This window comes from Silene latifolia, chromosome 9, assembly GCF_048544455.1.
Source record: "Silene latifolia isolate original U9 population chromosome 9, ASM4854445v1, whole genome shotgun sequence".
In the NCBI taxonomy this organism is placed as follows: Eukaryota; Viridiplantae; Streptophyta; class Magnoliopsida; order Caryophyllales; family Caryophyllaceae; genus Silene; species Silene latifolia.
In genome coordinates, this window is record NC_133534.1 from 70,902,113 (window position 1) to 70,974,201 (window position 72,089).

Genomic DNA, 72,089 nt, shown 5'->3' on the forward strand with positions numbered 1-72,089 from the left:
AGGATAAACCCTTCAGATCTTTCAGAAACTTACCTTGATTTTTCAGATAACCCTTAGATATCCCCTTCAGGATAATCCTTCCTTCAGCCTTCTTCCCTTCAGATAATCCTTTATTTCTTCAGACACTTCAGAATAATCCTTTCAGTAACCTTCAGATAACCCCTTTTCAGTTAAGTCCCCTTTCAATCCTTTAGAGAGAAGTATCCTTCAGCCTTCCCTTTGGAGAGAATTACCCTTCAGCCTTTCCTTTAGTGAGAGAGATAGCCTTCAGAGTTTAGCCTTCAGAAGTGTTAAGAAGTTTCTTTGAGAATCCCTGTGACCCCTAATGCCTTCGAGACACCAAGTTATCTTCGGACAAAGAGTTTTTTGCCGAAGCGTCTTGATCCCGTTTCACCCAGGGGTATCTCAGGTATGGTTTCTTCTTATGGCTGGCGAGCTTCCTTACGTAGTCTAATGGACTTTAAACGACCCTCCCCGATAGTCGACAGACTCTAAAATGTTCCCGACGACAGGTCCTTGGTTCAGACCCCTTGAGCCGCCTCGCGTCGCCATAGTCGTCAGGTTGTAATCTTCGATTGACCTGATGGCTATACTTTGACTTTCGCCTTGTCCAAGCCTCAGTCAAAGTGGGGGCTCTGTAGACACCTCGTTTCTGCACCTCCTGCAAACCACCCGGTGATGATTGGGCCGCATGTTTGATTCGCGGAACGATTTGTGACAATTCGTAAGATTATCGTCAAGTGATTGCTCAAACATTAATGTCTACCTCTTAGTTGTCATCTACGTGCCGATACGGTCGTTTTGGCAATAATTAGAGTACATTTGGAGTCAGGGTCAAAAACCGTCTTCATTTCCTAAAACCGTCAAATCCCGAGTCAAAGCAATGTGCTTGTCTACCTAAGGTTAGGATGTCATAAAATGTTGAGATTATATCTCATTTTGAGTCTCATGTCACTTCATTAGGCTAAACATAAAGTTTACATTACAAAATGTGCATTTCATTTAGCTAAAATGATAACCCGACCTTTAGGCCCGTTTTACGAGGTGATAACGACTTTTTGGGTCAGGCCTATTTCACAGAAAGTTCTAGATCTCTTTCTTAGCTTTCCAACGCCACCGAAATCACCTAAATACGAGTCTTGTAGAGAAAGTTATGCCTAAAATACGACAGGCTGTCAAACGCGTTTTCTACGCGCAGAGGAACCTTGAGGAAAGGACGCGCAAGTCTTTGCGCCTCTTCCAAGGGACGCAGCACGGCTCTTTGCGCCTCTTCCCAGGGTTTTCTTTTTGTCCAAGTTTCGCGTTTAACCTAAGTCGGTTGTTTCCGGATCTTTCCTTCCGTATCCAACTCTTACCATAATACCTCCGCGTGATTAGTATAAATAGGAGCTTTCGTTCCCCATATTTCTCACGCGAGTGTCCGCCCTTCTCTTCTCCCTTTGCATTCTAGACTTCGTTCTTACTAATTGGCGCCTACGTGCTTGGACTTCCGACCACGTAAGCTCGGATCTTCCGGTACCGACCTCTCCGTTGCATGACCGACCAATTTGACCACTACACTCAATCAATCTAATTAATCAATGTGTTAAATCGTTTTCCTCTTACGAGGGCACTCTTTCCTTGCATTCGCGTCGAGCATCACTAATCGATCTTCTTAGTTCATCTCGTTCCGTCAACATGTAAGTCTGAGGGTGTATTAATTTTCTCTTTTATTTATTGTATTTTAATTATTGTATAACAATTGTAAGGTTTATGTCGAAAGTACCTCATTAAAACCGATTTCTAAAACCGTCTTTAAAAACTTTTTGCGGATTTCCAGAGAGACAGACGTCGAGAAAAAGACGCAGCAACCGCCGCGCCTCTTGAAAGGAGCGCAGCACTGCTGCGCCTCTTCGTGAGGCCGCGCATTCTCGCTTCTTTTCTTCTTCCTCCGTCCTCTCGTAATTCGTGTCAAATTAATTTCTTTTGTTTTGTTCGTCTGTTAATTCGTTCACATGATAGTTTAATAATTCATATGTATATTAACCATCATCATTAACATGTTTAAATCATCATAAATCCGACTCAAATCCCTAATAATCAATATTTGCGGGTTTTCGTCATTAAATTCGATTCGGGTTTTAGAAATTCAATTCGTTCATATTGGGTTTCTGGGATTCATTGTTGATATATTTTCATCTGTTTAGTCATTAATCCGTCGTCAATTCATCATGTTTAGTTAATAATTCGTTTAGTTAGTTAGTTTAATTAATCATTCATTAACATCGACCCTTCACATAATTAATCCGTCTTGTTTTCGTCTCATCCATGTTTTTCTTGTTTTATGACCTCAATCGTATATAAATAATCGCTAATAACTTTCATCCGAGTCTAAAATCGTAATCAATCCATTAATTTACCAATTAACATTAATCATTTTGCATAGATTCGCTCACGCTGACGAGAACTCACCCTTGGGAACAGACGCACCCATCGCTGCGCCTCTTCCAAAGGGCGCAGTGCTTCTCGCGCTGTTCCAGGGTGAATTCGCCTCGAACTCTGTTCGCGCTTTGACCTAGTTTAATTAGCTACGTATTAATCAACTAATGATCGTATTATCACCTTCTAATCTGTCGTGTTTTATTCTTTTATTCTTTTTTCTCAAATCATCCGTTTTAGCGGTATTTTCGACATAAATCGCCTATTCCAATGTAATTATTGTAATTTATATTTATTATTATTGTATTTTGTATCATTTGTATGTCTTCACATGTAAATGAGCAGTAAATCTCAACTTCGACCCAATTGTTTGCTAAATTATGTGTCAACCGACTTAGTCTAATTCTCACATGCTAGGATTAATCTATGGATGTTGCATTGCATGCATATAGCCGACGATATATCAAGTACGAATAACTTCCCTAATCATTAGTAGAGGCCGCTATCGAGGCGGGCAGGATTAGGTGTTCGATCAAAAGAGCTTCCTAATACGTACCCTCACCCCTTACTCCAGATCTCCGTGAGCACCCGTGTTCATTGGCATCCACGAGAGTCATTCTAGACATAGAATGCTAAGGGTAACGATTGCTTAGTGTTCATGTCTCTACTTTGTGTCTTGACATGACACGAGGTATTCGAACGGTTCCAATTTCCCATAAAAATTGGTGGCGACTCCATACAAAATGCAAACGCTTGTTTTCGAGCCCCTTCACCAAGCGCCCCCGTGGGCGGCCTGCTGTCCACAAATCCGAACTTGATGATAACCAGATCTCATATCTAACTTGGTGAAGTACACAGCGCCCTGCAACTGATCGAACAAGTCCACTACCAGAGGAATAGGGTAGCAGTTTTGCACTGTCAACTTGTTTAAGGCCCGATAATCGATATACAATCTCAGATTATCGTCCTATTTTTTATGAAAGAGCACAGGGGATCCATAAGGAGATTTAGAAGGTCGAATCAACACCGAGCGAATAAAATCATCTAGCTGCTTTCGTAGTTCAGCTAATTCCGAAGGCGCCATGCGGTATGGCCCTTGAGCAGGAGGTCTTGTCCCTGGAAGTAATTTAATTTGATTGTCTACCGAGTGTCGTGGTGGAAGACTCATAGATAACTGGTCTGGCATCAAATCCTTGTTGTCATCGAGCACCTGCTTTATGGATGGTTCCTCTGATTCTACGGAAGTTTCTTCTTTCATGGACACGGTACACAAGTAAGTCGGCTCACCCTTTTGAAGTCCTCTATTCAATTGCATCGCCGAAAGGAGGGGTCCCTTCATCTTGCGATCTCCTCCCACGGTCTTCAACAAATAAGGTTTTGACCCAACCATCATAAGGGAACCATTGTGGAGTGCCATGAAGGTCGATGTTCGCTTTAGAAAATCCATTCCGAGGACGATCTTGAAGTCATCCATCGGGACACTGGTGAAGTCGAGCATTCCGCTCTATTCGCCCATCTGAATCACTAGATCTTTGGCCACGTCCTGAATTGGTTTAGCGCTGGAGTTGACAGCCTTCATACTACCTCCTTCTCGGTTTAGCTTCATCCCGAGCCGCTTCGCCTCATCTGGGGTGACAAAATTGTGGGAGGCTCCCGTGTCTACCATGGCACGAGTGCGAATTCCGTTAATTCTTACTTCTACGTACATGAGGTCGGTGGACTTGGCTTTGGAATGGTCGGTGCCTTTTCCCATCGAATACATCATGTGCAGCGCACCCATCCGCGCCATTTCTCCCTGTTCACTTGATTCTTCATCGTCCCCCGTGTCCGCTTCGTAGTCCGTCCCTTCGGGGTTTGGTTCCACCGACATCATAGACAAGTTATTCTTGAGAGTGTTGAACTCTCCTGGGTGCGGACACTCGGACATTCGGTGTGGTCCTTTACATAGGAAACGGGCAAATGGCTTCCTAGCTGTAGATGCTTCCGACGTGGTCCCCTTCGAGGAAGTTCGGGTGGAATTAGCTTGTCCCCACCTTCTATTATCTTCTCCTAGGCGGAATCGACTGTTTCCCGTAGGAAGAGTTTTGGCTTGGGAAGTGTTTCCTCCAAATCTAGGGTTGCCTCCACTCGCTGCAGGAAATACCTTCTTTTGAGCAGCTTCACACTCGGCATAATAATCGACTACTCTTGACCGTGGTCATTGCAGCGGAGAGGAACTCGGGTCTCTGTCGCATGATCTATCGTTGAGCCCACTCCTTCAACCCATCGACGAACTGGAACATACGATCATTCTCGGTCATATTGGTTATCTCCAGCATACATGTCGAGTAGGCTTTTACATACTCTCGGATACAACCCGTATGCTCCAAGCTCTTGAGTTTTCTTCCAACTAGGAAATCAGTGTTCTCCGGGTAGAATTGTTCCTTAAAGAGTCGTTTGAATTCGTCCCATGACTTCTACACCACATTTCATGCTTCAATCTCAGCGTACTTAGAACGCCATCATTGTTTAGCATCATCGATCAGATACATGCTCGAAATAGTGACTTTCAGCGTATCGTCGAGCGCACTCGCTCGAATTAATTGCTCGATGTCAAAGCGGAAGTTATTAACTTCTTTGGAGTCTCTCGCCCCACTATATTTGTGAGGTGCAGGCGGTTTCACCTTGGGACTCCCACCAAAATTCTCGTCTGCGGCCATTAACATCAATGTATTACATATGTTCTCGAGTTGTCCAAGTCTCTCGTGGACATAGCCTCTACGACGAAAACTCACGCGGGATCATTGCCTCTACGACGTCAAAACGAGCCTCATGCCCCTTTTATCGTCTCGTTTACGGCTTCAAAGCGAGCCCCCTTTACCGTCTCATCTACGGCTTGGTGAGTGCTCCCGAGACTCACCACAAGTTCTTCCAAATACGGAATTATCTCCTCAAGTAACTTCTCTAAGGCTGACACCTGGGCCCTAGTTTCTCCTTTGTTCCCACTCGATTCTGATGCCTTTCTCGTCATCGTGTGCAGCTGCTCCTCGTGAAAACCGAAATCTGATACCAAATGTCACGGTCCGGAACTTTGAGCCGGAACGTGGCGCGCACCCTTGCTAAAACACGACAAGAATGCAAGCGAGAGCGTCAAGCACTAGTGATTCGGAATCGGTCTCAGTTGGCGTGTGTCGGAAATCCTAGTCACGATTATCAAAGTTCGTCACACGGAAGTAATAAAAGTAAGTAATAGGATTATTTAAAGCAAGAAACAAGCAATATCAAGCTTAAGGATGAGAAACGGTTTTGATTGACTAGCACCTCTCATAGAGGCAAATTTGATAGTTTGAGTTCTGTAGCAGGATACATTGATTGTGCAGAATAGCAATACGTTTTATAGACACCTAAAAAGTATCTTAAATTAAAAACGGGACTCCAAGATTCGACACGCAGGAAGTAATCTTGGAGTACTACATGAAATTAAAAACAGAAATGAAAATAAATTAGTACAAATAAGAAATCTAAGGGCTCGAAGTCAAAGGACCGCGTCAGCAATTCTCAGGGATTATGCGGCTAAAAGTGCGGCTCCTTATATTATGCATACCTTAATTTTATTTATTTTATACTTGCCATTGTTAACCTTAACGTTGTATATAGTTGATTGATTTGAATTATAAATACTCCGTATAATACATAGGGTGTTTTAAAATAAATGAAAGTTTTGTGCACCACAAAATGAATGAGATCTCAAATTAATATGCAAGTCTATAGAAATAATTATAATAGTTGAGCCTCAACCATAATCTTAAGGTTTTGGTTGAGATTGTTCATCTAACTTGGTATCAGAGCCAGCGTGACCATAGCTCACAGGTTCGAATCCTGACAACCTCAATAACTCACGAAGTAGAATCTCAACACACGGTACGGGGGAGCCTGTACACTAACCATTCTTCAAGCCCAATGGGCATTTGAGAGAGAGAGTGTAATAGAAATAATTATAATAGTTGAATCTCAACCATAACCTTAAGGTTTTGTTTGAGATGTTTCATCTATCAAAGTCTACTATATTTCGAAATGTGTATTTAGGCCCTATTTGTTAAACAGTATATTGAGTAAAATTAGTCGATTCCGGCCTACTTAGTAGGTTGACCAATCAATCTACTATTTTCATGTGTTTGATAAACGGCATATTCTGATAGCATATCGGTCGGAATCTACTATTTTTGAATATGCTACTATTAGCAGGATATTGTATTAGCATATTCAGTTTATTCATGAAATCATTCTAATTATCTTACAATCTGCTAATTACCAAACACCCTTTCTTAATCTGCTAATTTAATTTGATAGCCAAACCTGCTACTAAAATCTGCTAACCGTATTCTGCTAACGTTATCTACTATTATGATTCTGCTTCTGCCGTTTGTCAAACATGGCCTTAATTTTATCATTGAAGCTTATACATTCGATAATCAAAACAGAAGATCCGATTCTCGCGCTCGTGGCTGCCCAAGGCCTAAGAGGCCCTTGCCTAGAGGTGGCAATCGGGTTACTCGGGTCGGTTACGGGTCGGGTTAAAGCGGGTTGGGTCATATTGGGCTCGGGTTATGTCGGTTTCGGGTCGGGTCAGTTCATGTCGGATCATCTTCGAGTCGGGTCATCAACGGGTACGTGGAAAGTCGGGTCGGGTCATTAGCGGGTCAGTCTCGGGTCAAATTATCCGCATATATTTTATCGTATATATTTAGTTTTAGATGATAATTTTATGTTTAGACAAAGGGTGGGTGTATTAATTATAGTTTTAATTAAGATGAATGTCAATTTGGTCTTATTTAAGCCATTATTAAATTAGTTCATTATCGGTTAAGAAATATCGGGTTACGGGCCGGATCATGTCGGTTCAGGTCGGGTTCGGGTTGGAAAAAATAAGGCTATTATCGGTTATCGGTCGGTTCGGTTTGGGGTCAAGTCGGTTTCGGTTCACCTAATTTTCGAATTGTATCGGGTCGGGTTTCGGATAGATCGGGTCGAATTCCTCGAGTCAGGTCAGCGTGTGCTAGCTCTACGTTTACCCTTGATAATCACAAAATCTCATTGAAGACGGGCGCTATCCGTCACAAGTTGAAGACAGCTAGTGCCCCTCTCACAATATGCAAGTGACACTATTCATGGGGTGCTCTATTTTCACCCCCACTTGTCCTCCCACTTACCTTATTATGAGAGGGGCACTATCCGTCTTCAGCTTATAACGAATAGTGCCCGTCACAAGCAAGACAACTGCTTATAGTACACATTAATTTGTAAATACCGCCTAAATTGGGACATTTATCTAGTTTGATGTATTCGTTGGTCCCCAAATATGTGGAAAATGCATGTGGGTGGGCCGAGAGGAACCCATTTGCTTTGAATCGCTCTATGCACATTGCACAATAATGCTTATATGCATTAGTTTATTCAGCAATTCTCCCTTGTGACGGTCACAATTTGCGACGGACAAATGTGACAACTTTTTGATAAAATATAACCATTCAAGTACTGTTCATAAAATGTTACTTTTTTTTTTTACATAAAAATGGTCACATTTTTTCATAAACTGTTAACATTTGACCCGTCGCAAATGTGAATAGTGTTTGTGACGGAATAATACCCGTCATGAGAATTGGTGTAGTTTATTACTAGGGGATAACATCTTATCCTGATTATGAATGAGAATGATCCGTGGGTGAGCTAGGAATTGATTTTATTAGGGCTGAAAAATTTCAGTAAGAATGAACGTGTAATGGTTTTAGAGAAATTCAAAAAAATTGGAAAATTTAAACAAAAAAATTTAAAATTACAAACTATTAGAGGGGGCGACCGCCCCTGGTGGTACCCTACCTCCACCACTGAGAATGATCAGGATCTTAATGAAGTAAAGTCATATTTTAGATTCATCTAATAATTCTCGTCAATTTATATTCCGTATCTACTTACTGTTTTTTTCGTTCATCTATATACATATTTACTAGTATTGGTGCCCGGCTTCAGCCGCGCTACCTCTACTTACCATTAATTTTTTTTTTCATTAAATAAAATTACTTAAAGTTACATAACCCATAAATTTATCATTAATATATTTTTCTATGACATATCCTAAAATTGCGATGAAATAAATTGTGATACAAATTCACTACTCTCGCTATTAATATTTTATTCTTATTAATGAAACAATAGTAATAACATTTCACTTCTTGCCAATAATCATTGTTACTTTCACTACTCCCACCATAAATGTTAAATAATTAACATCTACTCCGTATATACATCTAATAAACTATAAAGTTTAATAAAATTGAATAGATTTTAAATTTATTATATAATTTTATGATGATTAATAATTAATACCATAAGTGTGCATATTTATACTAATTAATTATTTTATTTTAAGAAAATTGACCATCTTCTAGTCTTCTATAAATATTTAGGAAAATTATTGATGAGTCATAATTATATACATATTTATGCCTCCCCTTAATTACTTTTGATACGGTTTTCGTGCTAGTTTATATCATTTACATGCCTTTTATGTTAGAATGTTGATACTTTCGCCTTTTGATGTTTAATGCAGGAATGATGCATTTGAGGAGCAAAGGAATGAAATGGGCATCGCGGAGTGAGCATGAAGGGATACACGAAGCATGGCACGAGAATCCATAAGAATGAAGGAAGAGAAGTTAAGAAGAAAACACGAAGAAAAGAGCTTCTTATTATAAGTGCCTCCTTTGAAGAGCCATATCTAGAGTTCTATAACAGATTTTCAAGTGATTCCAATTGGAGGTGAAAGCCTATCCTCTTAGCTTTCCAACACCGCAAAAATCGCTTATTTCTGACAAGTAACGAAGAAATGGCAGCCGTTTGAAGTTCAGTGCGCGAAGCAGGAAATTGGTGCCTCGATCGAGTCAACCTTGGCTCGATCGAGGAACTTCATGCTCGATCGAGTCACTCTCGACTCGATCGAGGAACCAACCTCATCAACTAAATTTCGCAATGTCGAGAGTTGGGTGTTCTTGAACTTTGGTGCCTCGATCGAGTCACCCTTGGCTCGATCGAGGAACCTTCCAGTTTTATAATTCCCGCAACTTTCCTTAAGTCGGTTATGTATTGCTATAAATACCAAAACTCGTACCCTAGGTTATTTTATGCTTTATTTTTAGTAGGTTTAATATAGCTACCTTAGAAAACTCTCTAAAATACTTAGATTAGTTTATTTATTGTTCTTACTTCCGGATCTAGCTATTTACGGTATTGTTCTTAATCTTTCCTTTATTATTAGTCATTTATTTCATTGTTCATCTTTTATGCTTGCAATCATGTTTCTTATTAATGTTATTGTTGTTCTTCTTTCTATTATGCGTAGCTAAATCTCTTATCTAGGGTGAAAAGGGATCTAGGTTGTTAGAAAAGGGATTATTATGAATTGATTGTTAAATTGCTCTTAATTGTTGTTTGATTATCGTATTACTTCCAATTAGTTAATTACTGATCAGAATTGATTAATTAGTCTTGCATAAAATAGGATTATAACCGACCGGGTTAAGACTAGTATAGGCCACGATAATTGAATAGAGATAATTTAATGATAGCGACCACATGTTAAATTAGATCTAAAAGAAATATTGAATCGACCGATCATATGACTTTCAACAATATACATTACTCAATCAATGAATTAAATTCTACCCTTTGACGACGACCTAGTGAACCCGATCCCTAGACCTTTTAATATTATTGTTATTCATCTTTTATTTACTTGCAATTAGTTGATTAGCATACAAACAATCAAACCCCCAAAATTGGTTACCTTAAGACGGAATTAAATATAAACAAACTAGATAATCACCGCCTCCCTGTGGATTCGACCCTGACTTACCGCTAGCTATTTTGTTAGTAGTAGTTTAGGTTTACTTTGATTAAGGTGATACGACTTTAACCTTATCAATTATCAAGCATCTTTTTTTTAGTATCCATGAAATTGACCATCTTAGTTAATTATTTTATTTTAAGGAAATTGACCATCTTAATTAATTATTTTATTTTAGGGAAATTGACCATGTTTTAGTCTCTTACAAATGTTTAGGAAAATTATCAAGCTTCTATATAATTTAATTTTAATCCAAACTACATAATATTTGCATTGAGATCCCTTAATCGGGTCCATCACACGGTGCTAGTGATTTAAAACTATATAGTATAATTAATTTGTATAACTTTCTTTAATTACATTCAAGTCCCTTGGTTTCTGGATTTAATATATAGTACTAGTATTGGTGTCCGGCTTCGCCCGGGCTACCTCTATTTACCATTAATTTTTTTCATTAAATAAAATTACTTAAAGTTGCATAAACCATAGATTTATCATTAATACATTTTTCTATGACATATACTAAAATTACGATGAAATAAATTTTGAAACAAATTCACTACTCCCGCTATTAATATTTTATTCTTAATAATGAAACAATAGTAATAACATTTTATTACTTGCCGGTAATCATTGTTACTTTCACTACTCCCGCCGTAAATGTTAAATAATTAGCATCTCTATACATCTAATAAACTATAAAGTTTAATAAAATTGAATAGATTTTAAATTTAATATGTAATTTTATGATGATTAATAATTAATACCATAAGTGTGCATGTTTATACTAATTAATTATTTTATTTTAAGAAAATTGACTATCTTCTAGTCTTCTATAAATATTTAGGAAAATAACTAAACATCTTCTTTCTTTTAGTCTTCTAAAAATTTACCATCTTAATTAATTATTTTATTTTAAGGAAATTAACCATCTTAATTCATTATTTTATTTTAAGGAAATTGACCATGTTTTAGTCTATTACAAATGTTTATAAAAATTACCAAGATTCTATATAATTTAATTTTAACCTACACTATATAATATTTGCATTGAGATCCCTTAATCGGGTCCATCACACGGTGCTAGTGATTTAAAACTATATAGTATAATTAATTTGTATAACTTTCTTTAATTACATTGAAGTCCCTTGATTTCTGGATTTAATATATAGTATTGATTGATTGAATAAATCGGGCAAAATAGATATTTGTCAAACATTTTCATTCTAAATAATTTTTCATATTCATCATTATTTTTTCAAGAATAATAAATCGTAAACTTAAATAAAGTTTGTTAAGTCACTTTAAAAATAAAAACCATTAAATTTCAAATAATTTGAAAGTTATAACGGAACACTTACAGTATTTCCAACAAAGAGTTATTGTTACTTAAACTAGGCATTGTCTACACGACTACACATATAACAAAGAGTTATTGTTACTTAAACTAGACATTGTCTACACATATATAAGTATCACAAATTCTCATTGAAGACGGGGCATATTCGTCACAAGCTAAAAACGGATCAAGTAATATCTAAGTGGATAAATAAGACAAAATTAGATTGTTACTCCTTAGACATTTTGCTTTTGTCTTATCTACCCACTTAAGTATTATTTGACCCGTCTTCAGCTTGTGACGAATATGTCCGCCTTCAATGAGACTTGCTGATAAGTATGATATTTAATCATATGATTATGGCGTGCTTATAAAGGAGGTTGAGTAGAGAGAATAGAGAGAATAGGGAGAATGGCTAGTGAGAGATGAGGGGCAGTGAGCGTCTTTTTTATGAAAAACGTCGTCGACGTTTACTAAAACGTCGTCGATATTAACGAATCCGGCTTATAAAAAGAAGTAAAAGTGAGCTTTCTTCGATGCTAATTATCACTCCCACTAGAGCCACTAATCCCATATAAACACAAATAGGGGCATCCTCATGTAGGTTATTATCCAATTAGGACTCTCTCCATTTCTTTCTCTCCATTTCCTCTCACAAATTCATTTAATAATATTTTCCCCTCTACACCCTATTAAATCTTTATTTCCTTGCACAAATCTTGAACCGTACGATATTAACATAATGAAATTCGATCCGTTGATAGGAAATGGTCTCTCCATTTCTTTTTAGGAAATGGAGAGGATCTTGACTCGTTATTATCCGTATAAGTATTTAATTAACAATAAATTTTGTTTCAGACGGTCTGAAATAAGACGGATTAAATATTACCATTTTTTTAATAGAATGTAACCATTTAATGACAAAATATTATAACTAAAGTTGTCACTTTTTACCCTGAAAATGTGGTAACATTTTATCAGAAAATAGTAACATTTTATCATAATATGGCTACATTTGGTCCGTCTTATTTCAGATGGGAAATAGTCCTTCTGAAATAAGAATTTGCGTTTAATTAAAATTTTCTTGCATCGTTATTTCAGCTTTTTGGGCGCTCGCCCTCGTTAACGGATAAAAATTTCAAAGTTCTAGTTAAATTTTTGAAATTTTTAAACATTGAAATTTTTTCCAAACTTTCTTATATGTTACTCGTTCACCTTTATTAAAAAATTTTACTCGTGCTGACTTCAAATCCTAGCACCGACACAGCTAGTGACAAGCTTTAACAAAAGAAAACATAATCAAAGATTCAAAGGACACTTAATACAATATGAATTTGTAGCTACGGCTCGTAAGAAAATTTCAAATGAGATAAAGCTTCTTTATATATGTACAACAAACTCATTTATTAATACGTTGTCCAAAAAAAAAAGATACCTTTTTTAATATATCACATTTTATAAATGAATTAGCCCCCCTTTTTAACTGAAATTCTTTGAGTTAAATGAAACTGAATTGATAAAATTTATGCGTAATTAAATTGAACTGAATTACCGTAAAAAAATTCAATATATTATACTGAACTAAAATGAATTAAAATCAAGTTTAAATAACGAGCCTTAATAACTACTCCGTAAGTTGTAGATTAACTAGAAGCCTACAAATTAGCAACCCCTGTTCTTTTTGGCTGAAAGGAGCTTAATGGAGCTGAGCTAAAATGAACTTAATTGAATGAAACTAAGCTAAACTGAATAGAGCTGCGGTAAGAGTTAATTTGTGAAGAGATGAGTTGAATTGAGCTGAATAAAAATGAATTGAACTGAACTGAATATCGATGAGCAGAAACAAAACAAGCTGAAATTAAGCCTGAAAGAACATGGTCCACTCATTCATATTTGAATGAACCTAATCTAAACTCTAAACTGTATATAAGGTTTGTTTTATATGTAAATGTGAAATGATATCTAATTCGTTTTAATGTTACACAAATTCTTGTTTCAGACGGACACTTTTCGTCTTATTTGTCAGACGGATAAAATGTTGCCATTTTCTAAGAAAATGTAACCAATTAATTGACAAAATGTTATGACTAGAGGTGTCATTTTTTACCCTGAAAATGATGTGAACAATAATGGTAACATATTATCAGAAAATAACATTTTATTGTAAAATGATGATATGTTTCCCGTCTTATTTCAGACCAAAAGCAATAGTCTTAAGAAAAACGGAATGTGTATATTAAGATCAGATGAATATATCCCTCTTAAGGTATTCATATTTTGAATGAGCCTAGTTTAAACTGTATATAACTGTTTGTTTAGAAGTGGTTGTCAGTTAACATCAACAGCCAATTAAAAAGCTTAAAGAGAGCAATACGCCAATACCCCAACCAACCAACAAAAATTCCAGCTTAGAGTGTGGGCTCAAACTAAACAACGGTCATGTTTTCCAACTCATCATCACCTCTCCTTATCCTCATCTTCTCCTTCCTCGCCCTCGTCATCGCCACCGCCTTTTTAGCCTCTCCGGTCTCCGCTACCGACCACATTGTTGGCGCCAATAAAGGGTGGAACCCTGGAATCAACTACACTTCTTGGGCTCACAATCAAACCTTCTTTGTTGGTGATTACATTTGTATGTTCATTCTACTTTACCATTTCTTTCACTTACGTTAGTTCGTCCCAGTCATTTATTTATCTTTGATTAAAATATTTCTCACTAAGAATCCGTCACCAATTTCAATATATAGAGTTTAAATTGTTATTAATGAATTCTTATATAAGATGGTCTTATCCAATATTATTACGTGACAGAAGTCTAAATGGACTAATTATTTATTTTCGTTAGAATGTGGGTTTTGATCTCACGTAATAATGAAATGAAATAAAGCAATGTTGTAAGCGACTGACTGATTGTGTTTTGCACTTAAATGGGTCGATCTCAGGTAATAACAATTTCAATATTCGAAGTTGAAACTTGTTATTAACGAATTCTTATATAAGATGGTCTTGTCTTGTCTAATATTAATATGTGGAGTAATTATTTATTTTCGTTAGAATGTGGGTTTTGCGCGTAAAGTCAATGAAATGTGACAATGTTGTAGGAGACTGGATGGGTTTTGCAATTTAATGGGTCGGTCTCACATGATAACAAATTGAGACGGTCTAACACGAGACTGATTGATTTTTGCAGCATTTAGGTACAAGAGATTTGAGTACAATGTATTTGAAGTGAACAAGACCGGATACGATAACTGTACTACAGAAGGAGCAATTGGTAACTGGACTTATGGCAAGGACTTTATACAGTTCAAAAAACCAGGGAGGTATTACTTTATATGTGGAACTGGTGGTTGTTCTATCGGAATGAAAGTTTCGGTTGTTGTTCACCCTCTTTCTCCTCCGCCTTCAGCCTCGACAACTGAGCATTCTGCTGATTCTCATAAGCATTCTAATTCTGCTGTTACTGGAGTTGCAGGGTGGTTGTCTGTCGGGTTGTTGGTCACTTCACTTTTTATGTAATTGGTGTTGTTAATTAATTGTGTGTTACTTGGTTTATGATTTGAATTGTAATTCATGGGAGATTTTGAGGCTTGAATTTGTTTCCATGGTTTATACAAGTATAATCTATTAAGTGTGCTTGACTATTGAATTAGCGTACAGCGTACTCATGAGTCATGACCTGGATTTGTTCTCGTAATTAAGGATTGTACTCGAAGCACTAACTTTAGTGGATAAGTAGTCTCGTGTTAGACTAACGTATTTATACAACCATGTTATTGAATCTCATTTGACTAAATGAGATATAAAACAACATATATACATATAACGGTCTTATATGAGTTTTTGTCTGCAGTGAAAATGCAATAACTTCTTAAAAACCACACCATTTGTTAAGGGATTTTTTTGAATGCGTTAAGGGAATTTTGAATATGGTATTAGGGTTCCCATACCCAACGAGGCAGCGATCCATAATTCATGGCACATCAGCCTAAACAGTTCCAGCAAAATGGGTAAAGTTTTATTATTTTATATGCTACTAGCCTATTAACAATGTAGTATAGTATCGTACTCCGTAAATTAATCGATATTCGAAGACAAGAAAATCATGAGAATGATGAATTGATGAGATTTGGTTGATACTTGCAACTCATAAATCATGATCTAAAAACTAAGTGTTAGTTGGAACTTGCAAACAAAAAGAAATGGGGTGAGAGAGGCTCGAACTCTCGACCTCAGGATTACTCAGAAGCTATGAGACCTACGCGCTAGCCAACTGCGCCACCACCCCTTGTTGTTATTAGATGGCGTTTCCATTAATTAGTTCTTGTTATGGTCCATGGGTCTGGCTAGGCAACTCGGTTGTCATGGAACTGCAATATACTGTACTATCTATTACCAGGTCATTAATGATAGAGTGTGTTACATATTTGATCATACCGTTGTTACAGGTTTAATCGCGATTCAAAATCCCATTTTGGAAGAATAATACAGAAAGGTATAACTCAGGTTGTTTGGGGCTTGAAGCCATTGAGGATTCATAATTTGATTAATAATGACCAAGGTCCGAAAATTGTCAGGTGCTTAGCTTTTGTGGAAACATAAATCAACGATGCAGAGAAGAAGTAATATAAACACGGATGCAAGTAAATGATTGAGAAGGCCAATTGCTGAGATTGGTATAATATACCGAGCAGGAGAAGTAAAACAATAATAAAGTTGTTCAGGAGAATTGATACGCATATGTTTCATCTGTTCTATCTGATTGTATACATTTTTGAAAATATGTGAGAAAAATTTTGGAAAATATATGCAATCAAATGGAACAGATGAAGTATTAACAATAAATGAGAAAGCCACTTTGTTGCTTCGGAGAAAATAACGAGACAGAGAAGAAATGAGAGGAATTATATTTCATTCATAAATCATAATCGCCGTATTACATCAAACTAGCTATTTATAGTACGGAGTATATCTTAATTTGTATGCAAACTAACTGGAAAATATACTAATGCATAGACTATCATAACTAACAAATTCCTTCCTTAGATATTCCTAAACATGGATGCTGAATAATATGGTTCTTCCTTGTACTTGTCATGGAGGTTGCAACAGATTCATTCAATGATTGCGTAAGCTGGCAGATTCTGACCAGAGTCCATGTCATTTAACCTTGGTAGATGTACCGCGGTCTCTCCATTTGAATTGTACGTGCTACATCCACTGCTGCAGCTAGTGCATTGCATTCCCTCCCTGGTAAGGAAATCACAGGCTTATGTGTTGCTAGCTTCACCTTGATTTTTAAGGTTTGAATTTTGTTCACGAGTTTTCTCCGGTAACCATCTAGATATGGTCTGTTCTTTAATTTCGGAATTCTTCAAACAACCTGGGAAACCTGTCTCACTCCCTTGGTCTTGAACATGTAAGACTAGGAGCGTCTTGGCAACACCACCACAAAGCCGGAGAGTGCAATGTAAATCCGACCATAATTTCAACCGTTGCCCAGAATTACCCTTTTTTTCTGACAAAACAAGAACAGCATATTCCGAATGAACCAAAGCTGGATGATGACGATAAGCAACAAAATCCACACCATACTGGGACCCAGGTCTCACGACCCAATTTTTCATCCTTAGATGTGAGTATCCTTTGTAAAACTCGGGAAAAGTTTCAATCTGTGAGCACATGTAATCCCACAACTCCACATCACTTTTCACATTACTGTCATGATCTACAATTTCTAAGTATTTCAAAGAGTAGCACAAATAAAAGGCTTCTTCTAAACCCAATTCATACCATTGTTTTTCCTTCTGACTGGTTACCATTGCCCGCCCAAAACAAGCACGGTTCAAAATAGTTGATTGTTCGGAATCTGCTTCGAGAAGAACACTACATCCTGATATCAGCCCCTTGCATTTTGACGTGGTTAGGGACGACTGAAGTGCTAAAATTATTTCTGACATGGGTTCTGCAGCTGCTTTGGCTTTTGAACCCTTCCCTTTCCATCGTGGACCCATGAAATCTCTCTTTGGAAAAATGACTTGCTTGAAAACCAAAGTTTGTATACGAGACCAGCCGTCAAGAAATGGCAATCTTGAATAGAAATTCAAGTCAAGAAACTGCAAATTCACAAGGCTTTTTCATGTAAAGCGGGAAGCTTTGCAGCAAGAGCTAAAAAAATCAGTAGGCTAAAGATCTCCAGCAAGAACTCAAAAATCAACAAAGATAAAAGATTCGTAGAACGACCTCAAAAGTCAACACGGATAACAGTCATTTAATTGATGAGAACAAAAGGTTTTTTCTTTGTTAGCTTTTTTAATATGTAAACTATTGAAAAGTCAGCTAGCTATCTACATGTTAACTTCATCCAAGGTGCTTCGGAGAACGAGACTATGGAAAAAAAAAAAGACGTGTATAGGAAAGACTGGGGACTAGCAACTCACAAGCCGCAATCAAACATGATCAATCTTCTTGAAATTTAGCATATCACACCCACAACAAAGCAAAGAGAAGACGATGATGAGCACAGCACTTTCCGACAGAAGTAACGACGGGTTTTAAACCCCTTTAGCTACTACGCTATACACTTCATCCAAGACGTTTAATAACTTTAATAGAGTATATGATCCGAGCAATGGTATACAGTTCTGAGGGTCGTCTGGAGGGGCGGCGGCCTAGGGCCCAAGCTAGAAAGGGGCCCATTGTTCAGAGTTTTAAAATAATAATAGTGGTAGGAAAAGAAAAAAAATCTAATTTAGTAAAAACAAAGCAATGCTTTTCTAATTTCTCACCCTGACTTTCCCAACTCTTTTCTTCTTTAATTGGAAATTTAGAATTTAAAAACTCATCTTCTAATTCCTAAGCAACGGTTTCTTAATTTCAATGGCCTAAGATATAAGATATATGATCGCTGATTGACTGATTGAGTCGATCATAACCTTAAAGCTTTGATTGAGATGGTCTTCAAATGTGGTAGGGTGAGGCTCTTGATAAAAGTTAACGCCTTAATTAAGAGTTAATCTTCTTCCACTACCACCACCCTTAATCCACCTTACACAACCCACTATTAATGTTTTGCCGCAACTCCTTTGGTCAACCACCGCCAAAATTATTGGCCACCAGCCTCTTGGCCAAATTACCACCAAAATTGCATTATCTCACTACTAAAATTCGACCACCACTTCTTTGGTCACTATTAAAATTCGGCCACAACCCCTCATGGTAGATCTTATTTTTAAGCGAAAGCAGCAAACCACTCGCCCAAAACCCGGCATGGCTCATCCTAAAATCCACAAAGCCTCTTCCGCTACACGAAAGAATTGCATTATACCCATTCCAAATTATGACACTATCCTTCTCTCACCACCAATTTCGGCCACCATATATATAAAAAAAAGTTGTCTACCCTTTGGCCTTTGCCACCACCCTCTTAGTTTTCACGACAATCTACCGTGTGTAAGCTACAGATCAATTTTTAATAGAATTGATATCGTATCTTATTTATTAAAGCAACAACCACAGAGCCTATGTGTCGCTCTGTGGTTGAAAGTCAAATAAGTCAAAAACATACATTTTGTATTTCCTGATTTTCAGTACCCGTGTTCTATATGGGAATTAACACAACATTATACTTGGTTTCTATCAAGTCTTAATTGTATACTCCGTATATAATAAATCGGTTTCAAGTAGCTATAATTACAACAATTATTTCAAGTAATTAAATTTTATGACTATTGTCAGAATTGTCCATCTACATTGTCCTCTACATTGTTCGATGATTTCCAATATTAAATATACTAAAAAATAAATATTAAATATGTCCAATAACAATATTTACATTTTTAATAACAAAAAAGATTAATAACAAGCCCATAATTAATAGAAAAGCCCAGAAAAGGAGAAGAAAACCTATAAATTTACCAGAAAGTGACAATAATGACAAACAACTTGACATGAGTAATTATTAAACCCAGAAATTAGAATTGAAAAAAAAGTATATAAGTTAAGACAAATAATCTTCTTATTCTTCTACTGGATTTACCCCAAAAGAATAAGAGGACAATTATGTAGAGTAATTGATGCATTTTTTTGTAATTGGAAAGGTATACGCAAAAATAAAATTCAAACACCACTGATTTCAGTTGCATTAAGTAGCACATGTACATTATCCCTGAAAATGAAATAAGCAAAGCTCAAAGTTTAAAGCATTCATTCATTAACTAGCACACTCTTCGACAAATCATCATCAGTAAAATCAGACGAAACAAATGAAATTAAGAACAAATTAATATGAATTGAATAGCAAATTAATACAGTACTAATTTAAGGGCAAATTCGTTTGAATAGAAAACTGAATAGCAAATTCGTATGAGATTCAATTCAAATAAGCATATGAAATTAAATTCAATAAAAAGATTAAAATCATACTTACTAAATAATTGATGGATTCGAAATAGGAATACAAAAAGAGGGATTTATCCTTCTTGATGGTCGTCGTCTTCGCCGGTCACTATCGTCGTCGGCACGGTATAATCTCAGTTTATGTTTAAGAGGTGGGTTTCGGCCTTTTGGGCTCAAGGAAAGAATTGGGATTTTGGTACCTGGCTGCTAAAGGTCGTCGACAAATTACTAAATATTGTCGACAATTTTAATGAACTTCCAAATTTGCCCTTCCCTCACACTCCCCCTTATATTTTCCTTTTTATTCAATAACAACCTTTCACATTCGAAATTTTGAAAAAAAAAAAACCCGACTCAAATTTCAACAAAAAAACGTATCAACCGCATAATTTCCGTCACGAATTCAAACATTCAACAAGGTATGTGATTACTATTAAATTTTTTTTTGTAGTATTTTGTTAAGGTTGTAAATTTGTGACGGAATTAGAATAGATGCCAAATTAGTGACGGAATTAGGATAGGTGCTATGATTTCAATCGGATTTAGTCGTGTTTAGCGAAAATCAAACGCAATTATCGTATCAATTAATCGAAAAAAAAAAAAAAAAGGTAAAACGTGAAATCTGGGCCGGGACGAGGGAGTTCTTCGTCCAAGACCAGGCCCAGACGAAGGATTATCTCGTCTAATATGGGCTGTGGACGAAGGAATCCTTCGTCTGGGCTTGGTGTTGGACGAAGAAATCCTTCGTCTGGCCCATTTTCACGTTTTTTTTTTTTTCTTTTTTGTTTTAGAATTTCTCGATACTTTTTTTTTTTTTTTTGAAAATAAATTTTTTTCCGTCTTGTTTTGTTATCGTTATAAAGTAATAAATTATTACTTTCCGTGCCGAAGTCGTTGTAAATATATATTATTTCCGTCTCGTTTTGTCGACGTAAAATATTAATTAATTATTACTAATAAACCCCTTTTGTATTACTAATAAACCCTTTTTGGGGATATTTTGTTTTTTTATTTAATTTTTAATTTACATAAACTTATATTTATAAATTCTTTATTTTATTAATTTAAGTAATCAAGTTGTTGTAAATATATTTTTGTTGCGTCTCGTTTTGTTTACGTAAAATATTAATTAATTATTATTAATAAACCTCGTTCCGGGTTATTTTGTTTTTTTTTTTAAATTTTTAATTTACTTAAACTTATATTTACAAATTCTTTGTTTTATTTTTTGAATAGATGGCTAGGTGGAGGAAATGACCGTCACGTTCGAGCTCGAAAGGGGCTCCGGTTTGAGTCTGAGGTTGGAGATGGTAGTACCGATTCGTGGGGTGATGAGCGGGTGGAGGAGGAGCTGGTTCGGTCCGGTGATTTGATAGGTGAAGAGGAGGCGGGTATTGAGCGAGTGCGTAGGGTGCCACGTAGACGGAATGAGGAGGGGCGTTTCCAGCGGAGGTCGGATGGTAGTTCTAGTAGTGTGGTGGCTCCGAAGAAGAAGTCGGGTAAGGATGTCTCTTGGTTGATCGATCATCGTGTTCCTGGCGGTCCGATGTTTCCCCACGTGATTCCTAGCTTTGGGGGCACATTGCCAACACCTTATGGCCGACTCCTAATGAGGTCGGTTGACCAGTTTTGACGGGTTACCACCGGTTTGGTAAGACGAGGTTGTTGGCAACTCCCTCCGGCCGTTAAGACTATTTATGACGGTACTGGTCTTTCTCACCTATTAGATTCCATGGCCGAGAATTATAACATGCCCCTTATTTCTGCTTTTGTTGAGAGATGGCAACCCGACACCAACAGTTTTCACATGCCTTTTGGGGAGATGTCCATACTCCTTCACGATGTTGCGCATATCTTAGGTGTTCGGGTTGATGGTAATCGTTGTAAGGTGGAGAGTAATGACGGGACGTTGGCGGATCCCCTTATGTATGTTTGTGGCTTCTTTGGGATTTCATCGGACCGATTGAGGTTGCCGTTAAACTCTACTAAGAAGGTCCCTATTTACAAGAGTGAGGGTATATTGGTAGATGCAGTTTGTGAAACGGCGAGAGCTAATTGTGATGTTGTTTTTGCTCGGGTTTTTGGTGCGGTGTTGGGGTCGACACTTTTTGTCGACAAATCAGGTGATAGGTTACGTCCTCAGTTGTTTCCTTTAGTGTATGATCGATGAAGTACACCACTACGCTTGGGGAGCCGGTGTACTAGCCTTCATGTACCGACAGTTGGGGGTGGCTTCACGTCTTTGGTGTGAAGACTATTGGTGGTTGCTTGACTTTGTTGCAATCGTGGATCTATGAGTATTTTCCTATGTTCGGACCCGGTCCACCTTCGGCAATTGACCCTACTCAGCCTCGGTCGTGTTCTTGGAGATCTGTTGGTCCCTTCGCTCAAAATGCGGAGAAATTGTTGGAGTATCGGAGGTTGTTAGATGGGCTTACTTGTGCTTCCATTAGGTGGGATCCGTACGGGCCGCGTTAGGAGGAGTATCATCCTCGTACTCTGTATGCCGGTTGTGTTCGTTTCATGGACATAGCCGAGCCGCACCACTGATCGATCGGTGTTTACGACGGTTTTGGTATGTGCGAGATCATACCCAATCCCATTATGAGATTGGCGGCGCATCGTCCCTTCGGGGATAGGGTACGAGGTTAGGGTTGGGGTTGCGGAGACTGATCATCTTTGGGATTGCTGGCAGGATCATGTGGTTTAGATTTCTCGTAGATCGAGACTAGTTAGTTTCCCGGGTGAGACGGCGCCAGATTATGAGGCTTGGTATAATGGGTATTCTCACCCGTTGATCATTGATCTCGACCACCATGATGCCCCCGTGCCACATGATGATTTTGATATTCCTGCTGAGGTAATAATTTTACTTACAGTTATTGTAATAATTGTTTAACTTTCTTACTGTTCGTCGATAATGTTTATAATGTCAATTTGCAGACTGCACATGCTGTAATGTTTCAGTTGGCCGAAGTCGGAAAGATTGGCGATGATAAGAAACAACTTGCCTATTTCCGCAATATGATAAAGAACTTCGATCCATTTGTTCAGAGGGCTAGGGAGATCATACGTAATAAAGGACCTCGTCAAACACCCGGTGATCGTGTTCAGCGTAGATCAGATGGTGTGTACACTGATAGCGAGGAAGAGGATGATCAGTAGTAGGGAAACTAGTTTTTTTTTTATTTCATTTATGTTGTACGTTTTTGAAGACATTTTTTTATGTTGGATTATTATGTTAGTTAACTATTTGAACCTTGGTTAATTCAAAAAATATGACGGTTTTAAATTCTGAAATTTCTTAAATTTATTGAATACATAGTAACTGATGCAAATTCATACATTTCTGGAAATACTCACTACTTCATGACAATGGCCAACATAATGAAAACAAACAAATACAAGATACACTTGAAATAAAACTTCATCATCCTTGCCATTTCCGAAATCTCCTTTCTTAGACCTATCACTTGCTCTTTCATGACATTTCCACTTGATGCATCATCACCTTCATCTTGACATGCTATATTCAACTTTTTTGTTATTGTTAAATGATCTTCAGTCAACCACGACACAAAATGATCGCAAGGTACGCACTTAAAAAACGCTTTCTTCGGATTAGCAATTGACCCGGAAATCTTGATGATAGCGTTTCTTTGACAACGATTGCAAATTTGATTCTTAAAATCAAGGCCTTCAATTGGGCGGGTTCCCCACATTGAGGATGATGTTGACATAAGTAAAGATTTGAAGAAGAAAATGGAAGAAGATGAAGATGATTGGAAAATAGAAAAGGTTGAAGATGAGTGCAGAATTACAACATTATGTAGATATTTATATAGGGAAAAATGTTACCGTTGTAATTCAAAATAGCCGTTATAATTCAAAATAACCGTTACAATTCAAAAATAACCGTTACAATTCAAATGTTACCGTTGTAATTCAAAATAGCCGTTATAATTCAAAATAACCGTTACAATTCAAAAATAACCGTTACAATTCAAATGTTACCGTTATAATTCAAAATAACCGTTATAATTCAAATGTTACCGTTATAATTCAAATGTTACCGTTACAATTAATAGCTTATAAATAGGTCATTCTATGTCAGTTTCAATCACAATATTCAATCATATTCACTCACTACAATACTAATTATTCACTCACAACATCCAATCCTAAAATGGTTCTCACAAATGCTCAAAAAACCAGAGTTTATCAAATAAGAATCGATTTAATTGTTCAAAATTTACCAATTCTAATTGAGCGTCTTGAATCAGTGGTTCCTAGTGACACTGTATGGCACATGCTTGAAGAGCCTCCAATTGGTACCCTTTGTATAATTTTACAAGGAAACCTGGATCATGTTCTAACTCCAGCAGTTAGAGATGAGGTTGTTTCTGATGAAGTACTAAACGAGAAGATGTGGGAGTTTCGTAGGTTAAAAAGTGATATCTTTACATATTTTGAGCGCATTCTCACCGTGATCGATTACCCAAGACTATCAGACTTATGTGCTGGTAGAGTGTCGGGCCAAGGAATTCTTTATCTCTACGTGAATGATTTGTTGACTCAATATATGTCTACCCAACCTGAAGAAATTGAGATTCAAGATCATGAAGAAGATAAGGAATCGTCATCTTCATCATCGGAAGATAATTAAGTTCGGTAGTTATTTAATTATGTTATGTTTTAAGTAATAATCGTTTATGGTATGGGTTGGGGTTTGGGGTTTGGGGTTTGGGGTTTAGGGTTTAGGGTTTGGGGTTTGGGGTTTAGGGTTTAGGGTTTAGGGTTTGGTATTTGGGGTATGGTATGTTTTAATTAAGTTTTTATTGGTTTATGTTTTAATTATGTCAAAACGCGTTTTAAGGAATGTTTTAATTAAAAAATGTCAAATTGTGTTTTAAGGATTGTTTTAATTAAATTACGTTTTAAGTGATTTAATCGGATGCAGAGGATAATAAACTACAATAATCGGATAAATAAATAAAATAAAATATAAGGTACAATATTCGGATATATAAAATAAAAGGTACAATAATCGGACAAATAAAAGCTAAGATCAACTCGCGAAATCGCACCATACACGCAGCTGATGTCGATACAGGCCATTATAATGAGCTACGCTTGCATCATGTACCCAACAAGGGGCTATTGGAGGCATAGGTGACAAGGGGCGTACCCGGAGCCGCAAATAGTGGTTTCCCGCATGTAATACCCATAAAACACCATATGGGGTACGTACTCCGGGGGGGCCCGGAGTACGTTGGGAAGACGCGTTTCTTTGGGGCGTAGCACTGCCTACTCGAACCCGAACCCGTGCATGCTCAACGGCGGACGGATCTCTACGAGTTCCCCTACTCGGACGTCCTCTAGGGTTCTCGTTCACCCGAGGCTCGTTTACATCCTCCTGTTCCGGATGTATCTGAGAGTAAAGGGCATCGAACATGGATGATCTCATACTCGGATCTGCATTCCGAATTTCATCGAACAACTCCTCCAATCGATCATCGTCACAAGTCGGCAGTGCCTCCGAATCATCGTACTCCAACTTCCTCCAAAATGCATGTAACACATCAACAGGGACCCGAGATCCATTTCTAGCAATGCGATGAAGTGAACAAGCACATAACAAACCAAGTGTAGTAGCTTTTACACAACCGCAATCGATCATCAAGGCATCTTCCGTCATCTTGGCACCTCTTTCGAATTCTTCACGCAATTCACTGATGGCATTCTTTGATATTTTATAGGAAAGTCTGGAAAATAATCGCTGAATCCTCGTCAACCGCCTCGATCTAGATATCTCCAACAAGTGTCGGATCTCAACATGTTGCGTTTCCATCAAAGAATGAAACCGAATCCAGATGCTATCAATCGCGCGAGTTTCGCGCTATTCACCATCTCTTCAAATTCGCATGAGCCGACTCAACCCGGGATGTAGAAGTATTCCCAAAATGAGTTATCTTGTTCGTTCTATACTTGGCCCATTTTTCCAAGTGCGGGAACCATTGCCTCTCAATATAAGCCGCCACTCCCGCCCATTCTCTTGCCAATTTGCCCCACGCAACATTAAACTTATCTTCGGTCTCCGCCTCGACAACCGCAGTAAACAAGTTAAAAGTTACGTGCTTAGCCCAACTATCTTGTTTCGTGATATCAAGTGCTTTCGTCTCCACGTTAGAATATATATGCCAAAGACATAGCAAGTGAGACGAATCCGGAAAAACAATGGGAATCGCGTTCAACAAACCTCCCTCGCAATCAGTAACAATAGCATTAGGTTGAACGGCATCATTGAGCAGGGCCTTCAGTTTCCGTAGGGACCCACAGATATTTCTCCTCGGACTCATGCGTCACAAGAGCATACGCGATGACAAAGCTCTTTCCGACGGGTGTGACTCCAACCATTTCAACAAGCGGAAGACGGTATTCATTTGTCTTGTACGTGGAATCGATCTGTACCACATAATAGTATGATCGAAACATCTTAACGGCTTCGGGATGAGCCATGAACACGTGGGTTAGCTCATCGGTCTCCCGATCGTGACCCAATAATGAACGTACTTATCTTTGAACCGCAAGTGCTAACATCTGTTGTCAGCGGGTTTCTCCCATCTCTTTCCTCGGCCCTTACTTTCGAGAACGGTTGTAGATTTGTCGCCTATTAGGTCTTGACTTTTCCGGATTTCGCTGATGCAAACCCGCACTAATAATTGCCGGTCTAACGTGAGCTCTAACTTGGGCATCGATATAAGCCAACTCCTCGTCATCAAACTTTGCAAAGTATCGTCATTTGTGCCACAATACAACGTTAAAGCATGATTATGAAACCCGGATCTCATCACAAGTAGCCACTTATTCTCTTCTAATTCAACAACTTTCATTGAAAATTTGCAATTGCACCACGCGGTAGCGGTGTTACCCCTCATTAGAGAATCGGCATCCTTATTTACGGGACCTTTTCCACCCATCCGACAAACAAAATAACGTTGTCTCAAATTCGTGTTACGACCAACTTTCTTGTTGCTTGCTCTTTTTATACCAAACCCGAGTCGGAGTCCGATCTCATATGCCCAATTAAACGCTTGAATACTAGATGCAAAGAACAAGCTAGTCTTAAAATGATTTGAGTAATCAATACCGTCTCCATCGTTAATCATCTGCGCACGCATTTCAATAAATTAGTTATTAATTAATTATTTGCTACGGAACGATTCGGAGTAAATAAAAAATAATATAAAAATAATACAAAGACGGTAATAAGTTATTTTATACAAAACGAGTCGGAAATGTTAACGATAAAAATTTAATATAAAGACGGTAATTAATTAATTCAATTGTTTTATAATACAAAAACGGTATTTAATTATTTTATACACAACGAGTCGGAAATATTAAAGATAAAAATATAATATAAAGACGGAAATTAATTATTTGAATTGTCGGAAACTATAAAAAATAAAAAAATATAATACAAAGACGGAAATTAATTATTTTATACAAAACGAGTCGGAAACAAAAAAAAAATGAAAAAAAAAAAAAAAAATACACGGTTGGGCCCTGGACGAAAAATTCCTTCGTCCATAATGGGCCTTGGACGAAGGAATTTTTTCGTCGGCCAGGTATTGACGAAAAATTCCTTCGTCCAAGGCCCATTATGGACGAAGGAATTTTTCGTCAATACCTGGGCCGGACGAAAAATTTCTTCGCCCCGGCCCGATCCGTGTCATTTTTTTTTTTTTTTCAATTGCTTATTCAAATAAATCCGTCACAAAATCTATCATAATTTCGTCTACATTCATGGCATCTATCCTAATTCGGGATTCAAACGATAATAAAACATAAATTTTTAACAAAACTAAATCGTAAACTAACCTCGTTACTAGCTTCATTGTTGGAATCGTTGTTAAAATCGTTCCCGTTCATGTTGTTAATTACAAAACCCGACTTCTTTTTTTGTTTGAAATATTTTAGTGAGACGGTGACTTGTGTTTTAGTGAGACGGAAATTGCATTTGTGTTTTGAGACGGAAATTGCATTTTGGTGAGACGGATATGGAGTTATGATATGGAGGGCAAACTTGGAAATTTACGTTAATTGTCGACGATATTTAGTAATTTGTCGACGACGTATAGCAGGACCCTTTTGGTAAAGAAAGAGAGTAAAATAGGAGTTCATATTCGAGTCCATACTTAGTACATTGATCATTTGGTTGAGATTGTTTTCTCCAAACATCTAATGGTCAATTTTGAATGCAATTTAATTTTCCCTTTAATTTATATTCGAGTCCATAAAGTGGATTAAGCTGATCATAAAAAGGTGAATTAAGCGTGGGTGTAATAAAAAAAATTGACGTGGGAGTAAGTATAAAGGCAAAACCATGTGTGTTACTTAGAGCTGATCATATGGTCCAAGCTCGCTAGCCCCATCGGGCCCAGCCCGATTTTTCCCCAGGCTTGGGCCTCGATTTTAGGTCCGAAAAGCCAACGGCTCGAAGCCATGCCCGATTCAATATAATAGGGCCGGGTTTGGGCCGTCGTTATGCCCGAATTTTGGCCCGGCCCAGCCCGAACATTGAAAAATTTACGAATATGTAAAATTTAATAATGTTAATAAACATTTAGTAAAATAATTAACCAGTCAATTGTTGTATTGTAAATAAGCCGTAGTCACTTGTTTACATGTATTAGTTTGATAAGACTTAGTATTTTCCTTTACGTATTTAAATGATAAAAAATGAGCTAATGATTTTGTATCACACGAGTGCCGATAAATTCTTTACCATTAGCGGCGTGCTAAGTCAATGTTTTTGAGCCTAAAGAACAACAAATATCAAATCAATTACAACACTACAATAACATACAGTAAGCACCGCACTAAAATATATTATTACACTACTAAAAATTCTGCATTTGGTTTGTATGAGTCACCTATCATTAGGTTCATAAAAGGTACATTAGGTTACTACTTAATTGACAATACTCGAAAAAATCACATAATTCTATATGAAAATCTTGATCACAAATACACAAAGTATCTAACTTCATAATGGGGATTTCTAAACTTATGTCAAGAGAAAAAATACCAGAAATACCCAAGGGTGTTGAGCTCATTGTCAAGAAATCTTGCAGTCGTCACGGTCGTTAGTACATATCGGAAACAACTAAGTTTTGCCGGTTCAGCTTAGTGTAGTTCTCATCAGCTTATGTACTTGTAGTTGTGGACACTAAAAAGGTCCTTCCTGCTGTGCGAAAGATGACAGGATAACAATAAAGACATATTGCTGCTGTTATCTGGGTTTTACTTGCTGCTCGGTGCACTTGGTTGTTTCTCAGGACATGGGGTCATTTGGGCAGCTGTTACTGATACATTTCAGAATGTGCCTTATACTTTGCAGGTGCGATCATTTATCCCTATGGATAAATTTTAGTTTATTAAGATTGGTATCACATTGGATTTTACGAGACCTGTCACATGAGGCTAATTTTATTAACTGTAGTTCTGGATCGCACATCCGCACTGGTTGTTGGCGCCAACAGCTATTCCTTGTTCCAGACTGCTGTTATTATCACCAACACGATAACCTTTCCCTTGACTCGGCCTTGATATGACGTCTCGAATGCTAGGGTTGAGTCTTCCAGACTATGAAAGAGTTCCTCAAAAGAAGTTGCACTGCTGCATGCTGCATTATTTGTCATTATGGATTACGCTGATGCACGCACCATCAGTAAGGTACACTTACTGTTAAGTGTTAATTAGAAGCTTACCTTCAAGTTACAAATGTAATTGATTGTTTCTTAAATTCGTATATTTAATAATTTTAGAACAAAATCTCTGTTGTTCAATACGGAGCAAGCTAAGGTTGCGTGCATCCGACCTCAAACTCGCAAAGTAACTAAGCATGTGTGCTTAGGTGTATTAACCATATTTCCTGTATTTAGGAAATATTTACTCAAATCTTTGTATATTGTTAATATAGCTACCATATCTTTTGTAATTATTATCCTTACCTTATTTTGCACAAATTGTAAACTATATAAACCTTTGTATCATCAGCTTTGTTAATACAATCACAATTCCGTAAATCTTCTAGTCTTATATGGTATCAAAAGTCACAAATCGATCCAACCCTAATCTTCGACCTAAAACCCCTTCGTTCAAACACCGCGCCTCGTCGTCCTCTGTCCTTTTTCCGTCAACAGCCATGGCAGGTAACATCAACCATAACGACATCGTCGTACCGAATCCTCATGAAAACACAAAACCATTAACATCGCTTAACCTCAATCATTGTGTTAAGCTTAACCCTCTTAACTATACCGCATGGCGGTTCCAACTCACCAATATCCTTTTCGGTTTCAGCCTTCTTGGCTTCGTCATCGGCACCGATCAACCACCAACCAAAATCATCACCGACGCTAACAACGTTCAACAACCAAACCCGTCCTTTTTTACATGGCTCAAACAGGATGGACTAATTCTTGGTGCCCTCATGGGTACCTTATCTACTGCCTTACAACCTCTAATTGTAAGAGCGAAAACCGCAAAGGAAGCATGGGATATCCTTGCTTCAACCTACGCCAACCCCTCTCGGGCTCATATCAAGCAACTAAAAGAACGTTTCGATTTCATAACCAAAACTACGGAACAAACCGTCTCAGACTACATGAGCTCCATCAAAGTTTGTGTAGACCAATTAGCTCTTATGGGAAAAATCCTAGACCCAGAAGACATTATTGCCCAAGTCCTAAAAGGTCTTGATTATGAGACCTTTAAACCCGTTATGACCACCGTTCGTGCCCGGGATACACCTATCACCTTCGAGGCACTTCACGAGAAATTGTTACAACATGAACTTCTTCTTAAACATGATAACTCCACCACCCAAACCCACTTCTCACCTTCTGCCAACCCTGCCTATCGCCACACCCATCACCACCGTGGCAACCCTCGTCCTCAAACCACCCCAAACTTCCACCAATCGACAAACAACTATCATCAACCCGCCACCACCTATCATCAACCCACCTCCCAATATCAACAAAACCAGTCCGCTTCTCGCCCCTTCAAAGGTCGATGCCAGTGGTGTCGAGAAGTGGGTCATGTCATCGCTAATTGCTCTCTTTTTCGAAAGCTTTTTCCCAATATCACGTTTCCTGAGCCCAACTACCGTCAACCTCAGGCCCCACCGCAAGCCCATGTCGCCAACTACGGCAACTCGTCCTATGCACCTGTCGTTCCCACCAACCAGTCCTTCGCTAACACCGCTCCAAACCCCAACTTTCTATTTGACAGTGGAGCGTCCCACCATTTGACACACGATTTGGACACCCTCGCATTTCACTCACCCTATGACGGTCTCGATGACCTTATAATAGGTGATGGCTCGGCTCTCCAAATCGCTAATACAGGTTCGTTTACGATGCACAATCTTCGGTTTAATAACGTTCTTCACGTTCCAAAAATTTCTCGTAATATAATATCCATTTCTAAGCTATGCTATGACAACAATGCTTATGTTCTTTTCACTGACCATTGTTTCTATGTAAAGGATCGTCGAACCCAGAAAACACTCCTTCAGGGCCGAGCAACCAAGGGAGTGTATGAATGGCAACCACCACCCGTCGTCAATCAGGCCGAGCTTCATCATAGAGGAACCACGCCTCCTTCGTGGAAAGGAACCACGCCTCTTTCGTGGCACCATAAGTTAGGTCATCCCACAAACGATGTAACCAAACTTATCAATAAAAATTTATCTTTTCGCATCTCTAATTTTGATCACTGTGATTCCTGTTGTGTTTCGAAGAGCACAAAATTGCCCTTCTCTGTCTCGTCAATAACCTCGCACGCACCACTCGATTTGCTTTTCTCGGATGTTTGGACCAGTCCGGTCCAATCTTACGACCATTATAAGTATTATGTCATTTTCGTTGACCATTATACCAAATATGTATGGCTATACCCTTTAAAACGGAAGTCCGAAACTACTTCAATATTTATGCAATTTAAAGCCTTGGTTGAAAAATATTTCAACAGACCTATACGACGTTTCTTTAGTGACAATGGTGGTGAGTATGTAAAACTGAATCAATCGCTTCTCATTAATGGAATTTCGCATAGCACTAGTCCTCCACACACACCGGAACACAATGGCTACGCTGAACGACGGCATCGGCACATCGTGGAAATCGGCCTTGCACTGTTAAACCACGCTGGCCTCTCCACGTCCTATTGGCCTCTTGCCTTTTGTACCGCTACTTACTTAATTAATCGCCCTCCCACAAAAGGTTTGGGAGGAGACACTCCTTATTTTAAGTTACATAATATACAACCGGATTATACTAAATTACACAATTTTGGGAGTCTATGCTACCCATGGCTCCGACCATATACAACGCATAAATTATAAAACCGTTCCATCGCATGTATTTTTGTAGGTTACTCGAATACACAAAGTGCATATCACTGCTTAGACCCAAAAACCCATCGCATTTACACTTCTCGCCATGTAAAATTTTTTGACGAACACTACCCATTTCGAGACACTACTTCGACGCCTTCTTCCACTCCATCCGCCACCACTGATGAATGGTGCACTCTTCATATTCCACTCCTTCCTCCCGCGGCACCTCCTGCCACTACAATCCCGGTTACACCCTCCAACCCGACACCCACACTTCCTGTCAAACCACCCATCACTCAAGTTTACACTCGTCGCCCTCACCCCTCAACCACTGTTAATTCACCCCAAGATCAACAACCTCCTACTCCTTCTTCCTCTTCCGTTGCACCCCTCCAACCCAACCCCAAGCCACGTAAACGGGCAATACCGCCATCCTCTAAGACCATTGTCACTCGATTCACCAATGGCATTAGGAAACCGAATCCGAACTATATCACCAATCTCGCTCAAACTTCATCAACCAATGACATTTTACCAAATACGGTCAAGCAAGCTCTTGTTCTCCCTCACTGGCGTCATGCTATGCAAGAAGAATTTGATGCGCTTGAACGGAATCAAACATGGACTCTTGTTCCACGCACCTCTTCACAAAATGTTATAGGTTGCAAATGGGTTTACCGAAACAAATTTAATCCTGACGGTACTCTTAAACAACACAAAGCTCGTCTGGTTGCTAAGGGTTTCATCAGCGACCCGGTATTGATTTTAATGAGACCTTTAGCCCAGTTATCAAACCAACTACAGTTCGTCTCATCTTAGCTTTAGTTGTCACTAACTCGTGGTCTCTCAACCAATTGGATGTTAATAACGCTTTTCTTCAGGGATCACTCACTGATCATGTTTTTATGACACAACCTCCTGGTTTTGTAAATCAAACTAAAACCGATTACGTATGCAAATTAAATAAAGCAATTTATGGCTTAAAACAAGCTCCACGTGCATGGTACACTGAATTAACCTCTTATCTCCTATCCTACGGTTTTAAACAGTCTATATCCGACTCTTCCTTATTTATTCTACACACCAACAACACATTTATTTACATGCTTGTTTATGTTGATGATATTATTGTCACTGGACCACACCCTACTCAACTTCGTTCTTTTATTGACAAATTATCGCAACGTTTCTCCTTAAAAGACCTTGGTCCGCTGTCTTATTTTTTAGGTATTGAAGTCACTCACAACTCACATGGTCTTCATCTCAATCAATCAAAATATATCTTTGATCTCCTCACCAAGTACAAAATGATAGATGCTAAGCCTAATACCACTCCGATGGCTTCCTCACCTCCCTTAACTCGTGAAGACCATCTACCTATCCAAGACCACTCTGATTATCGTGCCATTGTTGGCAGCCTCCAATACCTATCTCTTACCAGACCCGACATTGCCTTTACTATCAACCGTCTAGCTCAATTCCTGCATCATCTAACCGCCACTCACTGGACTGCCCTAAAACGTCTCTTGCGCTATTTACAAGGGACTCAAACCATTGGCCTTCAGTTGTACAAAGCTTCCCCTTCTCGTCTTCATGCCTTCTGTGATGCAGACCATGCCGGTGACAAAGACACCTATGTCTCCAACACCGGCTATATCATCTATCTCGGACGGAATCTTATCTCCTGGTCATCCAAGAAGCAACGGGGCCTTGCTCTCTCCACTACTGAAGCTGAATTTCGCGCCGTTGCATCCGTCACAACCGAGACACTTTGGCTCCGTAACCTTCTCCACGAGCTCCATATCTCCGTCACCAACCCTCCAGCAATCTTCTGTGACAACATCTCAGCTACTCTCTATGCCAAAAACCCGGTCTTTCACTCCCGCATGAAACACATGGCTCTCTCCTTTCACTTCGTCAAACAACAGCTGCTTCATGGTCACATTCGAATTCAACACGTCGCGAGCAAAGATCAGTTGGCAGATATTCTCACCAAACCGCTTCACAAAACCGACTACCTCGAACTTCGCTCCAAGATTGGCCTTACTCCTCGGACGTCCATCTTGCGGGGGCATATTAACCATATTTCCTGTATTTAGGAAATATTTACTCAAATCTTTGTATATATTGTTAATATAGCTACCATATCTTTTGTAATTATTATCCTTACCTTATTTTGCACAAATTGTAAACTATATAAACCTTTGTATCATCGGCTTTGTTAATACAATCACAATTCCATAAATCTTCTAGTCTTATAAGGTGGATCCTTATTCTCTTCTAATCTGACATCTGTTGTACGGTTTAGACTAGAATTATTGTTAGACAAATTATGGCGGTCGGTGTTGCACTGTTGCAAGTGACCTTGTCATCCCTACCCATCAGTTTTCTAGATGTGCATCATAAGGTTAGATCTTGTCCTTAATAATTGCATGTGGCTGTTTGTAGTTTGTACACCACATGAGTTACATGACAGTTGACACCCTTTTGCCGTGAAATCTTTACACTAAATATTCAACTCAAAACCAGAAAATCGGATCGGTTATGTTGAATCAAAACATATTCTAATTTTGAGTGTGGTGATTTTCATATAATTTCAGGAGTCGGGTGTGTTCGGTTCCTGTCGGGCAAATCGGATCGGTTTTCTCAAGTCAGGTCGGGTTTTGCCAGGTCTTGCTTAAAAGACATGGTTGGCGCCTTATGGAATAAGCAATTGATGAGTTATGGGGTATTGATTAAGAAAAAACCCCGTGCAATGCATGTTGACGATTTTATAAGCTATTAATAACATTTAAAATACAACTATCCCTTCATGATTGATTTTCTGGTATCATTTCTGATTTGTGAAGGTGACCCAGTTCTTCTTTTTCGTTATACTTACAAGTTACCATTAATGTGTTGCTAACAAAATTGTTTACTTCCCTAAGAAACAAAACCAAAATTGATTTCTTAATCTACTGTAATTGATAGGTAGTCGGGTACTCGGGTAGTGAGTAGAGATGATTGAACAATGAATGAACTGACAGTCTTGACGAGGAGCCTTGATCCTTCTAACTCGGCCTATTAACGTAAACAGTATTAGACACGTAAATTTGCAATGATCTAATTAACAACAATCATAGTTTTAATAAGTGTCACATCTCTTCAGATTAGGGTCAATTATAATTAATCAAATAATTTGTTTTTAGCTGATAATTACATATAAAGAATATGCAACACATGTTCCAAGAAGAGAGTTGACAGATCCAAGAAGAGTTTATCTTGGAATGAAAGGTTAGTAATCTCCTCTTCACATTCAATCGACACGATCACGAGTTTCCACTCAATACCCACATCTATTTCTCAATGATTGACCAAATAAGTCTAAGTTCATAGCAATAATAAGATTACCTTATTATTATTATATCGATTTTTCTATCCTATGCCCACTAGGCATAGGATAAGAAACTCAAAGAGGAAAGAATGAATGATGTTTTTCTTGTAAAGTGATAGAATATTGTAATTTCCCATAAAAACATCATTAATACTTTCCTCTTTGAGTTTCTTATCCTATGCCTAGTGGGCATAGGATAGAAAAACCCTTATTATATATACGCCCCCTCACAAAAATTATATTTTGACCCCTCTAAAAATTATTTTGGATTTTTCTCATTATTTTCATTATTATAAAACGTCCTACATCTCCAATGGTAAGCTAGTTGGTAGTTGGTACTAGCTTACCTTTGCCACGTCACTTTTTGAGCTACAACAATTTCAAACTACAATTTACTCTGAAGCTAATTTACAACCGGCTTTATAAGACCCACCTAACATACTCTCCTATTTATTTATTTAATTCTTAATTTCTAAATATAAAATTAAATATTTATAAATAAGACATTATTTTCCTATTGGTTATATTTTTTTTGTAGGTCTATTTGAACATAGTTCAAAATTATTTGAGCAAAGCTAATTTGCATGGACAACTCCAATGGTTGAGCTAGTTGCTTGTAATGTTTTAAAATTGTAAACAAGTCCTTTTACCCAACCATTGGAGATGCTTTAAGTATCAATGTTACCTTATGGTTCGCAATGATAGAGTTTAGTGATTAAAATTTGAGTGAACTTCCCAAATTACCCAGATTCAAGTCTTCCCAAGAGCAATCAATCTTGTGGAATATTTATGACCTGAGTCTATGCGTTCTAGACTTCGAGTTTGTTACCCTAAGGTGACTGAGTCGTCTAGGTTATTATAGTTTTATAGGATTGTCTTACAAAAAACCAACGGGTGAAAAATTAGGAAGTAATCAATCAACTATAAGAATATTCTAAAGAAGTCCTTTTATATACTCCCTTGTTATTATCCCAAAAGGTAGGAACAGTAACCAACAAAAATTGTGGAAAATAGTTACAATCAAACATGACAACATTCAAGTGTTAGGTAGATTTTAGTTTGGATAACTCATATTTTTATTTGATTCTTAAGAAACCTAAAAGCCGCATATATATTTCTTCATATACTAATCATAATTTTATTATTATTTTCTTTTAATAATTCATGTTGTCTACTTACAAAATACTCCATAATATTACAGAAAACAACAGTTCTCAAATGTCCTTTTCTCTCCCTGTTGTAATTTGTCAATGTTGGAGTATATATAGTTTACCTTGTACACTTTATAACACATTTTGGTTTAGAGTGGCATACCAAAAATAAAACCACAGCTAACATTAGCTAAATTATAAATATACTTTGGTGGTTAAACGATGTCAATGGCAATAAAACCCGGGACTAGACCACCATGGGTTGGTCTAGCCGCGGCAGTTTGGGTACAACTTGGTTCAGGGAATCCATACACTTTTCCACTTTATACACCAACATTGAAAACAGTACTAGGGTATAATCAACAACAGATAACATTACTTGGTGTTGCAGTTGATGTGGGTGAGAGTGCAGGGATTCTTCCTGGTATTGTGTGTAATAGGTTTCCTCCTTGGGTTGTGTTGTCTATTGGTGCACTTTGTTGCTTTTGTGGGTATGGCCTTATTTGGCTCTCTGTTACCGAAACTTTGCAGAATTTACCTTACTGGCTGGTAATCTTTATGTTTTCATGTCTTTAATTTTGGTTCATTTGAAGTATTTAGTGAGTTAGCGGTCATTTGATGCAATTCTCGACAATTTTCAGCATGGCTCATCTGAAAACAAACTTAGTTTTCGTACTTTCAACGATATAGTTCATGTTAGCCGCCTCCATAATTTTGGACTAATAATGCCATGTTCTTTTTGATAGATGAACTAACTCAACCAAAACCTTAAGGTTTTGGCTGAGTTGGTCTATCTATCATGGTATCAGAGCCAGTGTGATCGAAGGTCACGGGTTCAAATCCCTGGCAACCTCAAAAACTCGAAGTGGAATTCCAAAGACACACACGTGACGGGGGAGCGGTGCAGACAACCAACCACTCTTCAAGCCCAATGGGCATTTGAGTGAGGAAGCGTAATAGGAATATTTATAATAGTTGGGCTTCAACCATCACCTTAAGGTTTTGGTTGAGTTGGTTCATCTATCACTTTTGGACTTCTATTTGCTGAACTGAACTGAACTTATAGAAGTTGAACTGAACTTATAGAAGTTGAACTAAACTGAACTTATAGGAGTTGAACCGAACTGAACTTATAGAAACTAAACTGAACTTATAAGAACCGAATTGAACTTATAGGAACTTAACTGAACTTAAAAGGGCAAATAGAAGTCCAAAAGAACAGGACTTAAGTCAGGTCTATCATAGTAAACATAAGTATAGGAAGGTTAGATGTACGCGGTCTTATCCCTATGATCGAACAAGTGTAAATAGTATATTTCAAGCTTTAGTTACTTAATGAATTATGACAAGTAGAGAGTGTAACCATTGGTGAATATTGTTTGGTGAATTATGAGTCACAGGTGGGCATTTAAATGATTGGGTATCCAATTTTATGTACCTGTAAATCTGTAGTGGCTTTAACTTTTAGTCATTTTTCAATTTCAACCACACTTGTTAAGTTGCAATTAACTGTGTCCTGTCAACTTACCTGTCTCCTTCATGGCTGGTATACTATAGATTAGTAGATTACTATATTAAGTATGATGCTTTTATTAGTTGGTGTATTATGAGTCATGACTTACAAGTTGAAGCTTAAATAGATTGATTGATTGATTGATTGATTGATCGACTCAATGACTATTCCTTCAGTATACATAAACCATAATTCATTAGTGTTTTTTTCCATGGTGAAAAAGAACAGATTTGCATCAAGGAGGATTTCTATAGAATTTATTCTTTTAATGTGCTCCATACGACCTATCGTTCATATGCTGAGTTTTAACCATTAGGCCAGTACCTTAATGCTCGCGATATATTCAAGTTTTTTTTTTTTATTAAGTCGTGCAAATTGTGCATATATTTGCTGTCAACATCGGTAGTGTGTAATACCTGCAACTGAGAAAGGATTCATTTAGCTTTTTGCCGTATCATTGCTGTACTGCAAATAAAATACTCTTTGAGTCAACATCATAGAGATTTAGTAGAAGTTACATGATCTTTGATCATAGACTTTGTTTACTCGTGAAACTCACGTCCCTGGTCAGCCGTTGGAATTTTGACAGATCACAGATTGCAAGACATGATAGCACCAAAACGGACACGACACGGACACGTGACACGGCATCCCATAAAATTTAGGACACGGGACACGTTATTTAAATTTAATAAAATATATATTTTTTAGTAATAAACGTTCGATTTTATTTTTGTAAAAGTATTTGATATTAAATTTAAATAAGTTAAAGTAAAACTTGGCCTTGATTTGAACTCGTTTGCATTTCCCAGCCAAACCCGTATTCTAATTAATCTCTTTCGGCGACTCATTTCTTGTCTAAAGAACATCATTCACCCGAAATGATGTCCAAATACCAAGGACACGCGTCGGACACCATGGACACGCGTCGGACACGTGCCCTTATAAAAGTAGAAAGTTAGACACGGCTTTATAGGTGTCCGACACGTTTAGACGAGTGTCGGTGTCGGACACGGTGCCGGACACGGGACGGCTGATTTAGAGAAGTGTCCGTGCTACCTAGATTGCAAGACATGATGGCTTAAACCAACGATTGACAATGACTCGCTAAACCTTGGCTGTTTTTCTTATTATTGTGAAGTAGCAGTAATGCAATGCATCTCTGTAGACGCAATTTTCATTTCGACTCTGCCTGAATGCGCCTCAGTTTGACTCTGGAGAAAAAAAGGATTGGAAAATTTTACGAATATAAAGCCATTACATTCGTATGGAAAAATTCTTACAAAAATCGTGTTTTCATACTCATTAACTCAATTAAGCCGCGAGAATGTCATAATATAATATATACAGTATAAATGTAAACATTTCAGCGCTTGATGCGAGTCTAACCTCTGTGACATCTTCAATGATGACAGTTATGGATTGCACATTTGACGGCGGCCAATAGCAGTGCATGGTTCAGTACAGCAGTAATAGTAACCAACATGAAGAACTTCCCTCTAAATAGAGGCCTGGTAGCTGGCCTTATGAAGGGATACTCAGCTCTAGCTTCTGGAATATTCACCGAGATTTACAGCATGGTGCTCAACAAATCTACCTCAGCCTTACTTCTCTTCCTCACTTTCGGCCTTCCTGTCATATGTTTTGCCATGATGACCCTTGTCAGACTATGTTCTCCTGCTACAGCATCTGAAGACACATCACAGAACTTCCTGTTTGTTCAGGCGGCAGGTGTCGTCCTAGGTGTCTTTCTTCTTACTACTCAAGTACTAGACAGTACAGTATACCTAGAAAAATCCGTCTGTTACGCGTTCATAGTTATAATGGTAGTGCTCATGCTGGCACCTCTTGCGATTCCTGTCAAGATGACGCTTTTTCCCTCCGAGAAGAAAGTTGACAGGTCAATGAGTGACCCCTTATTACCATCCTCCAAGTCGTTTTTGTCATCAGAAAGCAACCAGAACGTTTTAGAAGGGTCCGATTCTGATCAAAATATGCTGTTAGCTGTTGGAGAGGGTGCTGTGGAAAATAAAAAACGGAGACCTAGAAGAGGAGAAGATTTCACATTCGGTGAAGCAATGGTTAAGGCCGATTTCTGGCTTCTTTGGGTGGTTTATTTTCTAGGGTCAGGTTCTGGTGTAACTGTTGTGAACAACTTGTCACAAATCGGGTATTCTCAAGGGAATGGTAATGATACCACAATGTTGCTTTCTCTCTTTTCCTTCTGCTATTTCGCTGGTCGGCTTGGAGGCGGTTCTGTTTCCGAATACTTTTGCAGGTAATGAATTGTTTTGCTATTCACTTCTCGGTTACTTTATTCTGATTAGTTTGATATAAAAGGGCTTACTAACTTGAATTCCACAATGCAGAACCAAGGCAATACCTCGATCACTCTGGATGTCGTTCACTCAACTCATAATGCTCGTAGCCTTCCTTCTATACGCATCAAATTTCAACGGTACCCATTACATTGCAACTGGTTTAATAGGCGTCTGCTATGGAGTTCAGTTCACCACAATGATTCCTACTGCATCTGAGCTTTTCGGGCTTAAGAATTTTGGGGTAATCTACAACTTCATGATGCTTGCAAATCCTGTAGGGGCCCTACTCTTTTCGAGCCTGCTAGCAGGCTCTGTATATGACGCAGAGGCGGCCCGTCAAGGAGTAGCAGCCTGCTATGGTGCCGACTGTTACAGGTTTACGTTCCTGATTCTAGCCGGGGTTTGTGGGGTGGGTTCAGCTTTAGGTATACTTCTTACTATCAGGATTAGACCTGTTTACCAGATGTTGTATAACAGTGGTTCATTCAGTGTTCATTAGCGCGATTTATCAGATGATCATCTATTTTTAAGGGTGCTCATTTACTGATTTCCAGTTTGTAATATAATATACAGTTCCTTGCTCTTACTTTTGCATCATCGTGCTTCAGAAATATTCACTACTATCGCGAAAACTGACCATAAATTGGTGAAGTAAGGTGACTGCATTTGCAGTAGTCAGACTGAAGCTCATATCAACTGTACTGTGAGAATGAGAAACTTTTAGTGTTACTGATCAGTCATCAGTTCGTATAAAGCGAGAAAGCGCATGATTTTTCCGAATTCAGATCTGACATCTGAACTCGGAAAAAATATGCCAACTACATCTGTATATATCTAGAAAATCTAGAATAGAACCAATTATGCACAATTTCTGAGTTAAGCTCTCACAATCAATTTAAATAAGGCAAAAATAAAAGGAAGGTTGTTAGAAGTCGTAACGTAAGACGATTATAAACAAGACCTACCGATAAATGTCAACTTGAAAGTGTTCTGACTGAAATCACACGGCTGATACCGAACCAGTCACATGAATATACATGATTCAGGTGCACTTTTTGCATAATAAAGATTACATTTGCATCTAAAGCACCTAACAATGCAATCTTCCTTTTCAGCAAAGGCCCACCCATCCACCATTATTTGCAACCAAAATCAATCAACCAAATATAAATTATACTCCCTTAGTCCCAGTATTTGTTGTACTATTTTATTTTGGATGTCAGTCAATTATTATCCTTTCTATTTTATTATTGCATTTGATGAGCAATTTGATCATTCACACCTAAATTGGTCCACTAGTCAACTTATAATTGACCCCCTCCTTTTTCCTTGGTCTCTATGTAAAAACCAAAAGATAACAATTGGCCTTGGAACGAAGAGAGTATACATTAATTAAAAAAAAAAAAAAAGGAGAAAGTAAAGTGTCCAAAATCTACTTTTGAATCTCACATGCAAAAGACCATGAAGGGAGCAAAGAATACTCAAAAAAGTAATTTTAAATAAAATAAAATAAAAACAAATCTTAATTCATACAATAACATAGTAACATGGAAAATAAGTTTGTACGACCCGTCGACCCGTATTACATCACCTATCTAGCATATTCTTTTACAAACTTATTTTACGGGTCGAGGTTGTAAATTGTGAACCACAGCCGATGACACTCTATCATCTTCGAAAAGAAAACAAAATTAAAAATTTCAAAAACTAATGAAATTAAGTGGGTTTTAAGTCATGAAACATAGCATCCCATTTGATTTCTTCAAGATCAGGACTCCAGTATGGATCATCATCTTCCTTATTATCAACATTACCATCATTATCGTCGTGGTCGTCGTCATAATCAGGAAATTTCTCCTCCATGGTTTTCTTAACATCATATATCAAAGAATCATCACCCAAATAATCACCATTAGTAAGCATTAACCTTTCTTGACTATAGTAATTATTATTATTATTACCATTTACCATAACCATTTTCCTATTATTATTTCTCATCATCATTGCTTTCTTCCACCTTGAACTATAACTAATAACACCACCCTTGCTAATAATCTTCTCATTAATCTTCTTCGTCTTCGTCTTCGTCTTTGTCTTTTTAGGAACAAGGATTAATCCCCTGTCATTATTATTTCTATGATGCACCAAAGTTGTAATGTAACTAACCAATTTTTTCTTGGTTTTTTTCAAAACAAAGAGGAGTTTTGCCATAGGATGCTTTAAGACATGAGTTTTGTGCTCTTTATTAGCAAGCTTGAGGATTTCTAGCCTATGTTTGGCTATAGAAATCCCCATGCTTTGAAGGAACTCATGGTTGAAGTAGGTTATGTCTTCTTCTTCAAGCTCATTGTTAGTAAATGATAGACCATATTCATGCACTAATGATGGGTCTAACCTTGTTTTTGATAACCAGGTGTACCAGTTCATCGTATACCCCTGTGTAACAATCGTCGCCACCCAAAATGGTTTTTGTTAGATAATTTTAGTGTGTAAATACAATGTCTAGTGTGTGGTACAAGTCCTAAATTTATAGGGTATGTGTGACTATTGTATGTTAAATTTTTCAAAGGGGAAGTTGGGAGTTGTTTGTAATAATAATAATAAGGATATTATAAAAGGATTATGGAGGGTTTTGCATAAGATTTAGATTGCTTAGTTGAGTATATGGGGGGTGTTATGTTATGCTTTGGTGAAGTGATTTTCCTACTTTTTGAACCACTTGATAAAATAATAAAAGGGTAGTTGAAGCTTGAGATTGACTTACAAGAGTTAGACTTATAGCCTTACACTAATTGATCACATTTCAGACAGATTATTCCGTCTGAAGGTTTCAGATGTCTTATGGAATCATTTAACGACAAAATGTTGTAACTACTGTTTGTTGTTCAGGTAACTTTTTGTGAAAAAATAGTCACATTTAGTTATAAATAAGTCATATATGACCCGTCTGAAGGGAGATCTTCTGATAGCCTTATAGGTAGGGAAGAATTAAGGGCCGGCAAATGTAGGCTAATAAGATCACAGAATAAACGTTCATACACTTGGGATAATAGTCATGGAAAGCCACACTTGTTAAATTTAAAGGGCGAAAACATTTATGGGTCATGCTCATGCATCCTTTAACTTCAACTGGATGATCAATGTGTCCCATCAAAATTAGATAAATACGGTACATGACAATTTCTCATATGTAAAATCGTACAAAAACGTATATAAAAGAGTAAAATTTGTATGTGAAAAAGCACAACCCATAATATAATTTGAACAGTGGCAGAACTTAAGGAGTGCTTGCCACGGCTTGCTCATTTGAATTCTTTAGTTTAGAATTTTCATTTTTTTTTCTTAATTTACCTCCCGAAATGTTTCGTCTCTCTACTTAAAAAAAATCTTGAATACGACACGGGGACGACTCTAGAAGGTGGTGTTGAACTCTTAAGAAATGGGACATGGAAGATAATGCGTAGCCATGAAACACGGGGTGTCTTAAATTCATATCAGTAGGTTGTCTGCATTAGAGCCATGTCCCTAGCTGACTTGATAACCTTAAATATTAAGACTGTACATTTACAATTACTCCATTACTGTACTTCTGTGCTTATTTAAAGGCATACTTTCGTATTAAATATTTAACGGAAGTTTGGTTAAATTTAGGACAATGCGACTGTCAAGGTGTTACTACACGTGCCTCTCCTTGGATTTAAATGTTCCCTAAATTTATGGTGCTACTAAAGGATATGAACCCTATTTATGAGAATTCAGGAACTCTTTATTAATCGATTAAACTAGTTGATATATACGGACTATATGTCGTGGAGACTATACATTGTGTATGCATATGGTTAAGTTAGCATATGATACACACAGATACTGCATCAAGAACAGTTTTTCTAACATATGATATATATAACCTCAAGGCGAGGCGTAAAATTTGTTTAATGCAGATCAAAGCGATTGTTTACTACTAGCATTTTAAAATAGTACTCCGTATGATTTTGGGCAAATGAATTGTATTTAGCTTCAATACATTAACAAGAGTTAGCAGTTAGCTCAAAGGGTAAAAACTCTCTCACTCCAATCATAAAATTAGGGGTTTGGTTCTCACCCGCGATATAAGTGTGCTCATTTAGGGTCCGTTTGGATTGAGGGAATTGGAGGGAAGAGGAGGGGAGGGAAAGGGAGGGATTCAATTTCCTTTGTTTGGAAACAAAATATGGAATGAGGGAAATGGAAGGGGAGGGAAATGGAAGGGGATTTAGGCTCAGTTTCAAGACGACACTTCGGTGAAATTATTTATTTGACCAAAGTAACTTATTTGACCAAAATTTCAAATTACCCGATTTGTTTGCAAGTGTTTGGTAAGTAGCTTATTTGGTAAAATAAGGTACCTGAAATGAAATGCTACCTCAGGTAGCATTTAAGAAATCAGGTACCTGAAAGGACTTATTTTCCATTTTTTACCCCTTTATTCTATAATATTAAATAATTTTCATATCCTTTTACGTCATTTTACCAAATCATCTATCTTTTCAGCTAGTTTGCCAAACACATTTTTATATAATCGATTACCTTATCACTCCTAATTTTCAAATTCTACCTTATCGATTACCTTTTCGGGTTTGATTAACTTTTCGGTTTTATTTACCTTTTCGGGTTTCAAATTTACCTTTTTTAGTAGTTTTGCCAAACAGAGCCTTATTTTCCCTCCTATAGAACAAATTATAATCTTTCCTACAATGACAAGATTTGGAAGGAAAACTTTGTTTAGACTCTATTATTGTTATTATTCATCATATTCTATCAGCATTTTCCATCTATTCTCCATCTAATCCGCCATCTCCCTCCTTCCTCCCCCCTCCCATCAATTATGTTATCCAAACAACCACAATTCATTTTCCATCTCCTCCCCTCACCTTCCCTCCTAAATTGGTATCCAAACCGACCCTTAAGGTGTGTGTTACTCTTTTATTGTTGTCAAAAAAAAAAAGTGTCCTTCAAGTTCGACATTTCAAGACCATCCCATTGTGCCACTACCGTCTACCGCACAACTCTAATATTTGATACCGCATCAATTGTTATCACCACAGCCAACACACGCACTCTACGGTGCCCGACAATATATATTTGGATCCACCGTCAAGCCCACATTGGGCGTGTCTCAAGTCAAGTCGAACGTATATTTGTCTTCAATTTTTGTCCAATATAACCTCGACAAACTGTCGGAATTAGTTAAGGTTAACGGAAACTCACTCTTGTAATGTAAATCAAAAGTGAAAGATTGATGCCCTATTTAGAGGGGTGGCGATTTTGATCAGTCACCACTCCTACAGTCCTACCATACACGGCTACTCTACACCCATATGATTGAGTACAAGTCAAAACTCATTAAAACAGTTCGATAGTGGTTCATTACACCTGATCCACGGCTCGCTATACATATACAGTATACACTACCCACACCGAACTGTTTGAGTAGAATAGTTCAGGTTGGTGCTGGTTCTGGATTAGCCTCACACCTGTCTAAGCAAGCCCTCTTAGCCAATATTCCAACACAATATGATACTTCATTTAAACCGATACTAACATAGAAAACCATGTATCCTAATAAATGAAAAAATTGGCCTCGATCCAAATCAGCTAACTATGACGATCAAGTATGCGATTCACATGTTTTGCAATGTAACAACCCTGAAATAGAATGCACATTGATATTGGAAGACAGTAGAAGGTAGTCAACAGTGATGCTAGAGCAAATTCATGACATATAACCAGTATTCTGGGAGTTAAATACCTGATAGAAAACCATAAGCTGCTTTAATATGCATTTTAGAATACGGAGTATTATTTTTTGAGTTCTTAATCAGGCTAAAGATATAGACGTACATTTCAACTCGTCAATCTATGTCTAATAAATCAAGACATGATTGAGGGTCTAAGAATACATGATAATACATTGAGTAAATTTGGAGGGGCGAGTCTACTTACATTTCCTGAGCCTTGATGTCCTGAACATGTTGCCGTCTTCTTGACAAATTCGTTTGTGAGTGTCAAACCATCAAGATCACTTCTACAATGCGGCAAGACCTCAAATCTAGAGCATGAGCACATCAGTCTAATCCGAATCCAAGTATGTGGCAAAATTACCACAGCCCGTCTTGGAAAATTTACAAATGGTGATCCTCGGTAATGCAAAAATAGTCCTCACTTCCAGGTTTCTAAATTGGATGGCACACTTACAACACGAGATCTAAATGTGTGTCTGTATAACCTCACTACGGACCTGTGTACTATAAGTCGCAGGTTTGAATCTCATCTCCCCTTGTAACTGTACTGGCCATAAGTGAGTTACGTCTCCTTCCCCCACAACGAAAAAAATAATTTTAAAGAGCATCAACTATGAATAGTCTAATCTAAAATCTAATGGAAATCATTCCGACTGGCTTTGAAGCCCGTAAATATTACCAACCACTCCAACAATGCTTACAATTGCTGCAATCACCAGCATGATCCAAGAGAAAAGTTTCTCCCCAGAAGTCAATGTCTCTCCTTGTCCATTTAGGCGTAACGCAATAAGAGGAGGAAATATGAAACCTAAGGATACTGCAGTTGTTGCCCCCGTAAACTTGAAAGCAGTCCAAATATTGGGGATCATAGTAGATGCAAGATAAATCAATGCCAACAAGACCACAGTTAAGCACAAAAGCCTTTTTCTACTCTCCGAAAGTGGAGCAGAACCCGCAAAAGCTAAGGAATTAACTGTCTCCCTCAACGAGAAATGAATAACTGGAAAAACAAGAACCAGGTGAAGAATATATCCTATCCTAACTATATAATTCAAGACAGCGCTATAAGGAATCCCTAGATCAGTGTCAAAATTGGTGAGAATATCAGATTCTGTACCCTTTCCGAAAAGCAAGTAACCAGAAAAGGCGGTAAAGCCATAAACCGCCACACAAACAACAGTAGTGATTCTCCCCACACGATTCATCTTCTTAGGAGAACGTCCATCAAGCTCATTATATATTGGTTGTACATTAAAGTGGCATACATAAGCATTTGTCATAATCGGAATCACCACAAGCAAATCTAAAATTGCCTTCTTAGAACTAAAATCGGGTGTCATTTGTGGAGCCTCAATCCGCCCTTCAACAAGCTTAATAAATGCAATGGTACAAGTAACCACAACAAACACAACTGCAAGAGCTACTGAAGCAGCTGAAGTCAAGCTCAAAGAATCAATCTTTTCTAACGCACATAAAGGCGCTAGAAACACAAGCAAAACTACCAAAACCACAAGCTTTCTTTGATCCCAAACCCCAGTGCCCATCATCTGATCAAATACCCCTTCATGATGAAACGAACCCGACATAACATCCCCTATTATAATCAAATAAACAACCAAAACCCCTGCATTGTTCACAATAATGCAAATTTCCGACAAAACCCTCGCAGGACGACCAAGTGCACACTGAACAACCTCACCATATGACATTGCCTTACACTGCACCGCGAATTTCACCAGCAATTCGACACTAATTTCCGACAAAATCCCCATTACAACTATCAAAACTAACCCTACCCCCAATCCCAAAACTTTCATAGTAGCAGGCAAAGCCATGATCCCAGCACCAATAATTGATGTTGTAAGATTAAAAACTGCACCAGATACCCCTGAACCTTTACCAATACCACCCACAATAAGAGGGTAACTATCAATATCAAGATCAATATCATCACTACCACCATTAAAATCATCAAAATCATTAGAATATTTTTCATACCCATTTCCAGAAATCGAATCTGATGAACTGGGTTCTACAGTAACAGGGATCTGGGATGCAATTTTACCATCAAAATCATTACTTTGTAATTGTAATTCAACAAATTTATCATTAAAGGGCACTGCTTTATATCTATTATCATTACCCATTACTTAAATTGCAATAATAATTCAACTTATATGCTATAATTTGAACAATATGTTAGAAAGATAGATTGAAAAGTTGACTTACAAGATCATCAGATAGAAATGATTTTTTGCAATTAATGAGGGAATTGAAAAAGGGGAGAGATTGGAACTTTTTGAGAAGATCTTAGAGGTCAAATTAGAGGGAATTGAAAGGTAATTTAATTGACAATTGGAGGGATTTGTATTGGTTGATGATGATGAAGAATGTATAAGTTTGTCAGTGTCTTTATGAGTCCACACATCAACATGAGTTGATCTCTTAAGCAAAGTAGACTTCTCAAGTCTTTAGGTGTAACTTGTAAGCATGTGATTAGTTTATTAGTGTACATAACATCTTTTAATTTTGAAGATCAAAATCTTCAAAATTTTCCCAAACTTAGATTATTTTAATTAGTTTACGCGAGTGCGTATCCAAAAAAAAGTTAGTTTACGCGAGTGTTTAACCATACCCTATTTTAAAAGAAAAGTAATGAAAATTGAAATAAGTTAGATTAGATTTAATATTGATCGAATCGTATAAATTAAAAAAACTAAAAGTAGGATTTGGATCTCGACCAAAGAGTAAGTATCTGGATTCGTTTCTACTCATATGGATTCGACCCATATTCATATCCACTAGATCCAAACTATTGCACTCCAAATCCGACCAGCTGGATTTAGATCCTAGGATTTGGACATTAATCCGGGATCCATTGTCATCCCTAATCAGAACAACATAATGGCACGTGATTTCCATTTTCATAGAAATATAAAAGCAATTTCCACGCGTTAGTATTGTGTTGTTGAAAGTAGTTATCGTACTGATCAACTATAATATTGTAACTTTTAAATTTTCATTTCTATTTCAAGATATGCACCATTTATAAATGAATTTAGATAGTGTAACGTTGTATTTGGACAATTGGACATAATTTCAAAATAAATTTAGTTTGTAAATAATTTGTAACTGACTTGTATAGGTCAAACTGATTATTCTTTAAGGCGCTTTCATCGCTAAGATGAGCCTAGTAAGTGGTAACAATGAGCCAAATCATTGACGCGCATTAGTTTGAGTTTTAACTTTAGACGGACATTCATAGTTAATAACCTGACAAGCGACATATTTACCTATGTTTGTTATTATAGATTTATAGTAATGTATCTTGTTCTCAAAATAAAAATTCTAAGATAAAAATAATTGTTTATGTTGGGACTTCTATCTCATTTTTGTGCATGTCCAAAGTAAGACTCTAATAGAAAAGTTGTTTCAACAATTTACAATAAGAAGCTTAAATTTGTAATTGAAGTATGTTGACAAATTAGTCCATGAGCCCATGACATCAAAAAAGCCCACTAATGGACCCAAACAAAGGTAAGAAGAGCACTCAAAAAAAGGTAGGAAGAATCAAAATTTGAACACCAATGGTGGAGTACAATGATTGTCTACAGTTGCTTCTTTTGTGGCCATTGTCAATTGTCATGAATCATGATCTTTATATCTAAAGCAATTGGGACTTTAGATTAGTTTGATTTTATACATTTTGGTTTAGTCATTTGTTTTTAGACTTGATTTTTTAAATCATTTGAAACTTGGCGTGAAGTAACTAAAGTTTATTTTACCTAAAATGTTATGAAAAATTTCCTCCTTGTCGAGTAACCGTTACTAATTTTCATTTATGTGAATTGATGAATCTTTTTCAGAAGAGTCTTACAAATAAGACTAGCGTAAAACATTATACATACCTGAATGAATAATCTCAGATATAAGACTGGCTGTATACACTTTTAGACTAAAATATACCCTAAACCTAACATGAATCACATGATCAATTATGTGACCATTATTTTATTAAGTTAGGTAGTTTGTGAATTATGTTCTCATCCTCCCCCAAGGGGATTCAGAAACAAAATTTTGAGTAGCAAAATTTCTTCTAATTGTTATTATGGAATTATATAAGACTGGTAGTCCATATTTCCAATGGAGCCAAAGATTTATTACTCTTTGGTTCTGGATTACGATGGAATAAAGCAAAATGGCTCACTAAAGTGGTTGCGCTTCTTTCTCTTGTGAAGTAGTGGTACTTGATGCGATTCTCGACGCAATTTTCATCTTGGGTCATTCGGAAATGACCTCTTTGTGTTGCTAACACAAGGGTAAGGCTGCGTACATCCGACCTCCCTCCTTACCCCGCAATTTGCGGGAGCCATTGAGGCGCTGGGGTAATGTTGTTGTTGTTGTTGTTTAGTATCTTCGAGCAGACCATATTTTTAGAGAGTTTAGGACATTAGGGTAGCAAAAATCAATTTTTAACTATGTTTTCGGAATTTGGGATAGCAAGTACTACCCCTTACTACTATGTAGCTCCCCTGCTCCAACATATGGGTAATGAGTCAGGTGTGAATTCATTTCGGGAAGATTAACTTGTGAGCAACGATCTACGTCCACGCGTCCTCTACTGCAAAAATCTAATTAGCGATGGGAGTTAAATGGTCCAAAATTAAACATGTTTATTGAGAGGCTAATCATACTAGCGACTGGTTAGCAAATCTTGGAGTTCTCTCCTATGCCGATGATACTATCTTGGAACCTCCTTGACCATACTTGTGTGAAATCTTTCGTGAAAACATTCTTGGAGTTGCGACTACTAGAATTGTTCCTAGTTATTTGTTTACTAGTATGGATCTACTGCATGCATGCGCAGTATTTATAGATCTTTTAGTTTATAATAATGTATTATTTATAGATTTGAAATTAACATATTATTAAGTTTTCATATTTTAATATGAGGATAAAAAATTGAAATAGAAAACTAATCAAAAGAATTGAACAAAGCCATAAATGTGTATTTTAGTGAAATTTTTTACCACAAAACTAATAGTGTCAATTTATAAATTTTCTCAAATAATTTTAAAGATCTTTTTGTCAGAAAATTAATAATGTCAGTTCATAATTTTTTTTACAAATTATGTAAGTGATTAGTTTTTTATATGAAACTAATAATATCAATTTATCGGGTTTTCGAAATTTTAGATTTATACCAGTTTTATTTTATTTTAATTAAAAGATTATAATTTAGTTAAAAAAAGATAATAATGGTAAAAGATTATATCTTAATTAAAATATAATCATTTATTAAAAGGGTTTTTCTAACTTATGCCCACTAGGCATAGGATAAGAAACCAAAATAGAAAAGAATTTAATGTGTTTCTTGTAAAGAGAAGTAAAAGTGATAAGATATTGCAATTTTCCATAAAAATAACATTTAATTCTTTCCTATTTTAGTTTATTATCCTTAGTGGGCATAGGTTAGAAAAACTGTTATTAAAAATAGAGTTTTGTTGTTCCCTTATTTAGCTAGATTCCTTTCAGAGGGAAAACTATTGAAAATTTTTATTCTCTTAGGACTTGCTTGGATTGAGGGTAAAAGGGGGGGGGGGGGGGAATAAATAGGGGAGTGACATGTAAGGTACGTTTTCCATGTTTGGTATGAGGGTAATTATTCATCTCCCGAATCTATTACCCTCGTGAAAGGGTAATACATTACCCACCCTCCCCCCGGATAATGATTAAGGGAGTAAAACATCTACTCAATAATCATTACTCATATGCCAAACCTATCTTCAAGGAACTCATTAGCCAAGTAATTAACTTCTCCAGTAATTATCGCCCAATTAAAATTTACTCCCGAAATTATTCCCTGGATTCCAGGCAAGCCCTTAGTAGTAAGGGGTTGGACTTGATCTTTATTTGTTTACCTTTAATTAAAATATTTTTCTAAAAAATATGAAAAGTGAACAAATGATCGGAAGTATAATCCAATATTATAAGGTTTTGATGGAAACAATTTGAATTGGTATATATTTTAAATTTGATAACTATGAAACTTGCACTGTTGCTTGCATTTTTATGAGGTGCACACTAAGTAAATCTAAGTAAATCGTGAGGATGCATAATGACTTGCAAAATTCACGCATATTGTTTGATAACTACGGGAATTGGTAGTATTGTTGATGACATGGATGAGGTTGTTGGTGGTCAATCTATTCTTCATCACCTTGTCCTCATATTCCTGTTTACTTAGTTGTAATTTTAATTTTAATAAATGTTTATGTAATCTTTAAATTTGACTCTGTTGCGTTAGATTTGCTAGTGAGGTTTTCAGTGCAACTTAGTCGACTAGCTTGTTCTGTAACTTTTGGGGTATTCTAAGCTACCATTTTTCAATCTGACAAAAAAAATAAACTCTAACTTAAAGAGACATAATTTCAAGTCAAATGATTCCTAATATAATTTGAACCTATAACTCGTGGAAATCACCTTGTCCTTTGACGAATTAAACAAACCCAAAGTGCTGACTTTTTTATATTTAAAACCCCATACCCTAATTTTCAAACCGTGTAAATTATTCATCCATGATATTTTTTTTTTGTGTGTATTATATCTTATTATGATAATGTAACATCATACGCTGCTACCAATCATGCATAATTACGTGTATATAATTATTCCAAAAATCCAAAATAACCTATGTGTTAATGACATGTATGTGTATGTATATATAAGTCAAAACTCAAAAAAATAAGAGTAAGAACATAAAATCTCATCATAAACGGCACATATTCGTCTATAATTAAATATGGACTAAATATAATACCATATTTTTAATATATAGGATAAGCAACAAATGGGATGGTAGAGACCAAAAATGTTACTACTTTTAAATTATTTAACCCGTTTTTAGCTATAAACGGATATATCCGTCCAAAGTAAGACTAGCCGGAGACTGGAGTAAGAATGGCCTACCTAATTACTCCGTAATGTCATAAGCCACTAATTAGTCACACGAATTAAAGGCAACTTGTAAAAAGTTCCTTGAAAAGGAATAGCACCTACTTATATAATCTAAAGCTTTCCAATTGATGCCTACATCCCTATCAATCCAGCACCAACCCATACAAACTTAAGTTTTCATTATTATTCATTTAGAAATTTTTATGTAAATGATTCTACGCGGTGAATTCTAAGACTTTATTTGATAAAATGTTTTAGGTAGCTAATTTGATTAAATTAAAGTAACTTATTGTACAAAATTTAAGCTACTTTTATTTTTATGTAACTGAAATAAAAGGTTACATAAGGTAGCATTTGAGCAATAAGCTATTGTTTTTACGTTATCTTTCTTTTTATTTTACTCCTTTAATTTATAATGTTAAATACTTTAATTATACTTTTTTTTTTTATGTCATTTTATCAAAATTTAGTTACTTTTTCTGTTAATTTACGGAATATTTTCTATATAATCAGCTACCCTATAAGAGCAATAGGAGATCATCTCCATTTCTTTTATCTCCATTCCCTCTCCAAGAATCATATAATAATATTTTTTATTCTCTAGGCATTATCTCTTTATTTTTGTGTATAAAATCAGAATATGATCTGGACCGTTCTAATTTTCTCTCTTTAACTTTCAACTATCTTGTCAGTTTTCAGCAAATGACCGGGACAAAGGAATATTAATTAACTCAATTCGTAAACATACCACAACTTGAAGCACACTAGTTATTTGTTGGGTTATTCTCTCTTTAATTGAGGGAATTTACACAACAATTAAATCTAAGATGTTTCATATGAGATGAAACTCATCTATTGAATGTGTGAGTTAGATGCATTGTTTTCTTCAATGCTCAAAACGCCATCATCGAATGAATGTGTGAAACATTCATTTAAGCTTTTAAGGAAGTAGTAACTCTCTCCTCATGATCACCTATATATACGTGAGATTAGAGAGTTCATTTCATCAATCACAACAACAAAACATATATTACTATTCCACAATAATTAGTATTATTATTGTGAGAGTTTTGTAAGAGAAGAGAGCCACTATTAATAGTGAGAGATATCCACCTTATTAAGGTGACGACTTGTAATCCTACTACAAATATTATAGTGGAAGAATTGGACACTCGTCCCGCGGTTGTTTACCTATTTGGGTTTTTCCGCGTAATCAAAAATTCTATTGTGTCTTTGTCAATTTAATTTACTCACTTTATTTATTTTTCCCGTAATTACACAAAGAGGGAAATACGAGTTTTTCCCAACAGTGGTATCAGAGCCACGTTAGTGGGCTCATTATAAATTCTTGTGTTATTATGGAGACTACCGTCGCTCATTATGATGGTGACATGTTTAAACTCACGGCTGATAATTATTCCTATTGGAAGCCAATGATGGAGGATCATTTATATTGTAAAGATTTGTATGAGCCTATCATTAGTGAAGACAAGCCGGAAGGAAAATCAGACAAAGATTGGGATCTCCTTAATCGGAAAGCGGTCGCTATGATACGTAAATATATCGACCGAAGTTTATTTGAGCATGTGGCTACTTTCACTAATGCCCATGAATTATGGTCAAAACTTGAATCTATGATTCAAAAGAAAACTCCTAGAAATAAAGCTCTTCTCGTAAGACGATTGGTGAAGTTAGATTATAAAGATGGTCAAGGCATGATTGAACACTTGAACAATTTCAAGGGTCTTGTAAACCGATTAACCAAGGTGGATATGAATATTGATGATGAGCTACAAGCACTATTGCTTTTAAGCTCTCTTCCTGAGAGTTGGGACACTTTAGTTGTTACACTCGTAACTCATCCCCTGAAGGAAATCTCACCATGGATGTCGTTCATCGAGTCTTCTAAATGAAGAAGCAAGGAGAAAGGAGCGTGGTATTTCAATGATTGGATGTTAATGTTGTTGAAAACAGAGGCGAAGTGAAAATCGTGATAACTCTAGAAACAAGGGGCGTGACAAGTCAAGAGGACGATCCAAATCTCGTTCTAGAGCAAGCATCACTTGTTATTATTGTGGTAAACCGGGTCATAGAAAACCCGAATGTCGAAATCAAGAGAGACGAGAAAAATGGTACGGTCAAGCCAGATCAAATTGACCCAAAGAAGAAAGAAGAACCAAGCACCGGTATTTATCGCAATTGAGGAAGAAACCGATATATTTATAATCGGAGAAGACAATTATCTCAATTTAGCTTCTGATGAAAGCCTATGGATTGTCGATTCAGGTGCATCATTTCACATCACCCCACATGAATGGTTATTTTCATCTTACAAGAAAGGTGATTTCGGTACGGTGAAAATGGGAAATCAAGTCACAAGCAAAATTGTTGGCTTAGGAGATATTCAACTAGTGACTAGTACCGGTTGTAAGCTTATGTTGAAGGATGTGAGACATGTACCCGATATGCGGCTTAATCGATGTCGGTGGTAAACTTGATGATGATTGGGTATATGAATTACTTTGGTGATGGAAAGTGGAAGCTCACCAATGGTAATATGATTGTCGCTCGAGGAAAGAAAGAAGGTACCTTATATTTCACCCATGGGCGCTTATTCAAGGGGGAGGCAAATATTGCTCATGATAATTCTTCCTTGGAGTTATGGCATAAAAGGTTAGGGCATATGAGTGAGAAAGGATTACAAATTCTCTCACAAAAAGACCTACTACCAAAGGTGAAAGGTAAATCTCTTGATCCTTGCACACACCGCTTAGAGTGCAAGCAAAGATAGAGTCTCATTTAAAAGATCCAGTTCGCCATCTAGAAGAAAATATATCCTAGATTTGGTTCATACCGACGTTTGCTCTATGTTGAAAAATCTCAAGGAGGTGCATCTTATTTTGTCACCTTTATTGATGATCATTCGAGAAAAGTTTGGTTATATTTGTTGAAAACCAAAGACCAGGTACTCCAATCCTTTAAGGAATTTCATGCCATGGTGGAACGTCAGACGGGTAAGAAGTTAAAGTGCGTCCGTGCTGATAATGGTGGTGAATACCGTGGTCCATTTGAAGATTATTGCAAGTCTTTTGGCATTCGACTAGAAAAGACTCCTCCGAAGACACCTCAGCTAAATGGCATAGCTGAAAGAATGAACCGGACTATTTGTGAAAGAGTTCGATGTATGTTATCTCACGCAAAACTCCCAAACTCATATTGGGGAGAAGCTGTGAAGACTGCTATTGATATTATCAATCTCTCGCCATCAAACTCTTTAAATAGAGGCATTCCAGATGAAGTATGGTCGGGAAAGAAGATATCTTGTGATCACCTGAAGGTATTTGGTTGTCGCGCATTCGTCCACATTCCAAAGGACGAGCGAGCCAAACTTGATTCAAAAACCAGGCAATGTATTTACCTTGGCTCACCCAAAGATGAATTTGGCTATAGATTATGGGATCCAGTCAAAAGAAAGGTCGTGAGAAGCCGAGATGTTGTATTTTTCGAGGATCAAACAATAGAAGACCTCAAGGAGTCGAGAAGTCTCACCTCATATTATTGTTCGTGATAATTCTTCACCATCCCCCATGGTACCCGATGATATAGGGAGAGAAGAAAGAGAACAAAATCATGATCGAGAATCTTTGAACAATTTGAAGCGAGATGATATAAATACTCGAGTTCAACCTGAACCACGTCGTGGCGAAAGAGAGAACGACGTCCATCCACTAGATATAGTGAAGAAGAGTATGAACTTATCGCTGATGCGGGGAGCCTCGAATTATCGAGAAGTACTAACCGGCGATCATAAAGAAGAATGGGAGAAAGCTATGCAAGAAGAAATGCAATCCTTGCATGAGAATTACACTTATGATCTAGTGGAGTTGCCTAAAGGAAAACGAGCGTTGAGATGTAAATGGGTGTTCAAGCTCAAGAATGAAGAGAACAACCCTAAACCTCGATACAAAGCTCGAATTGTTGTTAAGGGATGCAATCAGAAAAAGGGGATTGATTTTGATGAGATATTTTCCCCTGTTGTGAAGATGTCATCCATCCGAGTTGTAATGGGTCTAGTTGCTAGTCTAGATTTGGAGATTGAGCAACTCGATGTGAAAACCGCATTCTTACATGGAGATCTTGACGAGGAGATTTATATGGAGCAACTGAAGGATTCGAAAAACCAGGTAAAGAAAATCTCGTCTGTCGTCTTAACAAAAGTCTTTATGGTTTGAAGCAAGCACCACGACAATGGTATAAGAAATTTGATTCCTTCATGACCGAGCACGGTTTTAACAAAACACAGATCGATCATTGTGTTTTCATGAAGAGGTACGCAAGTAGTGGTGATTTCATCATACTATTGTTATATGTTGATGATATGTTAATTGTTGGGCAAGATAAGCTGAAAATTGCATCGCTCAAGAAAGCTCTAAGCAAATCATTTGCTATGAAAGATTTGGGACCGGCAAGACAAATCCTTGGGATAAAAGTTATTCGTGATCGAGAGAAGAAACTCTTATGGCTATCCCAAGAGAGATATATTGAGAAAGTCCTTGAGAAATTCAAGATGAACAATGCCAAACCGGTTAGTATGCCACTTCCTGGACATATCAAACTCAAGAAGAAGCAAAGTCCGAGTTAGTGAGAATGAAAGATTCGAGATGCGAGAATGTCCCTTATTCTTCATTGTTGGCGAGTCTAATGTATGCTATGATATGTACAAGACCCGACATTGCTTATGCAGTCGGAGTAGTTAGTCGCCATTTATCTAATCCCGGAAAGGAACATTGGTCCATTTGTGAAATTGATATTTAGATATCTCGGGGAACGAGCAATAGATGCTTATGTTTTGGTAAAGGTGAACCTTTGCTAAAAGGTTATTGTGATGCGAGACATGGCGGCGATGTCGACTCGTAAAATCGACATCGGTTATTTGACTACTTTTGCAGGGGGAGTGTATCTTGGCGATCTAAAGCGCAAAAATGTGTTGCGTTGTCAACTACCGAGGCCGAGTATATTGCAGTATTTGAAGCTTGTAAGGAAATGTTATGGTGAAGAATTTCTTGTTAGAACTTGGTCAAAAGCAAGAAAAATATGTTCTACTTTGTGATAGTCAAAGCGCTATTCACTTAGCTAAAAATCCAGCCCACCATTCAAGATCCAAACACATCGATGTTCGATATCATTGGATTCGAGATGTGTTAGAAGAAAAGAAGCTTCAACTTGATAAAGTTCACACCGATGACAATTGGTCCGACATGATGACCAAAACCATATCAACAAAGAAGTTCGATGATTGTTGTGATGGTTCCGGTGTGGTGATGCCCTCCAATTAAGTCGAGAAGGGGGAGATTTGTTGGGTTATTCTCTCTTTAATTGAGGGAATTTACACAACAATTAAATCTAAGATGTTTCATATGAGATGAAACTCATCTATTGAATGTGTGAGTTAGATGCATTGTTTTCTTCAATGCTCAAAACGCCATCATCGAATGAATGTGTGAAACATTCATTTAAGCTTTTAAGGAAGTAGTAACTCTCTCCTCATGATCACCTATATATACGTGAGATTAGAGAGTTCATTTCATCAATCACAACAACAAAACATATATTACTATTCCACAATAATTAGTATTATTATTGTGAGAGTTTTGTAAGAGAAGAGAGCCACTATTAATAGTGAGAGATATCCACCTTATTAAGGTGACGACTTGTAATCCTACTACAAATATTATAGTGGAAGAATTGGACACTCGTCCCGCGGTTGTTTACCTATTTGGGTTTTTCCGCGTAATCAAAAATTCTATTGTGTCTTTGTCAATTTAATTTACTCACTTTATTTATTTTTCCCGTAATTACACAAAGAGGGAAATACGAGTTTTTCCCAACATTATTGGACATAATCGTATAACAAATTGCGTTCATTTTTGTAAATAATTAAATCAAGTGTATTACTTTAATTATACTCTTCAATTGATAGAATGAAAGCGGCATTATCTTAAACATTGTTGTTGTCCTTTCAAGACAGTGACGTTTTTCAATTTTTCGTTCAATTCGACTCCTCGTGATGAAACTCCTTATTATATCTTTCTCTTCTCGTGTGACGAGCAGATGCCGTTTAAGGTGTTTCTCCAATCTCCATATCATCAGTCTTTCTATATGTTTAAGCTTAAGACGGGTTAAGTATTATCCACCCTCCCAATTTATATTGATATAACAAATATTTTGTTATTTTCATGGTAATTTACTTTTGTCACTTATTTAAAATATCTGATCCGTTATAACTTATAAGTATAGCTGACAAGTCTGATCCAATCTGAGTGACTTGAATCCGAGCAAACCTGACTCGACACAACCCGAGAATATTGCAACCCGAAACCGACCCGATGACGACACATAACCCGACATGACACAATGATCAGTGCCCAAATCCGACCAAGACCCGGCCATATACTTACCCAATTAAATTGATGACATAACAATTATTAAGCTTAATATTGATAAACACGAAAGTGATTTGGTGTTTTGATTGATACATTTGACTTAATAATGAATTAATGAAATCAAATAATGGCTAAAAACTAAATTTAATCACAAAAAATTGAAGTAATGTGATAAAGTAACCGGACCTGATAATGATCTGGCCCAAACCCAACTTGACCCGATACATTATTTGACCCAAAATGACCTGACCCGATAATGACTCAAATCCGACATGACCCGACCCGAGTTGACCTGACCCAAACCCAACCTAACTGACCCGATTACCATCTCTAGTTATAACTTCTAAGTTTATATCGCTCTTAAGAGAGGCTGGTTGTTAAATCTTCCTTAAGACGGACAGATATATCCGTCTTAAGAATAAGACGGGACAAATTATACCCCTTTACATGCATAGATGGTACAGAACTTTTGCTTATCTTAATATATTTTATTTTTATTTTTGTTTTATTGGTGATACTTAACCTCTCTTTAAGGTTAAAACGATTATGATCGTCTTAAATTAAAAATTTGAGATACATTAAGGATACTTACTCTCCACTAGGGATGGTAGTGGGTCGGGGACCCGATCCAGACCCTGAGGGTTGGACCCTAATGGGTCGGATATGGGTCTCATTTTTTCAGACCCAATGGGTATGGGCCGGAAGAAAATATTTCGGGTCCGAGTCTAAGTTATGAGACCCATACCCGACCCTTAGACCTTTTATTAAAAAAAAAAAAAAAAAACACGAATTCATACTGGCAGACCGTAGAAACCAAAGCAACTAAAGTCTCTTTCTCTTCCCTCATCCCATAAAGTGATAAAACTCAACTAAACTTTTCTGACAATACCATCACTCCACCACTGACACAAGGAAACCACCACCACAGCACTGATACGCCAATGACAACCGATACGCCAATGGTAACCATCTCTCTAATAGGCGGTGACTGACAACCACTATTAACGGCAGCCAGCGACGGTCAGATGGAGACGACTATCAAGTACGGTATTGATTTTAGGGTTCCGAGTTTGATTCTTTCACATGTATTTGGAGGTAAAATTAATTTAGGTCTTCTTTGTATTTCTTAATCTCTTTGGTATGTATATTGGATTTGGTAGTGTATAATAGAGATTAATAAACTCATAATGTTAAAGTAGTATGAATTTTGTTTTTTAATATTATCGATCCATAGTTGTTAATTTTGCTATTAAAGTGGCTAAAACTCGGATCCGCGGCTAGACCCAGACCCTACCCTTATCCATAGGGTCCGGGTATGGATCCTCAAATTTTAAACCCTTGCGGATCTGGGTCGAGTACAGATCCAAATGGAAAATCCCGGGTCCGGGTCCGGATCTGGATGGACCCAACCCAGACCCTACTCATTGTGATCCCTACTCTCCACCACACGTCCTAAATCCTAATTTAGGGATATGGCTTTTGAGCAGTGTCGGTAATGTCTTATTCATGTGTCCCATTGCTTTCAATTATGAATGTTCACATATTTGATATTTGATGTGACTTTTTTCTGTCTTTTTTTATAACAAAATAAGAAAAGTAGATTGATTTCCTAATATAAGACCAATTCATTTCATGATATACGAGTATATAAGTAGGAATTGAAGTAATTAGCCTTTGAACATGCTGTGGCCTGGGGTAGTTGAGCGATAATGACTTGCTCCCTAGCTCTAACTTTGAATTTTTTATATTCATATTATTTGATCGGGTTTTTAAAAATTGTAATCCAGTAAAAAACTTATTCAATAAATGTCCTTGGCAACTTGGAATATTTCAAAAAAAAAAAAAAAGAATAAAAAAAAAAATTATCAATGTAATAAGATAAATAAAAAATATACGAGCAACTCTTTTAATTACGCTAGTTTTTCCTAATATTTTTAGAAAAATATACCAAATCAAAGTGGAGGAAAAAATGCGTACGGTTTCCTTTTAACGTGTGCCTTAAGACTTAAGGACACACATTAATAAGCCAGATATGGAAAGATTCACGATATATTCTCATGAGAAATGTAAGAATAAACTTGATTTTACTGTAATCAGATCAGTCAGAATATCTTATTAATCTTCTCATATTCGGTTTATTTCACGTTAGAAAAATCGGGTAAAAAAGAAGAAAAAAAAGATGCTATTGACCTGAATCAATTGGCCCATGTACACGTTCATTTCAATTTTTGTTGTCTTTTCTAAGTTGAATCTTAACCAGCTCTTGTAATATACTCCATTTCTTTTCCTTTCTTTTCTCATTTGTTTTAATAATCTTAGTTATTGAGATGTTCTTTTCATTTCAATAATCTTCCTAATATAATAAGTTGGAAAGTTTTCTAAACATTATTTTAACTCGGTCTTTTCTTTTCATTCAAGATAACATATTTACAAAAGATTATTACGTTGAATGTATATTTTATTATAATGTTTTTAGTTTTTATTATCTTTACCACTTATTTATGATACTCTGACCTTAAAAATCAAATTAAAAAGATAATAATTAGATAAGATAAGTGTATATACTCCTTTTATTTTTATGTATTTTCTTCCCTATTACTTTATCGGGGTTTTCAAATCAAAACTTTTAACCGTATATTTTCTATCTACGGTCTCGATGAAGTCAAATTATGCTTTTATGTTATGATTAGAGTTGCCTGATATTTTTATACCCACTTCATTCACATAAGTCATAAGATTTATAACCGAGATTTAAAACGCATGTAAAATTAACAATGCGAACATATTTCAATTTGAGTAAATCAGTTGGTTAAAGTAGTTGGAAAGTGAATGATTATTCCTTCCATCTCAATTATTGTCTACCTCTAATAAAAATACATTACATAAAAATTGGAAAATGTTTGTGTCTTCCCGGAAGGACGTTCTCCTTACACTCAAAGCACATGGATCATCCTCCTCATTTCCATTTAGGTCCTCCTTTGAGTGTGTTGGGGGTACAAACCCATGTCCCACATCGGTAGAATAAAGATGAAAGATCATCTTTATAAGTGTCTAACAAATATAATAGTACGAGGCCTTTTGGGAAGGAGCTCAAGAGTAAATCCGTAAGGGCTTGACCCAAAGCGGACAATATCGTACTATTATGGGTTGTGGACACAGATATAGCAGAGGCCCAGCACAAGATACTTACGCTTCCGCACAACAAGGCGTAAGGTGGACATCCTCCCAAAGAACATGGACATTTTTGGTAGAAAATAAACACAAATGAATAGAACGGATAGACCGATAAAAGTAAGTTATACAGATTCTTCATGTTGGAAGTAATGGCTTTATAAAGCCAAAAACATTTTTGCCTCTTCTCCTATATCGGTGGGGAGAAGGAGGTATATTGTGTTTATATTACTTTTCTCTCCCTAAGTGGATAAGAGTTGGACCAAGGAGGCTTTTGTTGAGAGTGTTGGGCCTGTGAGTCAGATCCAAACACATACACGCGTGCGCGCCGGCCCGGCCCGGCTTGAGCTCGGGCTCGGGTTTGGGTTTGGCCCCTGCGGGGCGGGCCAAAGGCCCTCTTTTCTTTTTGGGCTATGTGTTTTTGGTTTAGGTCCAGGTTCAGTGTATTTGTGATATTATGTTCAGTCAAATGTTTTTATGACTGTTAATTGCAGAAATTAAGGGAGCGTAATTAATCCCTTAATTACGTTTGACCGTCCCTTAATTGCTGAGATTTTGTCTCTGTAACAGCTCTATTTTTCCCTTATAAATAGAGCTGTTCACTTGACAGAAGATCACACTAACACACTCCACATTCTCTCTTCTCAATATGCTCTTCTTCTATTACTTCGATTTTTAGCACAAAGGTGTCTTTTTTCCAAAGTCTTCTTACTTCGGTGGTGCGGTTCAAGGTCTGCAGTGTTAACCTTGTGGAACTACCGGCGTGAGACGATAACCACCACGGTCGTGCCGTAATAGTTTTCAAGTCAGTGGCTTTTTACCACGGCGCTGCAATTCTGTTCGATAAGTCCTTTTCTGTCTCTTGTATTATTAAAGCTTCTGTCTATTTACCATTGTTACGAATTTTCATTCCAACAATTTGAAAACTATTACTTTTGTCGTAACAATGGCAGTCGTCTCAAACAAAATACTGTCTGAATTGTCGAAATTGGAACCCTTAGACGGTATGAACTACAAAAGATGGTCTCAGAAACTGCTTATGTATTTTGAACAATTAGAAATCGACTATGTTTTGTTTTCTAACCCTCCTGTTGCAGTAACCGCTGCTAGTGTAGAAACTACCCCACCTTCGTCTGTTGCTATTAAGTCGAATGAGGAGTCTATTAAGAAACATGATAAGGACAACAAAACTGCTAAGTTCCATCTCCTTACTCATATGTCGAACACTTTCTTTGACTTATTTTCGGTTCATAAATCTTCTAAAACCATATGGGAGTTGTTAGAGAAAAAATATGGGGCTGACGATGCGGGTAAGAAAAAATATGTTGTCGGGCAGTGGCTTGGGTTTCAAATGGTAGATGACAAACCAATTATGGAGCAAGTTCATATTTATGAGAATTTGTGTGCTGATGTCACTCATGAGGGAATGAAACTAGATGAAATTTTCTTGGCTAATGTTTTGCTAGAAAAATTTCCCCCTTCCTGGAATGAATATAGGAACCATTTGAAACATAAGAAGAAAGATTTGTCCCTTCAAGAGCTAGTAGGCCACATGAGGACTGAAGAAGCTAATCGTCTGAAAGATAAGTCAGTCCAATTGTCTCTTACTACTGTCAAAGCCAATCTTGTTGAAACTGGTGGGTCTTCAAAAGAAGATAGGTTCAAGGGTAAGGGAAAGGCTAAAGCTGGTCAGGGTCAATCCAAGGGTCAGAATGCCAAGAAAGTTGGTCAAGGGAAATTCACCAAACTCGCCTCAAAGATCCGTAAACCAAATTTGGTTTGCTATGTTTGTGAGAAAACGGGTCACAAAGCTTATCAGTGTCCTCAAAAGAAAGTTGTTCTTTGAAGCTAATGTTCTTTGAAAAGGATGATATTATTCTTCTTTGTAGTGGTTGAGGCTAATCGGTTGCAAATGCTAGTGATTGGATTCGGATACGGGGGCTTCAAGGCATCTTTGTGCTAACAAGGATCTCTTTCTTTGAATTTGAAGATGTTCTTTGATGGTGAATGTGTCTACATGGGTAACTCTTCTCCCGTTGTTATCAGGAAAAGGCAAGATCTTTCTCAAACTAACCTCGGGGTAAACTCTTGCTTTAAATAATGTTTTGTATGTTCCTACTTTGCGTCGAAACCTCGTGTCTGGTGCCTTGCTAAACAAAGCTGATGTGAAACTTGTTTTTGAGGCTGACAAGGTTGTAATGTCGCGCAATGGGAATTTTGTGGGCAAGGGTTATCTCTGTGGGGGTTTATTTGTTTTGAATGTTGATTCTCCTATCATTAATAATAATGCTTCTCTACTTCGCTTATATTCTTTGAGTCTATTGATGTTTGGCATGGTAGATTAGGTCATGTGAATGTTGATTCGATTAAAAGGCTCAAATCTATGTCACTTATTCCTTCGTTATCTTCAGAAACTCATGAGAAGTGTCCTAGTTGTGTCGAGGCCAAATTTGCTAAGAAACCTAGTAGACCTGTTACAACTAGACAAACGAGTCTTCTTGAGTTAATTCACACCGACCTAGCTGACTTCAAAAACACCATGAGTAGAGGTGGTAAACATTATTATGTCACTTTTATTGATGATTTTTCTAGATATACCAAAGTATATTTGCTTAGAAATAAAAGTGAAGCTGAGGACATGTTTATAAAGTTCAAAACCGAGGTAGAAAATCAGCTTGATAGGAAGATTAAAAGAGTCGAGTCCGATCGAGGAGGAGAGTATGACTCGGTTATTTAGTAGATTTTTATGAGAAAAATGGTTTAATACATGAAAAGAGCCCACCATACTTACCTCAATCGAATGGAGTAGCTGAACGTAAAAATAGAACTTTGAAAGAAATGATGAATGCTAAGCTTTTAAGTTCGCCTTTACGATGATATGTGGGGGAAGCGGTGCTTTCAAACTTATCATATTCTTAACAGGGTACCTCACAAGAAACTAGACAAGACACCCTATGGGATGTGGAAAGGTTATGCTCCTAACTTAAGTTACCTTAAAGTGTGGGGGTGTTTGGCTAAAGTAGGCTTACCTAGCTTTAGGAGGCCAACCATTGGACCTAAGACTTATGATTGTGTTTTCATTGGTTATGCTCAAAACAGTTCTGCTTATATGTTCATGTCTTTAAGTGACAGTCTATATACGAGGCTAGAGATCTTTGAGTTTTTTTAGCAGACATTTCCTTTGAAGAAGGAAACTGTATCACTACCCGATGCCCCGTTGTTTCTACTTGTGCATGTTAACCCTACTCGTGAGTTCTATGCATGCGAGTACTAGTACTTACGTGGATCATGCGGTTGAACCAAGAAGGAGCAAAAGGCCCATAATTGAAAAGAGCTACGGGAGTGATTTCATCGTAATCGATGCTATCAGACTTCACTTATCTAAAATCGCAGGTGATATTTGTGCTTTTGATGAGCTTGTTTCTGCTTTTTTAATAGAAGATGATCCAAAAACATATGATGAGGCTATGAGATCTATAGATGTTATTTTTTGGAAAGAAGCTATTAAAAATGAACTAGATTTTATTGTTTCTAATCAGACTTGGGAGTTAACTAATTTGCCTAAAGGTAGTAAACCCATTAGTACCAAATGGATCTTTAAAAAGAAAATGAGACCTGATGGAACAATAGAAAGATTTAAGGCCAGACTTGTGGTGAGGGGGTTTACACAAAAGAAAGATATTGACTATTTTGATACTTACTCACCTGTGACTAAAATTTCCACCATTAGAACTCTTATTGCTTTGGCTGCTATTCATGATCTTGTGGTACATCAGATGGATGTAAAAACTGCTTTTTTGAATGGTGACCTAAATGAAGATATCTATATGTTGCAACCCGAGGGGTTTGTGGTAAAGGGTCAAGAGAGTAAAGTGTGTAAACTGATAAAATCACTATATGGTCTTAAACAAGCACCTAAACAGTGGTATGATAAATTTCACAACACTTTGATTGATGATGGCTATATAAATAACAATTCTGATTCGTGTGTTTATTCTAAAATGTTTGGATCAGATTGTGTGATTATATGCTTATATGTTGATGACATGTTAATTCTTGGTAGTAATTTATTTGTTGTAAATAAAACCAAACAATTTTTGTCATCACGTTTTGGGATGAAAGACTTAGGAGAAGCTGATGTCATTCTTGGAGTTAGAGTTATGAAAACCCCAAATGGTATATCCCTTAGTCAATCACATTATGTTGAAAAAGTGTTGAAATTTAACAGTTTTGATGTTACACCTGCTAGAACTCCGATGCTAGCATATCTTTATGTAAGAACTTGGGTGATAGTGTCTCACAAGAAGAATATGCTAAGATTATAGGAAGTGTAATGTTCCTCATGAACTGTACTCGACCAGACATTGCTTATGCTGTTAGTAGACTGAGTCGATATACAAATAACCCCATACACTACTACAAAACTTGTGATGGACATCGGACTTTTCGCTATATGGACATCAGATACACAACCGATGTAGAGTTTGGTCATGTCCATTGTGGATTAATGGACATCGGATTTTAAACCGATGTCCATTAAAATTTGCACATCGGATTTTTAGGAAAACCAATGTCTATTTGATCAATGGACATCGGATTTTTAGGAAAACCGATCTCTATTTGATCAATGGACATCGGATTTTTAGGAAAATCGATGTCTATTTGATCAATGGACATCAGTTTTTTGCAAAAATCCGATGTCTATAATTATTATTTTTTATAAAAAAAAATATTACGCTATTGCCCATATTTATTTATTTATTTATTTATTTATTTTTTTTTTTTTTTTTTTTTTTTGCAAGCAAAGGGAGAATCCCTCTCCCAGCTACCAGCCCCAGCTATTGCCCATATTAGTCGTACACATGATGACAATGCAAAATGATTCCATAATCAACAAAAAATATCTGTATACAATCAATCGGTTATCAAAAGTCAATTACAAAAAAATTTCATCTACTGTGTCAAATTTACTTACGACTAACCTATACAAAAATATCTTTTTTACCCATGGAAGATCTTCGACTATCCTGCCATTTCCCTCGAAGCGCGGAAGTAATTGCTGCAATACATCATACACAATATAGATGAAAGACTACAAGGCTGAAATGCAACAAACCAGTGTTGGTGACGATAAGAATATTATTGATAACAAGCGAGTTCGAGTTCGAATTTGAATCACATACACTCATCAGGTCCAACACTTTCTCATATATCTCTTTCGATGATAGAAGCTTCTGGCTACACAGGAACGTCTCCTCAAAAAAAGTTTTCAAATATTCAGTGTACGATCTCCTGTAAAAATTAGATATGAACTTGTGATACAAATCAATTTAAGGACACCAAAAACAAAAATTAATAGCAGGCACACTCACGCAAGAAACGGATGAAGAGCAGGACCACCTAAAGAAACCTTTTTCAGACTGTTCTCATTGCCCTGACAAGACAACGTAGCAGGCTAAGCAACTCTTTCATAGTTACTTGGTATAACCAATAATCAGGGCAACTATGGGTGCCCGTCTGGAAAGATGAAAGATGTAAATCACCTTATACACATGAAAATACGCGGTTATAGCAGCTCTTTGTTCATTGGTTAACCTGCAAAGAAAGTATGACATATGAGATTTAAGTAGTTTCCTGCATATCATAGAATACCTAAGATCAAGATCATTTTCAACTTGTTTTTATACCTTCTTGGTTTTGCATCACAAACCCAACAATGTACACCACGTCGAACACTGAATACCCAGAGAATGTGATTGAAACCGAAATCATCTGTATACGAAAGCGATAGTAACATTTCCAGAGACGTAACTTGTTCAAGTACAGTCACATATAATGCAGAACACTATCACACACACTTGCCAAAGTAAAATTCTAGAGGATGAAAGCACAGTTAGTAATATCATTTTTTTTTACTGAAAACAACATTTCATTTTAATACAATCATACAATTTAAGGCCTTCTCCGTTCTTAGCAAAATCAAAAGTCTAGGTATTAGGTTTTAAGAAAGTGGACATGAGCAGAAAGATGACAGCTCAGAAATTATACACAATATAAGTTAACTACCTCTAAGAGCACTGTCCACAACTTTAATACCAACTGTCATCAGAGGCCAACAATCACAGCAAATGTCAGCCCTAGAGCAGCAAAATCTGACATCGTCGTAATCCGTTATATTCTGCACAATTGTAGATACCTCATTTCCGCACCTCTCGCAAACCACCCGATGATGATTGGGCCGCATGTTTGGTACGCGGAACGATTTGTGACAGTTCGTAAGATTATCGTCAAGTGATTGCTCAAATATTAATATCTACCTCTTAGTTGTCATCTACGTCCCGATACGGTCGTTTTGATAGTAACTAGAGTACATTTGGAGTCCGGGCCTAAAACCGTCTTCATTTTTCTGATAACCGTTAAAACCCGAGTCGAATGTTGGAATGTTAGGATATTTCTATTCCATATTTCATAAATTTTATCTTTTCGTAAACAATTTCCCGTAATATTCACATAATATATTAAGGAAAACCGAATTATTTCCGTCCTACCATAACTCAAACACGGAAATCTTTCTTCCGCAGAAGGAAACCCCTTGGGAACAGACGCAGCAGTCTTTGCGCCTCTTCTAAGAGACGCGATTCTTCTTTGCGCCTCTTCCCAGTGCCCTTTCTGCGTATTTCTTGTATCTTTTTCATATATTTCCGAGATTCACTTCCAAAGAGTCTCCAAAACCCTAATTCCTCCACGTGATTAGTATAAATAGGAGCCTTCGCTCCTCATATTTCTCACGCGAGTGTCCGCCCTTCTCTTCTCCCTTTGCATTCTAGACTTTGTTCTTACTTTTTGGCGTCTACGTGCTTGAACTTTCGACCACGTAAGCTCGGATCCTTCTGAGTACCAGCCTCGTTTGCATGACCGACCAATTTGACCAACTCCACATCAATCAACTTAATTAATCTAAACGTTTTCCTCTTACGAGAGCACTTTCTTTGCATTCGCGTCGAGCATCACTAATCGATATCTTAGTCCTTCTCGTTTCGTCAACATGTAAGTCTGAGGGTGTAAATCTCTCTTTTATTTATTGTATTTATTGTATCATCATCAATTGTAAGGTTTATGTCGAAAATACCATTAAAACCGATTTCTAAAACCATGCTTTAAAACCTCTTTTTACGGATTTCCGGTAGATAACCGTCGAGAAAGGACGCAAAGAATCGCCGCGCCTCTTGAAGGAGCGCGATTTCTTTGCGCCTCTTCGTGAGGAGGCCGATTCTCGCTTCCTTTCTTCTTCGTTCGATCCTCTGTTGTTCGTCAAAGTTCTTTTATTTGTTTCGTTTGTTTGTTAATTCTTCATCATGATAGCATATAATTCACATGTATATTTATTATTCATCTTTAATATGTTTTAATCATCACAAATCCGACTTAAATCCCTTATAATCCAATATTTGCGGGTTTTCGTCATTAAATTCAATCCGGGTTGTAGAGATTCAATTCATCAATATTGGGTTTCTGGAATTCGTCTTTGATATAGTTTTCATCTGTCTTTTGTCATATTCATCTCATATTCGTCATTAATCCATCGTATCTAACTTAATTAATTGATTTAATTCGTTTAGTTTGTTAATATTTTTCACTCCTGTAATTAATCCATCTTATATTAATTCGTTTAATTCCGTCTCATCCATGTTTTCATGTTTTATGACCATCAATCATATGTAATTAACCTATTAATCACTTTCATCCGGGTAAATATTTTAATCGATCATTAAATTCACCAATTGATATTAACAATTCGCAATTCCGGCTTCACGCCCGAATTCGGAGTCAGAACAGACGCGGCGTCTGCTGCGCCTATTCAAAGGACGCGCACTTCTGCTGCTGCTTTATTCGGTTGAATTGTCGTCCCTGAACTCCGTTTTTGCCTTGACTTAGTTATTTAGTTGACGTATTAATTGACTATTACTCGTATTATCACCTTCTGATCTATTCGTAATTCATTCTTTTATTCGTTTTCTCAAATTATCCGTTTTAAAGGTATTTTCGACATAAATCGCCTAATCCGTTGTAATTATTGTAATTTCCATTATTGTAATTTATAATTATTGTATTTCTTTCATCATTTGTATGTTTTCACATGTAATTGAACATTAAATCCTACTTCGACCCAATTGTATGATTAAACTACGTGTTAACCGACTTAGTATTAATTCTCACATGCTAGGATTAATTCTATGGATGTTGCATTGCATGCATACAACCGACGATATATCAAGTATAGACAACTTCCCTAATCATTAGTAGAGGCCGCTATCGAGGCGGGCGGGATTAGGTGTTCGATCAAAAGAGCTTCCTAATACGTACCCTCACCCCTTACTCTAGATATCTGTGAACACCCGTGTTCATTGGCATCCACGAGAGTCATTCTAGACATAGAATGCTAAGGGTAACGATTGCTTAGTGTTCATGTCTTTACTTTGTGTCTTGACATGACACGAGGTATTCGAAACAGTTCAATTTCCCATAAAAATTGGTGGCGACTCCATACAAAAATGCAAACGCTTGTTTCTCTTTTCCTCCCAAGCGCCCCGTGGGCCCCCGCTGTCCACGGTTTGGCGACTCGCTGGGGATAATACACTTACGTGTAGCAAGGGTGAAACTTGAACAAGGTTAGGGAATAGTTTGTACAAGACAATTGTCGGTTTTCATAACTCGGTCTTCCTAGACCGTTTTATTCGGCCTTCCTAGGCCCAACCCAACCCATTCGACCAATCGTCCCGTCTAAACGGTCCTAATTCTTATTTGGGCCTAAGGATGGATAGCGATTGACGTCATCCATACCATGATGCTTACTCTTGTTTGTATCAAGGGCCTTCACTACTTGAGGAAATGGACTAGGAATCGGCCTTACTCTTGTTTGGTACGAGCCTCTCCA

General features: G+C 37.1%; 4 protein-coding genes, 1 long non-coding RNA gene, 1 other non-coding gene and 1 pseudogene across 8 annotated transcripts; 2 read left to right on the forward strand and 5 right to left on the reverse strand.

Moving 5' to 3' along the window:
* Positions 1–13,958: 13,958 nt before the first annotated feature.
* On the forward strand, positions 13,959–15,285 carry LOC141599915 (mavicyanin-like; annotated as a pseudogene).
* A 554-nt stretch (positions 15,286–15,839) lies between these two features.
* TRNAM-CAU (transfer RNA methionine (anticodon CAU)) lies at positions 15,840–15,924 on the reverse strand. The gene is given in 2 exon segments: positions 15,840–15,875; positions 15,887–15,924. It is a non-coding gene; the product is annotated as a tRNA-Met (tRNA).
* A 593-nt stretch (positions 15,925–16,517) lies between these two features.
* Positions 16,518–20,237, reverse strand: LOC141599916 (tRNA-splicing endonuclease subunit Sen2-1-like). Of its 2 annotated transcripts, none has more exons than XM_074420041.1 (2): positions 20,065–20,237; positions 16,518–17,752 (listed from the first exon to the last, which is right to left on the reverse strand). In XM_074420041.1, the coding sequence occupies exon 2, from the start codon at positions 17,648–17,650 to the stop codon at positions 16,907–16,909; it is 744 nt and encodes a 247-aa protein (XP_074276142.1). In that variant the 5' UTR covers positions 17,651–17,752; positions 20,065–20,237; the 3' UTR covers positions 16,518–16,906. The 2 variants fall into 2 exon arrangements, with proteins under 2 accessions (XP_074276142.1, XP_074276143.1); XM_074420042.1 differs by having other exon boundaries at positions 16,518–17,790.
* Positions 20,238–36,977: 16,740 nt separating this feature from the next.
* LOC141599918 (protein NUCLEAR FUSION DEFECTIVE 4-like) lies at positions 36,978–41,397 on the forward strand. The gene is made up of 3 exons (XM_074420044.1): positions 36,978–37,518; positions 39,898–40,760; positions 40,852–41,397. Exons 1-3 carry the CDS (start codon positions 37,192–37,194, stop codon positions 41,300–41,302), a joined length of 1,641 nt encoding a protein of 546 aa, XP_074276145.1. The 5' UTR covers positions 36,978–37,191; the 3' UTR covers positions 41,303–41,397.
* Positions 41,398–42,320: 923 nt separating this feature from the next.
* On the reverse strand, positions 42,321–43,547 carry LOC141598154 (uncharacterized). Its single transcript, XM_074418071.1, has one exon. It carries the CDS (start codon positions 43,228–43,230, stop codon positions 42,520–42,522), a length of 711 nt encoding a protein of 236 aa, XP_074274172.1. The 5' UTR covers positions 43,231–43,547; the 3' UTR covers positions 42,321–42,519.
* Positions 43,548–46,403: 2,856 nt separating this feature from the next.
* On the reverse strand, positions 46,404–49,068 carry LOC141599917 (amino acid transporter AVT6E-like). Of its 2 annotated transcripts, XR_012524029.1 has the most exons (2): positions 46,786–49,068; positions 46,404–46,488 (listed from the first exon to the last, which is right to left on the reverse strand). XR_012524029.1 is itself a non-coding variant. In XM_074420043.1 (1 exon), the coding sequence occupies exon 1, from the start codon at positions 48,728–48,730 to the stop codon at positions 47,228–47,230; it is 1,503 nt and encodes a 500-aa protein (XP_074276144.1). In that variant the 5' UTR covers positions 48,731–49,068; the 3' UTR covers positions 46,593–47,227. The 2 variants fall into 2 exon arrangements, 1 of the variants encoding a protein (XP_074276144.1); XM_074420043.1 differs by lacking the exon at positions 46,404–46,488 and having other exon boundaries at positions 46,593–49,068.
* A 19,308-nt stretch (positions 49,069–68,376) lies between these two features.
* LOC141598155 (uncharacterized) lies at positions 68,377–68,766 on the reverse strand. The gene is made up of 3 exons (XR_012523278.1): positions 68,698–68,766; positions 68,527–68,588; positions 68,377–68,446 (listed from the first exon to the last, which is right to left on the reverse strand). It is a non-coding gene; the product is annotated as an uncharacterized LOC141598155 (long non-coding RNA).
* Between the last annotated feature and the right edge of the window lie 3,323 nt (positions 68,767–72,089).

What these genes read in the sequence shown, in the direction of transcription:
- LOC141599916 (XM_074420041.1), bottom strand. Translation starts at nt 17,650, where the DNA reads ATGGGTCCACGATGGAAAGGGAAGGGTTCAAAAGCCAAAGCAGCTGCA.
- LOC141599918 (XM_074420044.1), top strand. Translation starts at nt 37,192, where the DNA reads ATGTCAATGGCAATAAAACCCGGGACTAGACCACCATGGGTTGGTCTA. An exon ending in AGAATTTACCTTACTGGCTG is followed by an intron (nt 37,519 to 39,897) that starts GTAATCTTTATG and finishes CAATGATGACAG; the next exon opens with TTATGGATTGCACATTTGAC. An exon ending in GTTTCCGAATACTTTTGCAG is followed by an intron (nt 40,761 to 40,851) that starts GTAATGAATTGT and finishes TCCACAATGCAG; the next exon opens with AACCAAGGCAATACCTCGAT.
- LOC141598154 (XM_074418071.1), bottom strand. Translation starts at nt 43,230, where the DNA reads ATGAACTGGTACACCTGGTTATCAAAAACAAGGTTAGACCCATCATTA.
- LOC141599917 (XM_074420043.1), bottom strand. Translation starts at nt 48,730, where the DNA reads ATGGGTAATGATAATAGATATAAAGCAGTGCCCTTTAATGATAAATTT.